A 61,944-nucleotide genomic window follows, 5' to 3' on the forward strand; every position below is an offset into this window, starting at 1 on the left:
TTTGTCCAATCATTGGATATAATTGAGATCTTTTAAGCCCTCGAGAAGATAATGAAAATTTCGTGGATCTTAAAGCAGATATAGTTGGCTATATCGAAGTCAAAAAATAAATTATCATATTCATATATCGGAGTATTGCCAACTACTTCACTGAGAAGATGATTAAAAGTCATATGTCGAAATCAGAGGGGGCATGAGCACTAATAACAACACTGTACTCTTTTTTCTTCGACCAAGTTTTTGTCCCAATGAATTATTCTTGGCAAGGTTTTAACGAGGCAGTGTCACGCTCGCAAGTTTCACATGGATATGTACTCTTTTCTCCTTCGATTAGGTTTTGTCCCAATGGGTTTTCCTAACAAGGTTTTTAACGATGCATACTCCATATATGGTGGACATCCAAGGGGGAGTGTTATGAATTCTTAAAGGTGTGGATGACATTTTTCTGTTTTTATTTATGATTGAACTACTTTTTACCCCTCTTATTCATAATTTATTTTAGTGTTTTATCTTAACGTAATAATATTATTGTCTATTATTATAATGTTACTGTAAAGACAATAATATTAGTGTGGTTGACGGTAATATTACTGTTGTTATAGTAATATTACTACTGTCAACCACATCAATATTATTATTTTGTTTGGGTATTTTTTGTTTTGTTTGAATTATTCACGGAGTAACGTAATAATATTATTATCTATTATTCTAATCTTACTGTGGTTGACGGTAATATTACTGTTGTTATAGTAATATTACTGTCACTCACAGTAATATTAATTTTTTTGGCTTTTTATTATGTTTAAAAATAATAATGAGTTTTGTTGTGTTAATATTACTGTGCTAGAGATTAATATAATAATATTACTGTGTTAAATTGTAGTATAGTTAATGTTACTGTGTTTAACAGTAATATAGTTAATATTACTGTCAATCACAGCAATATTGCTGATTAAACGGGAAAAAAAAAGTTGTTACAGAAAGAAAGGAAAAGAAAAAAAAAAGGTGACCGCCGGTCAATGCCGGAAACCGGCGGAAAAATCAGGAAGAAGAAAAGAAAAAGTCAACGGCGGTGACGGACGAAATTGTCCATAAAAATGTGTTTTGGGTCATAATTGAATAATTTGTGAAATTTGGGGTCAAATTGAGGTTAAATTAAATTAAATGATGAAATTGGAGCATATTAAAGTATGAGTGGCTATTTTAGTCTTTTACACAAATCTAGACCCTATGTGGACTTTTTTGTAAAAGATTTAATTGTCTGAATCTATTTATGAATAAGTATCAATTGATGAGCTTCTTTTATCATCTACGCCTTTTGTCCATTGGCCCTTAGGTGAGAAAATAGAATTTAGTGGATGCTTGTAGATCTAATATTCTACGTATTTTCAAAAAATAATTCCATGCAAACATAAATTATGTTAGTAATTGAGATGAACTGATACTCTGTAAATTCTATTCCATGAAATAAAAAGGAAATCTGTGAAAAGTCACATTGTAAAAACTTGGGGTAAGACGGAAACAAATATCATGGGGTTTTTAGTAATTACAAATAGATAGTGATGTTTTTAATTATTAAGACTAAATATAGGGGGATTTTCATAATGGGGTCATTAGCAATAAACCCCTCATATAGATAATAAATGGTGATATGTCCACCCCTTCAATCTTTCTTTGTGATAGCCCCCTAGAATTTGTATTCCCAATTGTACCCTTATGTCAATTAGGATAATTAGTCTAAATTATTCCTTTTTTTCTCTCTTTCCATAACAATAATCTAATTCCTAAAAATCTCCTTCCAAATTCCTAAAAATCTCCTTCCAAATTCCTAAAAATTTGCTACCAAATCAAAAAAAAAAAAAAAAAAAATTATTTTTTATTTTTTTCGAATTTTTAGCCATTTTTCATTTATTTTTTTAATAAAAAAAAATTAATTTTTTTTTTAAAAAATTTTTTAAACAAAAAATTGATTTTTTTTTTCTTGACAGATTTACAACTCCGAATATGACTATAGTTAAACATGACTATATGTGACTATATAGACATATTCTTTCTTTATATTGCATTTTTTTATATTTTCAACTTAAAAAATTCGATTATATAATGTGGTATAGTCATGTTTACCAAATTATATAAAACAAAGAAGATTCCCCTATTGTTTTACGAAAACAATCCAATCAAAATTCACACAAAAAATACCAATTTTGAATCTAGTTATTCGAATATGACTACAGTCATATTCAACAATAGTCATATTCGAATATGACTCCAATCATATTCAAAAAATACATAAATATGACTATAGTCATATTCGAACATGACTATAGTCCTGTTATGAAAAAAACAATTCGAAAAATACATAAAGATATAAAAATAACGAAAGAGAGTCATGGGGAGTCGACGACAACGGCGATGGTGGCGGTGGTGAAGTAAAGAGAGTGAGAGAGGCTATATGTGACTATATAGACAAATTCTTTCTTTATGTGACTATATAGACATATTCTTTCTTTATATTGCATTTTTTTATATTTTCAACTTAAAAATTTCGATTATATAATGTGGTATAGTCATGTTTACCAAATTATATAAAACAAAGAAGATTCCCCTATTGTTTACGAAAACAATCCAATCAAAATTCACACAAAAAATACCAATTTTGAATCTAGTTATTCGAATATGACTACAATCATATTCAAAAAATACATAAATATGACTATAGTCATATTCGAACATGACTATAGTCCTGTTATGAAATTTTTTTTCGAAAAATACATAAAGATAGAAAAATAACGAAAGAGAGTCATGGGGAGTCGACGACAACGGCGATGGTGGCGGTGGTGAAGTAAAGAGAGTGAGAGAGGCGGCGACGGTGGTGGTGGTGGGGGACAAATCTGGAAAAAAAAATAAAAAAAAATGAGAAAGATAACGAAAAAGAGAGAAAGAGTCTTACGTGGAAACGAATGAGGAGGCGGCGGCAACGAGCGGCGACGGTAATGGTTGTGTACAAATTTATGTGGAGACGATGGTGGTGTAAAGAGAGAGAAATCGAGAGAAACAACGAACACGAGAAATAAATAAATCACTAATCGAGTGAATCAACAATAGTCATATTCGAACCAGAGTAGTCACGTTGATGCTGCTGTTTCAGATTTGGAGAGAAAAAAAAAAGTAAAAAATCGAAAAAACCTGGGGAGGCGACGACAACGACAGTGAATGACAGAGAGAGTGGGGACGTGGCTACGGTGGCGGTGGTGGACAAATCAGGGAAAAAAAAAGAAAAAAAAAAGAAGAAAAAATTGAGAAATCGAGAGAAAAGGAAAAAAAATGAAATCTCCATGTAACGCATCCGACGAAGGGCGGCGACGAGGTTGGGGAACATGATTTGTTTTTTTTTTGTGTTTTTTTTATTTGATTTTCTTTTTCAATTACTCTTTATTTATTTTTTATATAAATAAACATGTTATATTTTTAATAATGTAAATATTAATGTATATAACATGTTAGCTAAAAGGCACCCAATCTCCACCACCTACCCCTCTACAAAACATTTTGTCAGCTTCCAATAACGTGTGGTAGGTTATGATTTTTGCATGATGTTTGGTATCAGAATTCAGAACCATATGGAAAATAAATAATTAAAACGACGCCGAAATCTTAGACGACGTTTTAAAATTTTGAAATTAAAACTCGATTATTTTCAAAAAAAATTATAAAAAACCTAATCACATAAGGGTACTTTAGTCTTATCATGTATGGTTAGGGGTGTCTCACTAATTAAGAATGAAACTTGGGCGTAGGCAAAAGTCTTTAATAATCAATTGGGTTTAGTTCAAAATATTTTCAATTTGAGGGGTATTGCATATTTCCCCTTTCATAATTTACCCAAGGCTGCGGCTGTATGCAATACTCATTCCACTTGTGCAAGACCAAATTAAAGAAAGATTCCAAAAAATTCTATTTTATTAAGATGAAATGACAAGTATGCCCATAAATTAAATTGGCTTTTTTTTCTCATGTAAGACCAAATACAAATAATGAGAAAAAAACAAAAATCGACACCAAGGTGTCGAAAAACTATGCTACAAATCGACACTTAAGCGTCGAATTTCATAGGTAAAAATCGACATTGACATGTCGAATTTATAGCACAAATTCAAATGTCGAATTTTATACCTCAAAATCGACATCTACATGTCGAATTTTATACCTCAAAATCGACATCTAAATGTCGATTTTTACCTGTAAAATTCGACCTGTACATGTCGAATTCGTTTGCGCAGGATTTTTTTTGGGAAATCAATATTCTAGCTAAAAAACCCATAAATGCATACATTCTTGGGTTCTTCCATCGTAGAATCTTCTATTGTGATGTCTTCTGACTCCATACTTGCCATCTTTGTAAGATTTGTTGAGTTTTGATGATTTTGAATTTCTAGGTTTTGTGGGTTAATGGAGGAGGAAGGAGAAAGATCTTGTGGATTTTGGAAGATGGAGAAGATGAGAGTTGGTCTTGTGGTTTTGTGGTCTTGTGATAGGGTTTTTTGTGTTTTTGAATTTTTGGTCTTGCATATTTGAATTTTTTTATTTATTTAATAAATAAGGGTATTATAGTATTTATACATTGAAAATTTTAATTTGGTCTTGCACAAGTGGAATTAGTCTTGCATATAGCCGGAGCCTTTACCCAATAATCAATCAACCCAAATTTGAAATCGAGTCAATGAAGGCAATATATAATGAGTATGCCGACAAACCAAGTCAATGAATTTGACTTGCAGAAATAAAGAGCAAGTGTTGCTGAAAACACATAAGAGCCACACATCGCACAAATTTATCAGGAAGAGTGAAATACTTGAACTCTTCTTGTTATTGGAAATCACAAAGTGTTTTTACATGTTAGTGTATGAAAATCTGAAGAATTAAAGAGTGCGTATTGGTCGATGGCTGCAGCTTACGCGGCTTTAGTTTCTCTCACTCATACTATTCATCAGATCCTCAATCCACCTCCTCATCACCAGTTTATTAATTTTGATCGAGATCGGATTAATTGTCTACGAGAAAAAGCCGATTTCTTGATTGATTATTTTCTCGAAAATAATTCGCACAAAGAGATTGAAGATTTGGAGACGAGGATCAGGGTTGCAGCTGAAGGAGCAGAGTGTATCATCGAAGACAATGTGATGAACCAAATACTTGCAGCGGGATCTGAAGTCGACAGATCAGTAGAAACCTCAACCTCCAATAATCCCTTGTCTGAAGGTGTACGAACAGCAATACAAGAGTTCCATTCTATCGAGGAAGAGCTGGTGAAAATGAAGAAATATGTGCAAGCTAAAATGGAAATTTCCATAACAACGGAAGCTACTTCGTCATCATCATCAAGGCCTCTTCTTCCGATTGGCGAAAACATCATGGTGGGATTCGACGGCCACGTGAATGAAATTATGGGTGCTCTCTCCACCGATGAATCTAATCTTCGAATCATCTCTATTGTTGGAATGGGAGGCATAGGTAAGACTACTCTTGCCACTCATGTCTATACCAATCCTTTTATCGTGGGACGCTTTCACATACGTGCTTGGTTTACGGTCTCCCAAGAATATACCAAAAAGGATATTCTTCTAGGCCTTTTACGTCAGATTAATAATACAAATCGAGATGAACAGGAGACAGGTGATGATGATGATGATGATGATGATGATGATCAACTCGGAAATAAATTGCATAAAACTCTGTTTGGGAGGAAGTATTTGATAGTGATGGATGACATCTGGGATATCAAGGCGTGGGAGATGTTAAAAAGGTTCCTTCCAGATAACAATAATGGAAGTCGAATCTTGGTAACTACTAGGCTATTGAGGTTGGCTATGGATATTGGGTCTTGTAGCCCTTATCAACTGAATTTGCTGGATGAAGAACAAAGTTGGGATCTACTCTCCCAAAAGATATATGCAGAAAAACGTTGCCCCGTTGAATTGGAGGTAATTGGAAGAAGTATTGCTAAAAACTGCAGAGGTCTTCCTTTGGCACTTGCTGTCATTGGTGGGGTTCTTGCAAAGTCGAAAACAGAAAATTGGAAGTATGTCGAAGAAGATGTAACTTCAGCAGTACGCAATCAAGGTGACGAGTTCTGCACGAAGATATTATCATTGAGTTATAATCACTTGCCTATATATCTCAAGCCTTGTTTCCTTTACTTCGCCGCATTTCCAGAAGATTTTGATATCCAAGTGTCGAGGCTCATCAGGTTGTGGGTTGCTGAAGGATTTATAACGAAATGTGAGCATAAAAGCTTAGAAGAAATTGGAGAGGAGTACTTGAAGAATCTTATTGAGAGAAATCTCATTTTGGTCGATAAGCTAGAGCTTACTGGAGAAGTGAAGACATGCCACATTCACGACCTTTTAAGTGACCTATGCCGGATAGAAGCTCAGAAAGACAATTTTATTCTCACGGGAAAACTGTATAACCACCTCGATATGTTACCAAATACGGAGACCAGACCTACACGCCTGAGCATTAATGGTGGTAAATGGAAAGGGATGAAACGTACGCCCTATAGACCACCTACACGGTCTTTCTTAAGCTTCTCTTCTCGGGATTCAACTGATTACACTGCTCGTCGGTTTCCGTTACTACGTGTATTGGATGTGGTAGAAAAATATCCCAAAGATGATATTCTACAATTAATTAACTCAAGATATGTTTCTTGCACGGGTTCGATCTCTATGTCGTCTTCTATATTATCCCGACTTTGGAGTCTACAAACCTTAGTTGTTGATAGAGAGTTGATTCTACCAAGTGAGATATGGCAGATGCCCCAACTTCGACATGTTGAGGGAAATAGTATTATTCTCCCCGATCCTCCACCTCCAGATGATGTCCACAAAATTATACTTCTTGAGAATCTACAAACACTTTCAACTGTAGAAGATTTCAAATGCACTGAAGCGGTAATTAAAAGAATCCCAAATCTGAAGAAGTTGGGAATTGTTTGTGGGACAATTGGATCTAATTGTTTAAGAAATCTTGGCCTTCTACATAAACTCGAAGTACTTACTCTGTTATGTTGTCCTTATGGTGGAGAAATTGTCTTCCCGAATTCACTTAAAGAGCTGAGGTTACATGGATGCAAGATTCATTGGGAAGAAATGTCAGTTATTGGTTCGCTACCCAACCTTGAAGTTCTCGTGTTTTTCAGAAATGCCGCTATAGGCCAAAAGTGGATTCCAAATGAAGGGGAATTCGCTCGACTGAAGTACCTATGGATTAATCAGTGTGAGTTGGAGATATGGGAAGCAGACAATACACATTTCCCATGTCTTGAGATTCTACGTCTTGGACACCTAAACCTCAAGGAGATCCCGTCAGAATTTGCTGAAATATTACCACTTCAAAAAATTCGCATAGATTACAATAGAAACAATGATCTTATTTTGGCATCTACAAATGAAATATCAGAGCAACGAGAGAACCTAGGATACGATGGCATTCAAGTTCTAAATAGAACATTTGGAGTGCTCAGAATTTTGGTGAAGAGAGGTATTAATCTTGCTGTTGGTGGCGACGGCCGCATCGGAGATCCTTATGTTGTTATCACGATTGGCAACCAGGTTTTGTGTTCTTACTAATGACATTTTTTTCTCACCACATGTTGCCTTGCTCTTGTATTTTCTTTCTCTTAGTTGCTTTCATTGCTTATGATTTCAAATTAGGGTATAGGTTTGATTATATATAATCTCATAATATAAGCACATTAATTTATTGTTGCATTGAATATTTGGACTTTCGAGTTTGCTAGAATAAATTTATGATTTAGTTTAAATCTTTATGACGCAGAGGGTGGAGACTCATGTTGTGGCGAATGATATTAATCCTGAATGGGATGATGATCTCACAATTTGGAATCCGAATCAAACTCATCCGATTTCTCTGGTGAGGTTCTTAAATTTAAAATTAAAAGAATTCTGCAATATTTTTCCTTAATTTATATGTGTATGCTGATTCATATTGTATGTATGGTTGTAGAGAGTGTTTGTCCTGAACAAGTTGAGAAACGTGGATGAAAAGATTGGAGAAGCAGAGTTTGATATTGGACCATTGGTAGAAGCCGCGAACATGTATCCAAATGGCCTTCCAAACGGTACAATAATCACAAGAATATTGCCTTCAAGCTCCAATTGTCTTGCTAAAGAAAGTTTCATTATTTGGATAAACGGGATAGTATTGCTTGACATGCGCCTGACACTGAAAAATATCGATCGTGGGGAAATCGAACTCCGAATCGGGTGGGTTTTTTAATGGAAGGAGATATAAAACAACTAGACAATAAAGCAACATCATTTGCCCTAGGAACAAGCAGTACATTAAGAGTGCAGATGGACTATAAAGAAACCTATTACACTTCAACTTTTGGGTATATTGTTAATAAAATCGTTCTTACTAGTGGTTTCATGTCCAAATTATTGTGAGTTATTTTGAACTTCAGAATAAGAAGATATTTAGTGGGGAGAAAAAAACAAAACAAAAATTTGGCCAAAAATATCCGTGATTTTTGTTTTGGCCAAAATTAAATTATATTGCATAAAATCTTGAGAGGCCTCATTAAAAGCTTGTGTACGGCCTAATAAGGAAAGAGTATGCCTTTAGAGCCGATACTTTTTATGAAAGCTATGCAAACCTATTCTATTCAAATATCGAATATTGAACTTTTTTTTTTTTTTTTATCTTAAGTGTTAAAACTAGTGTAGGCCAGATTATTTCGATTAACTTTGAAGCTTGTAAGGAGGCTGTCAATCATTCATAATTCGAGATTTACCACATTTCCCAACATTGGCAAGATTTATTGATCATACTTTCAATTTTTATTAAATTTGTTCCTTTGTAAATAGGCACGCCCAAATACAATGTTGACAAAATCCGTCCATTCGAGTAACAAATGAATACGGCTCTCGTTAATTCTCTAGAGACTTAGAGTGGTGAAAACCACTCTTTTCAAAACCAAGAGACCGTCTTTGATATGTCGAATTTTGAACATTAAGTTTCCTCCGACTTTCTTATCCAAATTTGCAACCAATTCTTGAGCACACGCAATGGATTCATGAATGCTCCACCCTTTTAAAAATCATGTTTGCTCTTCAGAAATTAGGTAGGGAAGAATATTTCCAAATCTTGTTGCCATAATCCTTGTCATCACTTTACTTACAAAGTTGCTCAAGATGATTGGTCAAAACTCTAAGAGACCATTAGGATTAGTAACTTTTGGGATCAAAGTAAGAATAGTGGTAGACATCCCCTGAGGAAGATGTATAATCCTCCTTTGAAAACTTCTACCAGCACTTCTCTGAGGTCATATTTAATTGTATCCCAATATTTTGTCTAACTAGAAAGGTGTACGTGAGTTGCGCGTGTTGTGTTACTTTAATTATTTTTTGTCCAAACATAAAAGTTTTATTGCATCAAAAAAGGGTCTTGTTAAATTAAAGTTTGGCCTAACAAGGAAATAGTACCCCAATTGTTTACTCTCTTTTTATTTTTGCCGAAAAAAAAAAAATTTATTGATAAGAGGGGAGATTATACGAAGGGGCCTCGTTAAAACCATGTTATGCTACAAGGAAAGAGTACCCTTATTTTCTATGAAATTTTTGAATACCTAGCTTATCCATACAAATTACGTACGTTTTTAATATTACAAGGAAGAACTTCGTTATGCCGATAGTCCTTCTTATCTTTGTGAGATTGAGCTATTTTTGCTAAGCCATCTGCTACCATGTTTTCTCCCTGAGAATGTGAATTAAACTCCAATTATCCTTTAGTTGTTGTTGATGAATTTCTTTGATAAGATATTCATTCTCCCACGACAACCCTGTTTTATAATATAATACCCCTATTGTTTACAACACGACTTTCTAAGAAAATTACAAACTTTTACTATTTTTGATTCAATTTAACGATCCATTTGTATATTTCAACTTTTCGATTGGAATCTTAAAAGAAATTCGATTGGATATATCGATCGATTTTTTTACTATGTATTACGATTTTATATGAATTTTACGATTCAATTGATTTTTAGGGTTCAAAATGTATCTATTCTATCCATTTTTTTTTACGATTTAGTGAAATTTTATACGATTCAATTGATTTTTAAGATTCATAATGTATCTTATTTTGTATGTTAAGATTTTTGCATCTTGTTTGAAATAAAATCAAATAAAAAAATAATTATAAGACATATTTAAATATGTGAACAATAAAGTTTTACTAAAATACATAATAAAAAAGGAATTATTTGACAAACCCCCTCACATTATGCAATTTAGATGAGTCCAATTTTTTTCTCTCGTCTCCACAACACGCCCCAACCTCTTTTGCTCTCATCACCGCTGCCGCTGTTCAGCCTTCATTTCTATTCTCTCTCCTTTCTCTCTACAACACGCACCCCACGTCTTTTTCTCTCATCACTGCCGTCGCTGCCCCGCCCATCAAGACTATAAGGAATGGCTTGTGGATCTAGATCCAAGTCGAGGACGGTTGTTAGTGGATGAGGAAGAGACGACGTTTCTACGGCGGAATCAACGAGATGCATGAACCAAATTCATCTAAGATAAATCAACATTAGATACCTAAAGTAGTTTCAAATTTTAAATTAGTTCTCGTATAATTTTTAACACGTAAATTCCACAAATATGAAACTATAATACTGTAAACTCAAACTAATTATTATTTACTAATTACCAGTAATAATATTTATATTTAGTTATATTAAAAGTATGATAATTTTTTCATATAATTTATTTCGAAAATCGAAGTTTATTTTCTTAAATTTTTAAATAAGATGTAATTGAAATAAAACTCATGTTAGAGTTTTTCAGTAACATATCATAACATGTAAGTTATGAAAAGAAGACCAAATACAACATATTGAAACATTACTACATCAAGTATTTAATTACATGGATTGGTGAATAGGAAAAAAAATGAGATGAATATCTGAATAAATACCTTAAGTTTACCCATCTCAGGACTTGAAGAAATCCATGCCAGTGTCGAGTGCAGGTTCCAGTTGTGACGTAATGGTGAGGACCTCGAGTTCGTTTCCAAAGCTCTGCACCTCTTCTTGTATCCGTTTTGCCGATTCCCCAATGGATGAGTTGCAGCAATCCACCTTAATATGTTCAAGTGTTTGTATTTCACAAATACTATACGGAATCTCACTTAGAGTGTAGCATTTCCGAAGAACTAGGACCTCGAGCGTTGGGAAATGCGAACTTTCGGTTATCCAGATACGGGGATCAGTTCTGTCCATAACAAGTACTTTCAGCCGACAGAATTCCCCTTCAGTCGTTTCCCACTTGAGTCCACGAAAAGCACCTTTCTTCAGTTTGAGAACTTCGAGATTAGGCAACGACCCAACAATCGTCATGGATTCCCATGGTAAATTGCAGCCACTTAACGTCAGCTTTTTCATAGTCAATGGAAAAACGAGGTTCCGGGACAAATCACTCCGGTGATAGTCATGAGGCATTGCATGGAATTTCAACTCTTCGAGCTTATGGAGATGGACAAGATTGTTTAGGCAATACTTTGACCATTCTTCTTCGTAGAGGTCATCGGATGAATACGTAATTCCCAACTTTTTAAGATTTGGTATCATTTCTAACATCCTTTGGGAGCACGTAAAACCTTGTATATTCGAAAGTGTTTGTAGGTTTTCCAGAGCTAAGGTTTCCAGACAAGTTTCTGAACAAGGATCGGGTAAGAAGCCATCCAACAAGATAAGATGCCTTAATTGTGTCATTCTCCAAATTTCAAATGGCATACAACAAGTGGTTCTGAATCCATAAAACCCATTGAACTGGCGGATGATTAAGGTTCGAAGATTCTCGAGTTTTGAAAAGGATTTAGGAATTTCATAGTGATGTCTCTTGTCAGTATAATCAAAGGTAAAAGCGAGGTACCTCAAGTGAAATAGCTCAAATATATCATCTGGGTAAAAATCCAATATTACGCTCAAGGCATCCACTACCCTGAGAAGACTAAAACTTCTCCAAGAATGTAAGGCTTCATGTTGGAACAAAAGAAGACTATGAATACGCGAACAATCAACCTCCGGAAAGCCGCCCAATATATAAGAAAAAATACTTAAGCGTCGTGATTTCTCGATGACTTTTAAAGAGTCGACTGAAAATTCATTTATGACATGAAGAAAATTCTCCTCCCGAGCTTTCCGTAGGCAGAGATCTCTCAAGAGATCATGGATCTTGACAGCTTTGATTCTGCCATTAAATCTCTTCTTAACGACCAAAACGAGACTTCTCTTCGCCAAATCTTCCAAATATTCCTCTGCCACCTCTTCTTGATTTTTAGATCCATTCGGCTTCACAAAGCCCTCTGCAGCCCATAATTTGATGACTTTTGACGCACTGATCTCGTGATCTTCCGGAAAACCTCCCATATAAAGAAAACACGGTCTCAAACAATGAGGCAAATACGTATAGCTCAAAGACAATATCTCCATAAACTGCTCATCGCTTCCATCGAAAGCTCCCTTCACATTTCTGGCAATGTTTCGCCAAGTGTCTTGCGTCTGATTAGCCTTGCGGAGGACTCCAGCAATCACCACAATTGCTAGGGGAAGCCCTCGACAGTTTTCTGCTATCAGCTTCCCGATTTGCTCCAGTTCGGGAGGGCAATGTTCTCGATTTGCAAAGACCTTCTCCCTGAGTAGATTCCAACTTTGATCCATATTCATCAACTCAACCCGGTGAAAACGGCTAGAAGGGTCCGCATAAGAAGCCACATCTAACTGCCTAGTAGTTATAACGATCCTACTCCCATTAGAGTCGTCCGGAAATATCATCCGTACATCATCGAATACATTCGTGTTCCACAAATCATCCATCACAATTAGGTATCTCCTTTTCTTTAAGTACTTATAAACGTACCCAACCAACAACGCATCTGTATCGAACTTATGTAGCTCCTTATTAGACACGCCAATGAAACTAACAAGGTCTAGAAGAATTCGACGAATGCTATATTTCTGGGATATTGTAACCCAAACACGAACATCGAAGTGATGTACAATTAACGGATCGTCGTAAACATACCTAGCAAGAGTTGTCTTCCCAACGCCTCCCATGCCAACGATCGGGATCGTTTGAAGGTTTTTGAACTCTCCGCAGAGACGACCCTTTAATTTCATAGCTTCCTCAAACCCCAAAACGGTGTCGTTTTTGCGTTTAGGCGCAAGTCTGGGTGAGAAAGAACCAGATGAATGCTCCTTACTCGCACTGCTGCTACTCTTGACCTGATTTACTTCTTTCAAAATGGAATCGATTTCTTCCATTGACTCGCGCAACGATCCGTACAACTTTTGCCAGTACAGATCTGAAGATTCGGAAATTTGTAGAGAGAGAATTTGATCAGAAATATGGCGCTCGATTGTATCTTCTGATTGATTTGCGGCAGTTGTGATTCGTACTTCTGGAAGCGCCGCCTCTCCGGGATAATCGTCGAGAAAATTTAACAGGGAAAGAGTATTTTGGTGTAGGGATTTAATTTGGTGAAGAAAATAATTGTTGTGTTCATTATGATCCAGAATCTGGTCTAGCAATTGTGCGAGTGAAACCAGAGCAGCATAAGCCATCTTCAATATCAACACACAAATATATATATATATATATATATATATATATATATATATATATATATATATATATATATATATATATATATATATGTATATATGTATAATATTGTTCTACTGTGAAATTAGTCCGAGGAGTTCTTCCGATCCAGAGACGAAATGAGGAAGCAATTAAGAGAAGTTGATAGACAAAGAAATGGATTTGGATGAATTTGGAAGCCAGCACTGCACAGCACAGTACAAGGAAGGTAGAAGTGAAAATTTGAAATTAAGTGTTTTTGTAATTTTTTCTTTGGGTAAATTCCACTATTTTCCCGTGTACTTTGGCTCAATATCACTTTACCCCTTTTTACTTGAAATATCTCAATGTGGCATTCGCCGTTAGTTTTCAGCATTTTTGACCTTAACAATGTTTGATCTAAGTCTGAAATTACAAAAAAACCACAACTCCCAGTTTAAATAATTATTAAAAATAAATATAAATAAAAATAATAAAATAAATTATGGCTGCCGTCAGAGCCGGTCCTGAGAATTTGGGGGCCCTAAGCAGAGTTTAACATTATCGCTTTGATTTTTTTAAATAGTATCAAAATTGTATCGTCATTGGTACACATTTTTAACAAATATCTTATTTAATAAATAAACTTTTTTTCTCTTTTATTGAAAATAACAATATGAATTTGAAATATAGCAAATACGAACCTTAATGTTGTTGGTGTTGTAAAAACATTTCATGACATAATGATATATGCATCTATTTCATGCATAAACAACACATTACGAGAAGGAAAGAAAACAATCGATGATCAAAATTATTAAAAGTACATATATTGATCATTATATTGTTCGTCTCAACCAACAACAGTTCGTTTCAATCTTTTTGTGATATGGATGTTTGGTTTAAGATTTAATTATAATCTTAAAAAAATTGGCATATACATTTGGATATTAATAACATACTATAAGTACTTATATAATTAATTTATAAATAATATTATCTACAAAACACAATATTTAAATTGATCTTTAGATTTTTATATTTTTTGAATAATTGAGATTCTAAAATATTCCATTAACGTATAGTTTAAAACAACATTTAATAAAATATTTAAGGACTAAAATGTGCTATATAACTAATTATTGGGGTCATATAGTGGTTTATGAAAAAAATTGTGGGGCCCCCTTGTGGGGTGGGGCCCTAAGCCAAGGCTTCCCCGGCTTACGCCCGAGCCCGGCTCTAGCTGCCGTCGTGGACTATAATTTCTGATTGTCTTGATTTTTTTTTATAATATTTATTTAAACTGAGAGGGTGACGTTTTTGTAATTTCAGAGCTTAGGCTGAGCGGTGGTAAGGTCAAATTTCTGACAACTAACAGTGAGGGTGACATTGAGACAATTTTTCTAGTGTAGGGGGCAAATCGGTGCAATCGAGAGTAGACGGAGGGTAAAAAGTAGACCTATCTAGTTTATTATACGAATGTCCCAAAGAGGGGTAAAAAGCAAAAAACTAGAACAAGCTAAACTAGGTAAATGCTGAAAAAGAAAAAGAAAAATGTTGTCTTGACCCTAGGAGGGGGTCAAACTGCAAATAAACGATCTTAGTGTTGTCCTCCAAAGTGAAATCTGAGGAATTAAGAACCGAAAATGCGACAGGGACACCAGGTGGGGGTCAAACTGTAATAAACAAAAAGCTAGTAAGCATGGGCTGCTCCACATAATAAATCCCATCATGGACGATAAGTTGCAATGCCCACTAAACCCACCCCAGTCCTCCGCCGCATCTCACCACCACCAAGCAGTGCCTCAACCCTTATGCACCACCCCACCACCACCTTCATCTCTAAAATCGCAAGCTAGTTAAAAATAAATGTTTTTAAAATGAATAATCTAATTTATTTATCAGCTTGGTTTTATGAGTGACATTGATCTACATGCCACATCCACTTGATTCAAGTAAACAATGCCCCTATGCCGCCACTCTCCTCCACAAACACCGTTGATCTCCCATATTCATTTCCGTCTCAGGTCCTCCTCTTCCATCAGAATGTCGTCTTCCAATTCCAATTCAAATCTCCACCAAATCATCGAACACATAGTGCTTTTTCACTTCAAGCTAAGCCCTCCGTCGATCCCTCTGCCGTCAACGCCATGATCAGCAACCTCAACGGCCTCTACATCTCCGCCGGGGGTGGGTGTGGGGTCTGCGCTAATCTCTATCATCTCTACCAACCTTACAAGCTAAGCTTGAATGTTTTTTGTTTCGTAATATAACAAAATTATACCATCAATTAGTCAGGGTCAATTGTGAAATAACAAACATTAAAATAATAAATTGACATAGCGTAATTATGTACTTTAAATATCAAATGTATTTTCATGTGCTATATTTATAATAAGGTTAGAGTTTATTTTGTTCTTATTGTCATTTTTTCTACATATTTAAATTTTCGATGTAATTAAATTTGTATAAAACTACAGTTGAAGAGATTTCAAATGAGATATTATAAGTATAAATATGCAAAAATTTATTTTAAAATAAATCCTTTTATTTTAGGTTAATCATTAGATACATAAAGTAGATTTAAATTTTAAATTAGTTCTCATGTAATTTTTATCACGTATATTTCACAAATATGAAACTATAATAATGTAACTCAAACTAATTATTATTTACTAATACCAGTAATAATATTTATATTATTTATATTTCTACCAACCTTAAAAGTATGAATGTTTTTTGTTTGTTATTAACATTTTTGTGTTTCCTATTATGTCCCTTATAACAAAGTTATATCATCAATTACTTAGGGTCAATTGTATGATAACGGAATTGAAAATATTAAATTAACATAGCTTAATTATGTAGTTTAAATATCAAATGTATTTCCATGTGCTATATTTATAGGGGCAATTTGATATAGGTCCCTCTATCTTATAATTTATGAGTGTAAATCCAAGTTAAAATTTTCGTGTTTTAATAATTTAATAAATATTTATTCTGGCAAAAATACCATTAGTTAAATCAAATCAAATCCCCAAAAAATCTCTCTCTATCAAAACAAATTCTCAAACATCTCTCTTCCGAATATTAACTAAAAAATTAAATTAATTCATAAAAGAAATATACAATTTATTTTACAAATTCATACTCTAAAGACGCTACCACCGTCGCGCCACCGCCTATGATTCCGGGAACTGCGACGCCTATGAATTTGTGAACTGCAAATAGCAATTTTTTATTATTTAATTGCAGACAACAAAATACTTATGATTTTGCCAAGTACAACGGCAAACTAAAAAAAAAAGTTTCAGAATTTGTATTATTGAATTGCAAACAAAAAATTACCTATGACTTCACCAAATGCAAACAGCAAACTGAAGAAAAAAATCGGCAAAACTTGCATTATTGAATTGCAAGCAATTAAACTACCCATGGCTTCGCCAAATGCAAACCCCAAACTGAAAAAAAAAAAAAAAAAAAAAAAAAAACGAAATCAGCATCATTAAAAACATCAGCAAAAAAATTGTTTATGGAATACGTTGCAAACATCACAAACATTAAACAAAGTGTTTGTAAAATGTAACTTAAAACATACCTTGCAAATTGTAAACCAGAGGAATTGAATCTCAACGCCAAAGGCAATTCTTCAAACAACAAACCAAGTTAAACCAACCTGCAAACGGAAATTGCTAACAACAAACGATGGGAGAAACATGTCCTCTTTAATTCTTTCACCAAGAAATCATCTCATAATCTAAGAAAAGATCCTTATTTTTTCCTTCTCTATAATATTTCTTCATTAAAAAAAAATGAAAATGAAAAAAAATAGAAGCATGAGAGAGAGAGAGAGAGAGAGAGAGAGAGAGAGAGAGAGAGAGAGAGAGAGAGAGAGAGAGAGAGAGAGAGAGAGAGAGAGAGAGAATTGAGATACAGAGGGAGAGAGGGATGAGGGATTAAATATAGGGTGAGAGAAACGTGAAATTGGAGAGAGAAGATATATAAGATTTGTTTTCTTATTAATTGAGGGTGTTTATTAATTGAGGGTGTTTATGTCTATATACTATTTATTTTATTTTATTTATATTATTTTTTTGGGTCAAATGACATATGCCTATATTCATCAAACAACTAGGACCTTTACCTATATAAATCCAAAATAAGGGGTGTTTAGCAAATTTTCCCATATTTATACTAAGGTGAGAGTTTATTTTCTTTTTATTGTAATTTTTTTTACATATTGAAATTTTTTATGTAATTTAATTTGTATAAATCTATATTTGAAGGGATTTCCAATAAAATATAATAAGCATAAATATATGGTAAATTTTATTTTAAAATGAATTCTTTTATTTTATGTTAAGCATTATAATACCTAAAGTAGTCTCAAATTTTAAATTATTATAAATTTTATCACGTAGATTCCACAAATATGATACTATAATAATGTAAACTCAAACTAATCATTATTTACTAATACTAGTAATAATATTTATATTATGTTAAATTAAAAGTATAATAATTTTTGCATATATTATAATTTATTTCGAAAGTCGAAATTTATTTTCTTAAATTCTTAAAGAAAATGTATTTGACATAAAACTCATAATAGAGTTTTTCAGTGACATATCATAACATGTAAGTGAACGATATCATGTTAATTGATGATTATTTAGATATAATAAAATAAAATAAAAAATAATTATTGATAACCAATAAAAAAAATATGTCTATAAATAAGATGAAATAGTTGTGACTGACTAAGATTGATTTTAAAATATCGACGTTAAATCAAATCTTAAAATTCTATTTACTATCGTTATTTATACATTTTATTAGTATAAGTAATAATATGATTTAACCATAGTTAATTATGTAAAAAAACACCATAAAAACATAATACTCATATATAAGAAATATGTCTAGAAATAAGAAAAAAAAATAGTTGTGAATGACTAAGATTGATTATAATTATTGAGGTTACATAAGATCTTAAATATTATTTACTATCACTATTATGCATTTTATTAGTATAAGTGACAACATGATGTAACCATAGTCAATAATGTAAAGAAAAAAAGACAAAAAATATAATAAGTAAATTAATGATAATGTATATTACTTATTTTTAGTAATATATAATTTTAATGTCAATGACCCGTTTGGTTACCTATATTGGATTAGATTGGATTACATGAGATTGGATTAACTCCCTATTGACTAATTGATTATTTAGTTAGTAGCATGTTCGGTTTCTTAGAATAGATTTTCTATTAAATTTGTTAAAATTGGTTATTATATATAAATTGTCTATAAAACCACTTAGTCTACAATAATAAAATATAATTTTAAGGATAAAATTGTCCTTTTCCATTTTAGTCACCCCTATTAAATTAATCTTAGGGGAAAGGGGTGCTACTAATTTAAAGAAATAGTAGCGCAGTTAATAGCGGGCTTTGATTTTAGTAGCGAGTTTGAAAAAATGTGAATCTTACCAACCGGACATGCTATTAGCCGCTACTATTTAGTTAGTAGAACCTTATAGCGGTAACCGAACGAGCCCTTAGTATACTAGAAAATATGTTAAATGTTGTATTTTTTGTGTTATCGTAATTATTTTTTATACATTAAATTTCAACAATGTTTTTTCTTTAATGTTACATTTGAAGAGTTTCCCAATGATCATAATATCTTAAGTATGTATATAAATAAGTAATCACATAAAAATGACTTTCCACTTTTAAATTGAGGGCGCTTTGTTTATTGTATTATTAATCATTAGATGTAATAATTAGTCTTATTATATACTTAAATAATTAGTCTTAGTGTTTACTTAAGTATATTTTATAAATATTATACTGTAACTCAATATTAATAAAAGAATATTAATAATTAATTTATTAAAATAAAGAAAAGTTAAGTAATATATGTGGATGATCAAAACTATTTTAAAATTTGAGGTCAAAAATATAAAGATGAATACATATAATTAGACTGAAGGGAGGTCAATATAGTATACTCAAAGTTTGGTCAAGAGTAAAAAAATAATTTTAGAAAAGTAAATGATCAAATGAGTAAAGTCTTAGCTACTATCCAAATTCAAGGGAGATACGCATAATTTTTCAAATTAGAGGCAGTCTAGCTGTAATTACACCAAACATTAGGGCCTTGATGCAGTAAATTTACACTTTCTTTAAGGAAATTGTTGGCACATTTGACCAGAGCGATCATAACATACGAGTAACACGAAAAAAGACTTAATTGTTTCAAACAATACTTATGCAGCGAAATTAAAGATAATGAAAATAATCAACTATCACAATAAAATAAAAGAAATTTTAATGTGAGCATTTTCCATGCATGAATTAATAATATATAACAATTTATTTTGATTATTTTTGTCTCGTTTTATATTCTTATTGATTTCAATTTTATAATAATTTTATGGCGGCGGTTATATGCAAGCCCATTTTTTTATTAGATCAAAACCACATAAAGGAGTTTATTAGTTCAAGCCCGTAAATTAATCTAATTTTATTACACCAAGACCAAAGATGACAAATATACCCTTATCCACAAATAATACTCAAATACAAATAAATCTTATTTTTAATTTGTTCAAGTCCAAAAATCAAAAAAATAAAATAAAAACAAAACAAAACAAAAAAAAAAAAAATATCACGACTGCCAGCCAGCGAGACTTTCACTGCACCAGCGATGACCAGCGACCCACCCACCGCACTATTACCACCACCGCACCACCACTAACAAGTAAATCCATTTTACTAAACTTTTGTTTGTAAATTCGAAAACATTAATCGAGCATCGATGTCCTTTTTACTAAATTTTTATTTGTAAATTCGAAAACATTAATCGAACATCGATTCTTGATAAATATGTATGAATGAACATTAATTTATGCTTATTTCTTGTTGGGTTGCAATGATTTGACCGATTTTGGAAAAAAAATTGAGATTGAAATTTGTTTTTTTTTTTTTTTTTTTTTTTTCGTTGGTTTCCGAAATCGGTTTACCCAGACCGATTTTGTACACGAAAATCGGCGTCATAATACCGATTTTTGTTAACCAAATCGGCGACACAACGTCGACTTTACAAGTCAAAATCGGCGTTCTAATGTCGATTATTGAGTACAAAATCGGTTTTCGAATACCGATACTTTTTGATTTTTTTTTTAAATAATACATTATATATTTGGTTAATTGATATTTTTTAAATATTTGAAACGAAAATGTTTATCACCATTCGGTGGCGTCTACCACTGCTTTAACCCAATCGAGTAGAGCTTTCCGTATCTCAAATATTTATTCGTTAGATAATTCATTTGAATAATCCTTCATCAATCCCCTAGGTTGATGCACGTAAGTATGAGAAAACGGTCTTAAAAAAACACAGGTAATAAAATCGGTATTTAAAAACCGATTTTTGTAGTACAAGTCGGCATAACAATACCGATAATACAAAAACAAATCGGTGTTGTCATGCCGATTTTTACTACAAAAATCGGTTTTTAAGTACCGATTTTTATTAAAATAATCGGAATGTGGTTACCGACTTTAGTAACAAAAATCGGTATTTGCAGACCGATTTTTGGTATCGTCGAATTTTTTTCCCAACAAAAAAAAAACGACCCAAAAGCAAAAATAAACGGTTAAAACATATTTCATTTTGTTATCCACCATCGTAAACCACCATATCATTGTTTTCTGGTTCCATCTTGAATGTTTGGTATGTATTTGATAATTTTGGTGTGTAGGATTTCTTTGTGGGTTTGTGAAAAAGAAGGAGAAGAAGAAAGAGAGTTTTAAGTCGTGAAATAAGGAAGAGGGGTTTCTGGATTTATGTATCATTAAGGGTAAATTAGTATTTTTATGTTGGAGGTCTTGAACTAATAAAAAAATGGGCTTGCATATAACCGCCGCCTAATTTTATTTCATCATACGTTTTGATACATAAGTAGAACATGAAGTTTTGTACTTATTTGATTTTATTTAAAAATATTTTTTTTTGTAAAATATAATATGTAAAGTCATACGTAATCACGTGCGGCGCACGTGGTGCCTGCTAGTGTCTACTAATAGGATGGAAATGAAATACACAATGTAGTTGTTTTTTTCTTTTCTTTTAGTTAAGATATTTTATTAAGCTATATGTTCTCAAGTGATCAACAGTTTTCGGACATATTGTCTTTGAGCTATACGTATTTGCGTCATTGTTTAAGACCGTGTTTTTTTTATACGGGAGGTTTTCCAGAAAATCACGAGATCAAAAGTCATCAAATTATGGGCTGCAGAGGGCTTTGTAGAGTCATCTTATCTTATCTTGTTGGACGGCTTCTTACATGATCCTTGTTGAGAAACCTGTCTGGAAAACCCAACACTCACTTTCGAATATAAAAGGTTTTGCATGCTCCCAAAGGATGTTAAGAATTGATACCAAATCTAAAAAAGTTGGTGATTATGCATTCATCCAGTGACCTCTACGAATAAGAATGGTCAAAGTATTGCCTAAACAATCTTGTCCATCTCCATAAGCTCGAAAAGTTGAAATTCCATGCAGTGCCTCGCGACTATCACCGCAGTAATTTGTCGCAGAATCTCGCTTTTCCATTGACAATGGAAAAGCTTACACTAAGTGGATGCAATTTACCATGGGAATCCATGACAATTGTTGAGTCGTTGCCGGATTACAACGTCCAGCTTCGCGAAAGTACAACGAGAGGAATGAATAAGACAATGCTTCATCTCCAAATATACACCTTCTGCTAGCTTCAATAGCTCTCCATGCTACATGATAGTTAATAGTAATCCCGTAATCCTTCTTCGCTTTAATAATATCATCATTAGCACAAATCAATGATTTATCCTGCATATTCTCCACAATAGCTTCAACTATAATCTTAGAACCCATTCTTAACTTCTTCACAACATTAAATGTTGATCCACAGATGTGGAATTTCTCATAAGTACTACGTATAGTAAAAAAATTCAGTCGAAAATTCAATTGAGGCATGAATTCTCCATAAACAATTTTTCGACTCTCTGAACTTGCAAACAACCGTCACTCCCTTGAATTCAAATCCAATCTCAAATGAAAACTTCGACAAACTTTTTCTAAATTCCAGCCGCCCCCTACGAAATACTTGACCGACATCAGTAATCAAGTTGCCAATGTGAACTGAGCAAAATCTTCTTTGTGCAGGAAATACTAAGTGGATTACATAGTGAATTAGAAATTTCAGTGTTTACTTGAACATCAGAGACAGGTAATGTACTGGGAGAACATGTCATCGATCTTGTTTGAACCAAATTGCACGATGACTGAACTACCTTCGCAGTAACTTCAATCCTTCGAATAGAAAATTGATCAACTAGTAAAAGAAGTCCTGATACATCTTTATCATCTTTTAGTAAAAAAACACCAATCGTGGGGACATGATACATGAACGACGGTTTATCACGATGCAAGTATTCCCATCGTGAACATATAAAATCCACAATATTAGCATAACCCATCCCTATTTTAAGCTCTGTAACTGTATAACATTCACCATATTACAGCACAACAGAAGGAGTCGGCATATCTGCAAATTCAACTATACATTAATTATACTGTCACTGACAGTAACATAGGTATAAAGTGAAAAGAAAGTCAAAACTAAGCAACGAAGCCATGTATCCATCAATTGCGACTATACACTAAATGTACTGTCACTAGCAGTAACATAATAACAAAGGGAAAAACGACTATCAAGGTATAAACAAATTGTATACTCAAAATTGTACTGCTAGATACAGTAAAATTATAAAAACTTACTGGGACAACACCAAACACTTCATTTAATGAACATGATATTACAAAACAAACTTAGTACATCCAAAATACTGTGAAATTATCCTTCGAACAAAAACACACAAAAATATTCCAAAAACTCAACAGAATTCAAAACATACAAACATCGAACGTCAATATTTCCGATTTCCCGTAACCCATATCCCGATCGTTTTGTCGTTTTGGGTATTAAAAAAAAATTGAAAGAAGCTTGACTTTGTTCGAATTCATTCACTCACCGTACTTATCTACAGTGGAGGTGAAAGTATAACGCGAGATTCAGCGAAACTCCTTGCAAGAGAGAAGCGAATGAAAATATACAGAGACAAACCTTATGTTCGGATGTGTAGAGAATCTTTAATATCGAGCTTAGGGTTCAATTAATGAGCACCTCATATATGAGGGCAAAATGGTCATAAAACAGTAATTTGCTTTTTTTAGTTAGTAAGGTGTAAGTGATGGGCTTATGTGTAAAGAAGAAAAGGACCATAAACCTAGAATAATAAAGGTATACGATTAGAGACTTTATCACAAAAACCCCTTTTATAATTTAATCAATTAAAATTGCAATTAAAACTGATTTTGTAAGTAAAAGCGATTTTGTGCTATTATTTAACTAAAAGTGATTTTGTTCCGCTGATGATACGGGATAAGAATCCGCCACAACCATTATGTAACGAAGGGGATATTCCAATTTACAATTGACCCCTCATAAATGATAAATCACACAGTTGCACCGTTGATGAAATTTTGGTATGAAAAAAGTGGCAAATCAATAATATTTTTTTGATTTTTTTTGAAAAAAGTTGCAACTAAGGGGATATTTTTTCGAATTTTTTTCCCGGTAGATCACCCGTCGTTGACTGTCGGTCTCCGGCGTTGACTTTATTTATTTATTTATTTATTCATCAATATTGTTGTCTTGACCTGCAATTTTTTAGCTTGTAATATTGCGACAGTATTATTAATTTATTATTGTAAAAGGCAGTAATATTACTGTCCCAACTGTAATATTACTGTCTCAGACAGTACTATTGTTGTTAACATAGTAATATTAATTTATTAATTAATTTTATTGTATTGGTCTGCAATATTGTTGTTTCCGACCGTAATATTACTGTCTCAGACAATAATTTTGTTGTTAACACAGTAATTTAGGTAGAAAAAGAGTATTAAAAAAAACGTCAACGGCGGCTGACCGACTGGGAAAAATATTTCAGAAAAAAAAATAATGAAAAGAAGTCTAACGCTTGAATCTAGTCAGAAAAGAAAATCCTATTAAAAATATTTTCTAAAAATATTTTTTTTTTTTAAATTGTAAAAATGGGGGTCAATGTGATATACTTGTTCAAATCCGTGGTCAATGTGAAATATTAATGAAATTAGAGTATAATGGATGAAATTAATGACAATTATATTATGAATGGTATTTTAGGCAAAAGACATGAGAGTGGATTTATTTGCGAAACTGTTTTTAATCTCAACTTATATGCATTTAAGTCTAGCTATATGAGTCTATTAGCCATTGACCCTTAAATTATACATGATCAACCAGTAACAAATAAATGTCGTTTCGACAACCATATCTATTAACAGTGAAATCTTGATAAGATACACTAAAATGCAGTTTGATGACATCTTGTTTTTTCATTGAAAATGGAAAATCCGCATTGAGTCGATTGCCCCCCCCCCCCCCCCCCCCCACAAACTCCGCTTTTGTGTAGTAATTCATAAATCACATGAGAGATCTAAAGTATCGTGTGCAACAAACTCGACCTAGATAATGTCGACTAGAAGGGTTGAAATTAGGTCCGTTGACATAGTGCAATCTCGTTCGTCCAATTAGTCCAACTCCTTATGGTTTGAGATATCCTTGTTCTTTCCATTATTGGTTGCTTTTTCCCTGTGTGGGCACAGAGCTTTCAATGCTCAGCAGTGCAATCACATCTTTATTCAAACCTACACATTTAAGTTGTTATCTTCATACACATAGCCACACATACTGATTTGATTTGGTCGCAATTTGCAAAATAAAAAAAAAAAATCATGTACCAAAACTATTGGAAAGACTATTAAATAGAACCACATATATATTTAATTTTATCATTTTTTTTTACTTTTGTAGATACCTATTTTTATAAATAACAATCTTTTGATTACAGCTAGAAACTCAAGGGTATCCTATTCCATAAGAAAAAAGATTGATGTATTGTGTCCGCACCCTTAGGTTGTGTTTGGATTGAGGTATTTGAAATGAATGGATTTCAAATGAAGTGAATTGAAGAGGATTTGAAATAACTCTAAGTGGGAAGGAAATTTGAAATCCTCCACAATTACTCAAAAAACAACTAAAAGTGAGAACTATGTATTTGTTATTATGGCTTTGAAATCTCTCCTCCAAATCCATCCATCCAAACGCACTCTTAAGGTTTTGTAGATATATCCTACACCTGGTGAAATAAATCATATAGTTTTACACCATTATTGATCTACATATAGTAACACTTATTCATGTGTATGCATGCTTAGTCGATAGTATTTATACAGATCTTCCGTTTAAAATATATTTTACCATGTGTAGGATTTCATAAGCCCACCCTTAACTAGTATTGCGTCTAGTCGCACACTTAATTGGATTCTTTTACACTACATAATAATTTCATTATTTATTTAATTGGCCAATTTAAAAATTTATATCATATACACTATAATGAAAAATAGAATACCCTTGGCCGATGCGTATGGTGGAAAGTTAGGAAGATTATGGGTCGGGTTCGCCCGGTAGACGGTGAAGCTCAAGCCGTTCTTCAAGCCCTTACCACCGATCATTCGTCGAATTGGAATTCAATTCTACTGGAAGGAGATTGCTTGCAAGAAATGGAAGGCCGTTGGAGCCATTTTGGAAGAATATCTGTCTTTATCTTGTGATATGATCCTAACTAACTCCAACACGAAGAATTGGAAGACAAGGAAGAGGAAAATTCGTTGGACAAGTCGAATTTCATGCATCCCGAAAATCTCGTATAATTCTGGCAGAGTACACCATTCGGTTCGGCTTATTACATTCTCATCTGAAGTTCCATTAAGGTGATTCGAATTGCTACGGAAGGCCAACTTAAAGATCTAAAACTTTTATGTTTTGATCCGAGAGAGATTTGGTGTGGAAGAGGTCAGAAATTTAGCTTGCAGTTAACACACGTGCACAACCAAGTGTCTACTCGAGTTATGAAGAGTGTTCGTGTGGTCGACTTGATGTTTGGAGTTTGTATTTTATTAAATTACGTTTTTATATTAGGATTGAATATATTTCTATTATTTTAGAGTTATTTATGGCTAGGATTTTTTATTTAATAGTTTCCTTATTATAGTTTCGGTAATAGTTATTTTTCTTGTGAAAAAATGTCTTTTTAGCACTTATAAATATGTTGACAATTTGACTTATTTTAATGGACGAATTTTGATGATTAAATTGATATTATTCTTTTTGGTTCTTTAAGAATTTTTCGAACATATCGGTGGATTCCGTTTGTTCACCCCGACTTATCAATCGAAATCCGCCCCAACTTATCAATTGATCTTTCACGCAATCGATTGTGGCGTCTTCACATACCAAGGTTCTTGCCTCCTTATAGGTAATGGGTCGCGGTTCCACCATTGAATCCTTCTTTGGACGGTCCAGGAATATTTGATATCCGAAGTATTGATATCGGGTCTCGTCACATGGTTGGCGTGGTTCGTATCATTTGGTATCAGAGTCATCTTCCTAAGAGGATTTCGTCTATCCTTAATCTTTATTGTTGAGTAAGTCTTTGTTTTCGTGTCTTCGTTTTGTTTATTGTTTTTCGTTTTGCGTCTATTGTTGTTGAGTCTTCTAGTTTTTCGCTTTGTTTATTTAGAGTCTATAAACCAAAAAAAAAAAAAAAAAAAAAAAATCGATTTATTTTTTGTTTGAAGTTTCTTAGAGTCTAAGTTAGGTTTTGTCTAGACTGCTTAAAAAAAATCGAAAAAAAAGAACGAGTAAGTTTTGTTATTCATTAATCTCGTGAACTCTATTAAATTTCTTTCTTGTGGCGTCAACATTATAACTTTGGTTCGTGGTTCTATATAGCCATTGGGTCAAGTTGGTTGTTCCATACTTCCGGTTTGCGTTTCTATATAAACGTTAGGTCGGAGTGCTAACAAGGAAAATTTAATCTTGTTTATTGAATTGGGAATTTCATGATTAATTGTTCGTAAAAAAGAGAGAGAGAGTAGTTCCAAATACAGCGAAGAACTTTCTGCCACATGGATTCGCTTTCAATACTACACGCTCATTCCAAGAAATCGAATTTGAGGACGAATTCTTTTGAAGAGAGGGAGTATAATATTATCCTAACTAACTCCAACACGAAGAATTGGAAGACAATGAAGTGGGAAATTCGTTGGACAAGTCGAATTTCATGCATCCCGAAAGTTTCGTATGACTATGGCAGAGTACATCATTCGGCTTATTACTCTCTCATCTGAAGTCTCATTAAGGTGATTCGAATTGCTAGGAAAAGCCAACTTAAAGATCTAAAACTTTTATGTTTTGATCCGAGAGAGATTTGGTGTGGAAGATGTCAGAAATCTAGCTTGAGATTAACATACGTGCACCGCCAAGTGTCTACTTGATATGAAAAGTGTTACTGTGGTCGACTTGATGTTTGGAGTTTGAATTTTATTAAATTACATTTTTATATTAGAATTTTATATATTTGTATTATTTTAGAGTTATTTATGGCTATGATTTTTTATTTAATAGTTTTCTTATTATAGTTTAGTAATAGTCATTATCCTTGTGAAAAAGGAGTCCTTTTAGCATTTATAAATAGGTTGCTAATTTGACTTATTTTAATGGACGAATTTTGATGATTAAATTGAGATTATTCTCTTTGGTTCTTTAAGAAATTTTCGAACATATCGGTGGATTCTGTTTGTTCACCCCGACTTATGAATCGATCTTTCACAATCGACTGTGGCGTCTTCACATACCAAGGTTCTTGCATCCTTATAGGCAATGGGTCGCGGTTCCACCATTGAATCCTTCTTTGGACGGTCCAGGATTTGATATCCGAAGTATTGATATCGGATCTCGTCACATAGTTAGCGTGGTTCGTATCGTCTTGTTTATTCGTTTCTGTTTCTTTTTTGTTTGTTAAGGGACATTTCAACCGCATTGTTCATAATTTGGCTGCTATTTATGTTTGGGACTTTTTGGAGGATTCTACTCTCCCCTCTTTGCTGGCCGAGTGTGCCTAATATATCTCTATTTTGATCTTCAAAATAAAAATAAAAATAGAATTCATGATACCATGTACGTGACACTATCAAAATTAAGATGTCACTAAATACATAAATTAAATGAAAATATTTTTATGTTGTCACTAAAATCCATTTTATTGTCATCTAATATGTGTTTTAGGTAGTCAATTGCAAAGACTTTATATATAGATAGTTTAAATGACTATATTTTGGGATATAACTTTCAAGCGCCTATGTTATTCTAATAAACATATATAACAAATAATTATTTATTTTATGTTTCTTTTTTGGTAAAAAAACGTACAAAAATAAACTCGTGTTGGTAAAAAATATAAATGTTTATATCATTGTTAGAGTGATCAATGCGCAGCAAAAGTAAGAAGAAAAAGCAAATTAAAGAAAAACTAAAATAATAAATAAATAAATATTTTATTACAGGGCCTGCAAATAATTGAATGAAGTACGTCCTCTCCACATGCAACTGCAGATAAGGGAACAGCACGGGCATGGGCTAGTCAATTCATTTTAATTCCTATTTATTAATACACTACCAACAATACTGTTGATTTTACAATTATATATCTAAAGCTTATTTCTCTTTAACCTTTTTTTTCTTCTCACACTTGAGGAATTTGAGCGTTCCTTTTTATTTATTTATTTGCCGAGCTTAAATAATTAATAATATATATATTATATTGTTAAAATATTTCAACAAAAAAAAAATAATCAAATCAAATGATGTTAAACTGCTTCAACTATGAATCTTCTTACACGTTCACCCTTTTGGTGTCAAATTCAACAAAATCTTTACATTCTGTGGAATGTTCTCTAGTTTGTACTCGTTTTGTACAAAAGTGCAATTTTTATGTTCCATGATCTTATATTTACAAGCCAAGAGATACATCTAATGATCATCTTGTTTCAAAATGTGGAGCTCAAATAGGATAATATAATGGCTACAAACCGGAAAACATTCTATTAAATTTGGCAATACAAAGGTGCACGTGTAAAAATATTCATAGTTGAGGGGAATAATTGTAACTACCCAAACATAAGGGATCTTTTACTAATTTAACCTTACCTAAGGGGGTTGGGCGTAATTTACCCAAAAAACAAAGAACAAATCTCTGTACAAAATATACTATGTTTTTTAGTAACGGTTGGGGGACCATGTGGCCTTTTTCTCAACTCTATTTACACACTGCAGACTGCTTGCATGCATCACTCAATTTCCAGTACTAGGACCTATATTGTATGACAGTAAGACCTAGCTAGTCCCTCATTCATGATTTATCAATGAAACACACACACACACACACACACACACACATATATATATATATATATATATATATATATATATATATATATATATATATATATATATATATATATATATATATATATATATAGATTGAATAAATTTCCGCCATCTCTGAGTAATGTCAAATTACAAAAAAAACCCCTCATGTTTGGCTAATTATATATAACTATCCATCAACTATGAAATCTTCTTACGCGTCAACCATTGCGGTGTCAAATTTAGTGGAATCTTCTAAATTATATGAAATATTATCAAGTTTGTACCCGTTTTATCATATTTGAGCTCCACATTTTGATGTAAAATGATCAGAAGATGTGTCTATTGACTTGTAAATATCATATTATATTGCGGTGCATCGGAAACTACATTTTTGCACAAAACGAGTACAAAATAGAGAACATTCTACGGAATCTAGAAGATTATGTTGAATTTGACACTATAAGGGTAGAAATGTAAAATGAGTCATAATTGAGGCGTAGTTGCAATTACCCAAACATGATAGGAATTTCGTAATTTATCCTTACCTCATGGGGTTGTTTGTGTTTACCCTATATATATATATATATATATATATATATATATATATATATATATATATATATATATATATATATATATATATATATATATATATATATATATATATATATATATATATATATATATATATATACTCATTGTTTGACATATTCAAATCATTCAACCGAAATACAATCAACAATACAACTCAAATATATAGTACAAACGTCTCACTTCTTATACAAAAAGGAGGTATAAATATGTATATCTAGACTCACAGTACGTACGTACTGGTAAATAAAAATAAAAAAAAGAACACAAAACACAATTATTCAGGTGAAACAGTGCACACACGCGTTGTTTCCAGACACACGAAACCCTAATAACACTGTTTCCAGACATAAAAGTACTCAACAAACACAAACAAACAACAAATCAATTAATTATCTAAGGATAAATAACTAATTAATCCATAACAGAATTTTGAAGCTTCTTGCTGACCAGATAATGAAACGGAGGGCTGCAGAAAGTCCCGTTGAGGAACGAATCCGTGAGCACTTTGTACACGGCTTCCGTCAAGTGAGCTCCATCCCAGTTAATGTACTCATAAGGGTTACTGCACGAACTGGAGGAAGGCGAACCGCAGGTGTTGAACACATCAAAGTTGTAGGCCCCACCGCCGTAGCCGCAGCACGCCTTGTACAGCTCCTTGAAACCGTGTTTCTTGAAATTCTTCATCAGCGAGAGGTGTGCGTTGTAGTAGTCCGCGTAAACTATGACGGCTTGCGGGTTTTGGTTCTTGATTACGTTGAGCTTGGCTTGTAGGGCGGAGTTGTGGGCCGACGACAGCTTGTTCATGGAGGCTACGCAGCCCATTTCGTCTCTGTCTTCGGGGGAGGAAAGTGAGAAGGAATACGTGGTGCAGCCCGTTTGCGGTAGTCCTTGTACGACTATATACTTTGCTCCCTTGTTCATCAGTGCCTGTAATGCAATGCAAATTTTGATTAGATAAAATTAGAGCGCGTAACGAAAAAGAGAAGAAGAGAGAAGAAATCGGGGTTAAGAAAAAGAGAGAAGAGTTGTTGTAGGTTCAAGCTTGAAATTTTATTAGGTTAAGAGGATGGTGATGTAGAATTTTTTTTTTATAATAGCCCAAGATATATTTTCATAGTTAAAAAAAAAGAATTATTTAATCATGGTTAATTATGAGGGACACTTTTTTTTTAGTAAAATTTATGTTTATATAGATTTTTTACACAAGAAATTAGATGTTACATCTGGTTATTTACATTGGGTGGATTGAACCGTTGATCTACATATAATCACGCGCACACCCATGTGTATCTATGTTTAATGTGAAGTTATTTAATCAAATTTACGGTTTAAATCCACCTGATGTAAATAATCAGGTGTAGCATCTAACTCCCCGATTTAGTGGGTGGAAATCTTGAATATCCGACAATTGAATTTTTAAGGTGATTGAAATTTTGAAATTTACACCCAAATCACATTAAATTAATTTTTTTTTTCTTGGGAAATGCATTGATGTATATAACTAGGGTTGGGGGAATGAATGCAGTTTTGGGCTATATATGTATACAATTAAAAAAATAAGTGTCGGTCATTTTCACCTGTAGGAAGCCAGTGACACTATTTATGGCAAGTGTTTGAATGATTTTGCCCGAAAGAGAAGATCCGAGGCTGCATGTGTAATCATTGGCCCCGATTTCACCGAGCCAAATCAACGCATCGCCAAAAACACCTCGACACTCCCTCGGAGTAGTTTTCAAGTCTTTGCACCCGTAATCGCTCTCCAAGATCTTGTCGAACCAAACGAGCTGCGTCTGGAGCGACTGAGGGACGAGGTTGAACGTGATGTTGTTCTTCATGAAGAACCCGTGCCGGATTGCGGTGGCCCCACCGACCGCGAAGTTGACGCCGTGGGACCGGTCGGCGCTAGGGTTCCGGTAGGGCGGCAGCAAGGGGAGCGAGAGTGCCTCCGCGACAAAGTCGACGACTATGCGGCCGTCGGAGTAGCGGTTGGTCGGGCGGTGGAAGAACGTGACGCCGTACGGAGGGTTCGAGACGTGGTTGAAGGCGGTGGGGCCCGTCGAGGTTTTCGTGTTCCCGGTGTCGGTGTACGAGTCGCCGAAGGCGTAGATTTTCTTGAATGGGGAAGGAGCGGAAGAGCATGATGGAGGAGTGGTGGAGAGGAGGATTGTGAAGATAAGTGTGGTTATAGTTATGACTAGGGTGGAAAAAGCCATTGTTTTTTTTTTTTCTTTTGATTTTCTTTATTAGGGAGATGAGAAAGAAGGTTGTGTGATTTGATTTAGGGTTATGTTTGGTGTTTTTATAATAGATAAGTAGTAGAGTTATGTGTCTCATTAAATAAAGCAATTGCAACTTGTCAGGATTATGTTTTGAGGGAGTAGGTGTGGGTAATGGTGTCATATATCTTTGTATTTATTTCTATTATGTTGCTTCAATTACCAAGTTGGGAATTGCATGCCCTATACATCTAGTAATTAAAATGAAAACCATATTAATACTTTTTATAGGGTTCTTAATCTTGATTAGGATGGTTTATTTTGAAGTTAGAAATAGTAATTACACAAATTAAAATACATTAGTATATATATATATATATATATATATATATATATATATATATATATATATATATATATATATATATATATATATATATATATGAGAAATTAGATTGTTACACCTGGGTATTTACGCTAGATGGATTTGAATCGTAGATCTACACGTATCACATATACACTCATGTGTATGTGTGCTTAGTGAATAATTATTTAATCAAATCTATGATTCAAATAACTTCTAACTCGCCATATATATATATATATATATATATATATATATATATATATATATATATATATATATATATATATATATATGACATTTATTACCCCATGATTTAGTATGAACTGATAATTAGTCATCTCTTGCACTGATAATTAGTCATCTCTGTTTAATTTGTAAATAGAGTTGGAGTGTTTAGTACTAGCTATTTTACTTTAAAAATCCACAAAGAAACTCGAGCGACTACCATAAATAATAGAGTAAATTACAAACACCCCCTGAGGTATGGTCAATTTACAAAAAGACCCCTCTTGTTTGGATAATTACATCTACCCTCTCAACTATGTTTTTTTCTTACACCTCCACCCTTATGGTGTCAAATTCAACATAATCATCTAGATTTCGTGGAATATGCTCTAGTTTGTACTCTTTTTGCGTAAAAATATAGTTTCTGATTCACCACAATCTGATATATACAAGCCAAAAAACACATATTATGATCATTTTGCTTCAAACTGTAGAGTTCGAATGTGATAAAACGGGTACAAAAGTGGTAATATTCCATATAATCTCGAAGATTCCACTAAATTTGAGGAGTTGAGGGGGTGGTTGTAATTATCCAAACAAGAGAGGGGGGTTTTCGTAATTTGACCATACATCAGGGGTGGTTGTAATTTACCCTAAATAATATTAACGAATCTAAATTTAAAATTTGCTATTTTACTTCAATGAATATAATTTAAGAAATTACAACTTTTAATTGATAGCCTCGCATACATAGACATGATCACAAGAAAAAAACCATCTTAGGGATAGACCTTCTTAGTTCATAGATCACACAGGAAACTGTGTGTGTGTGTGTTTTATTTTCTTGAAAAGGAAAACAATAAAACTTTTTGAATCGGAGAGGTTATTTCTTCACAAGAAACTGTAGAAGAGCATTTAAAAGTTATATATTATAGACGATTAAAAACAACTCAATTAAATAAATACAGGAAATGGTAACAAAAAAAAAAGAAATTAAATTTAGAAACTTGCCTTTTGTTTTAGGTGTGTGTGTGTGTGATTAAATAAGTATGGCATCTAAAAATTCAGTTTTATAAAAGAAAAAAAGGACAAAATATTTAATAGTTGATAATTTCAATTTTCAACACAATCATTCAGCTTAACATATATTGTTCGAGCGACAGAAGTCTGAATCAAGGACAAGGGCACCGGTGAAGTACTCATTAGCCTGACCCCAATCAACTCATAACAAATTTAATACGTATTTTATGTGACATACATACCTATGTTTAACACCTTTGAATTATATAATTAAAGGTTAGTTGTAAAAAGGGAAACTACAGATAAATCCCTAATTCAAAACTCAAAACACAGATCAGTCCCTAGGTAGTTTCCCCTGGCAATTCAGTCCCTACTCACGCGCCTAATATGCAGATCAGTCTCTAATAAAATGTGCAAATACTAAAATACCCTTTACTTTATACTAATTTTACATAACTTCTTTACAACTTCCAACGCGCCGTATGTGTTACACGCTCTTTGCCCGTTACATTTCAAAAATCAAACAACAAAAAAGAAGCTAAAAAGGCGCAGAAAAAACCACCGTTCAGTTATACCCATTTTCAGACCAAGAAGAAACGCCAGAACAGAGAAACGAAGAACAGAGAAACAACAAAGAAGGAAGAAATTACGAAGCACGAAGAATCAACAAACCGCAGAAAAATAATAAAGCGAACGGAAAAATAAAAATAAACAAACCCATTTATAAACAATGGTGAAGCAGGGCAAACAACAAGGTTTGATTTTTTATTTTTTTTTCATTTTCTTGGAAACAGACCCATTTGGGTGTTGCTTAAGCAGGGCAAAAAGGTTTATTTGTTATAGAATTTCATGATTTTGGACATATCCACTCATGGGTATTATGCCTCGACTTTATTCGGTGTTTCCCCTAATCATTAAATCGGTTCCAATATTTGTTGTTCTGTTGTTTGGGTTTGCAAAGATCATTTATTTGTTGTCGAATTTCATGATTTTGTAACAGTTTTCTCATGGGTATTATTCTTCGGTGACATTAGCATGTCCCCAAAGCATTTTGAGTCCTAACAAGGGTTTCATATAGGATATGGGAAAGAGGCTTATTGTATTTTTCGTACTGGTTCTATAGTATGTGTCATGCGCAGTAATGGTATTAATAGTGCATTTAGATGGTATTAACATGTAGTACTCGAAGTATAATCTTTGATGGTTCTGTAGTATGTGTCATATGCCACAATAGTATTACTAGTGCCTTTGAATGGTATTACTAGTGACTTCGGATGGTATTGACATGTGGTACTAGAAGTATAATGTTTGATGGTCCTGTAGTATAATTCATATGCCATAATAGTATTACTAGTGACTTCGGATGGTATTGACATGTGGTACTAGAAGTATAATGTTTGATGGTCCTGTAGTATAAGTCATATGCCATAATAGTATTACTAGTGCCTTTGAATGGTATTACTAGTGACTTCGGATGGTATTGACATGTGGAACTTTATAGTACGTTGTATTTGTTATAATTGTATTTGTTTTATGTGTATGTAATTGCAGGAATTGTTGTAAAAGAAGATTGCAGCAAGCTATCAATATATAGGCTGCAGGTGCTCATCGTTCGCCTTTCAAACAACTAAGGAAGGTGTGAAAAAAGTGATGAAGAAACAACATTATGAAGTACTGAAGAAAAATCCCTTATATCACTACATGGACATGCCTAAAATAAACCACAGCTTCCCTAGGGTTGTGTCTCTCATGCAAGCGTACAATGCAGAAGATCAGGCCTTCTGGTTTGGGGGAAATACTATACGCTTGGAATTCACTCCGCAGCAATTATCTATCGTATTAGGGCTGCAGTACGAAGGCGTACCGGTGGATGTGAATATGGATGGCAGAGACACTGATTTCATTACACGTATTTTTGATGGTAAGTTATCATTAATGACGAGGCCATATATTGGTTATAAACTGGAGGCCTATGCAGTTATGACCGATCAACAATCTGTTGAAGATTTCAGCAGATTGTACACTATTTATCTGTTTAATACTATTCTACTGCCAAAGGGTAACAAAACGTTAGAAAGGTGGGTTTATCCGCATGTAGAAGATTTGGAGGTTTTAGGGTCTTTTGCATGAGGAAAGTTGGTATATGATACTCTTGTTGAGAATATGGAGATGTATCTGAAGGGGGGGTTAAAGTATTTTGATGGATGCACTATCGGCTTATTGGTAAGTGATATCTAATAGTGAATATATATTATATTATATTGAATATACCAATTAATAATGATTCCAAAATACGCAGGCATGGGTGCATGAAAGGATCACGTCACTAGGGGTTTCCACCAGCGTTTACAAATTTCCCCGGTTCTTCCGGTGGCGAGACAGCAAAATCCCAATCGATGAAGAAGCAGCTAGGTTGCTTTTTGATCAGATAAAACAAGTACAGGTAACACTTTGAGTTACAAAATATATAATGTATTAGGTAATTGCTAACAAATTTTTTACGTTTATTAGGTTATACCATTTTCTGTGTACCCAAAAGAGAAAGCGTTGCTTTCTCCGGTTTTGGAAGTAATTTCTGGTCCAGTTGTTGGAATTAGTGCTGATAGGTTTGTTGAAATAGGTTCTGAAGGTAGTGAAGATGAGATTGAAGACGTGGAAGCAACACCTGTAAGTCATTAATACAATAAACCCTAAACTTCATACTTCCATTCACATTGGAACATACTATATGTCAACTAATATAATACTATTGTATAACATGTTTCGTACTATTGTTTTTTTTAGTTGCAGCATAAGAAGAATAACATAAAAAGGAAGAGGGGGAATGTAACAGAAGAAGAAAATAAAGAAAAAAAAATGCAGAGTAAGAGAAAGAAAGAAAAAGAGATAGAGAAAGAGAAGGAGATAGAGATAGAGAAAGAGCAGGAGAAAGAGAAAGAGAAAGAGAAAGAGACAGAGAGAGTGAATGAGAGAGAGAGAATGAGAGAGAGACAGAAAAGGAGAGAGAGACAGAGACAGAGAAAGAGATAGAGATAGAGGCAGAGATAGAGATAGAGGAAAGGGAAAAAGAAGGAGAAAAAAATGAAGTAGAGGGGATGGAAGATGAAGGAGAACGAAATGAAGAAAGAGAGAGAAATCAAGGAGACGAAAGTCAAAGTCGAAGGCCAAAGTCAAAGGCCAAAGTTCCACGCGTGCGAGAACGAGGACGAGGACGTGGTCGTAAACAAGTTCATGTGTCCAAGGTTTCGGTTTCAGTCCCTGGGATCAAGGTATTTATGATTATATTAGTATTACATTATTATTATTTTTGCCATAATTGGTGTGATTTATTCGTTATATAGAATGCCGATTATTACCGGGAAAGAAAGGACTACGTACGTCGTGACCAAATATCCGAAGAAGAGAGGATATTGTTGGATCTGTTCTTGGAAAGTGTTGATTTAGGGTAAGAGCACAACCACCTTGATAGTACATGTTAATGTCTTTAATGGTATATGTCAAGTGAATACATAGTACATGTTGACTGCATGTTATAGTATGTAGTAACTTTGTACATAGTATAAATTTTCTTATCCAATGGTACATGTTGACTGCATGTTATAGTATGTAGTAACTTTGTACATAGTATAAGTTTACTTATCCAATAGTACATGTTGACTGCATGTTATAGTATGTAGTAACTTTGTACATAGTATAAGTCTACTTATCCAATAGTATATGTTGACTACATGTTATAGTATATAGTAACTTTGTACATAGTACAAGTTTACTTATCCAATAGTACGTGGTTATGTCTTACTGTAGTGAAATTATTGTGGAGAGAGGCCCACATCAATTGACGGGAAGGCATATGTGCGAACTTTTATTTGATGACATGCTGAGTGCAAAACACATAGATTTGTACTTGAATCTATTATGTTCCGAATCTATGATGAACCAGCATGGACATGAGATTGATTACCTTGACTCCTCTGCCCAGGTATATAGTGGTTTAACAAATAATTTTGCATACATTACAATGTTTATCTAATATTCTCTATTATGTTTCGTAGCAAGAGTTATTGTCGCGACCTCGGGTGGACGTAGAACGAATGAGCGATGCCAAGTTTGATCGTCTTCTCAATGAATTTACTATTTTTGGAACGATGGCTTTTGACAAGCTAAACACAGCAAATATCTTCAGTAAAACATTTGTCATGATACCTATCAATTCCAGTGAACACTGGTTCCTGCTTGTTCTGAACCCAATAGATAAATGTATTTACCATTGGAACTCCATAGACTATTCTCCGAATTTCCCAGGAATTGCGAATTATGTCGTAAGCCCATATTCTTGTAATTAGTTATTCTTTATTCTTGCGAATTGTTGTAGACTAATATAATATTTTATTTCCGTATGCCTCGTTTTACAGCAAGGTGATTGAAAGAAGGTCTGGGTTGGAGATACAATCGGAAGCTAAATGGGTTCATGGATGCAGGCAGCAGGATGGGAACCTTGATTGCGGCTTGTTTGTCTGCATGTGGGCATATTGTCATGCTGTAGACAGTGAAGATATTTGGTTTAAGGCAAAAACTTGCGATATCAAAACACTTCGCCCAAAACTAGCAGCTATCTTTCTGAGGCATCGGGGAGTAGAAGTGGAAGCTAAATATGAAATAGATCTGGCGTTATTGTGAAAAAACTGGGAGTGGAAGTGTTTTGGGGTTCTTGTGTTTTTTTGTAATTAATTAATGAACAGGTGAATGTGTTTTTATGCCATAAACAATCTGTCCTTTTGTTGTAGAGCTAATAATACTATTGATTAACTCTACTCGTACTTTTTCATTGTATACATTGTACTATATGTTTCGATGAAATGTACTTGCCTTTTGAACACATGGTATATACTTTATTTTGCGATTAATTAGTTTGTATAAATAATATAAGCGTACCATAAAAATGAGCAACAAATACTTTCTAGTCCATTCGAAGATACCTTGTCAACAATAGACTTGTACTTATTTGATGAACAAAGCGTACTTCACATGTGTATTCACGAAAAACTTACCATAATCGATGTTGATCGACTCCCACATTGTCTCCATTATTGTTTTAGATGATTATTTTAAGGTAGGTGAGCATTATTGTTGCGTTTGGAATACAAGATCCCATAAATATGTTGAATTTCATACATGATACTCATATACTATACAATATATTCATACAAGTCTACAATGCTCAAGTGTAAAACTAATATTTTCCTCAATTTTTACCACAGTCGATGTTGATCGACTCCCACATTGTCTCCATTCATTCTTAATAGTCTTAAACTGAAGAGTTGTGTCTTAAAATGCGATCATATGGATGCATTGGCCCGACAATAATATATAGAGTATAAAAATACTATATGAATGGCAAACATACACTTTATCAGTGAACAAATCGTACTATAGTCACGACTCACGTGTACTTTACCAGCATATTCATTGTACTTAATTGATGAATAAAGCGTACCATATTTTTTGATGAATTGAATTGTACCAATTTCATTGATGTTTTAATGATCAATAAGTACGGGAGATGCATAAATTATGTTTTAGATGATTATTTTAAGGTAGGTGAGTATTATTGTTGCGTTTGGAATACAAGATCCCATCAATATGTTGAATTTCATACATGATACTCATATACTATACAATATATTCATACAAGTCTACAATGCTCAAGTGTAAAACTAATATTTTCCTCAATTTTTACAATAGTCGATGTTGATCGACTCCCACATTGTCTCCATTCATTCTTAATAGTCTTAAACTGAAGAGTTGTGTCTTAAAATGCGATCATATGGATGCATTGGCCCGACAATAATATATAGAGTGTAAAAATACTATATGAATGGCAAACATATACTTTATCAGTGAACAAATCGTACTATAGTCACGACTCACGTGTACTTTACCAGCATATTCATTGTACTTAATTGATGAATAAAGCGTACCATCTTCACGAATAACCTGAACTTTACCATCTTATACATTATACTTAATTGGTGAACAAAGCGTACTATATTCACGAATAACCCGAACTTTACCAGCTTATACATTGTACTCTTATGTTCACTAATTAAACAACAGTACATATGTTTTACATAGCATGTAGACTGCAAATATTACTAGATTCAACACTATCAAACTATGAACTACTCCACCTTCAGAATTGCAATTCTTCACTTCACTTTCTTGATGGACTTGGTTCATCGACGCACTTGTAGCTTCATTTTCTTCACGATTTGAGTTGGAAAAAGTTTGCCCAACTTCAAATGGTTCACACCAATGGGAGTAGCCATGGTGTGGGCAACAGTAAAATAACCTTTCGGGATTCGAAATAGTTTCTGAAACCATAATTATGCACAGTCATAATTAGTATAAAAAACCAAAAACACATTTTACGAATTGACAAAAAAAAATAATAAAATATATTCAAAATTCTATTAAATTAAATGTATCAAAAAAGCATTATAGAGCTTCCAAACATAAATTACCTTATCAAACTAAAATATAGTAATTACTATTTTTATCATTGAGAACTATGAAATATTAATTAAAAAAATAGTTAAGACAAAAATGCTTATTTCATTTATCATATAAAATAATAATTTGATTGTATCTAAAATCGTCCAACTCATCAGCCGCACCATCTAGTTTATTTTTATTTTTTTATAAATTAAATCATTCAACCAACTATTGCCTAATCTGTTATAGCAGGTCATATGACCAAAATTCTTATTTCGAAATATGATAGAACTAAAACTTCCAACTAACAAACTTACATGACTAAAAAACTCATTTTGGCTCTATTATATATTCTGTTATTTTGCATATGGTTCATACACGCACACAGTGAAAGACTCTAGGTATATGTGTGATAGTTTAGATTTTTTAATTTATATAAAATTACAGTATATAGGTCATTCTCAAATCAAATTTTATTTTCCATTTTTTTTATGAATTTCACTTAAAATCTAATGACGACAATTCCAAGGTTTTAGCATCCGAAAATTCTGTATAATGTCTAATGGCTAAAAAAACCCTTATGTTAAAATAATTAGCACATACCCCCTTGTATTACATAGTCAACGGCATTAAGATCCCTACGAGTTGGTCGTGTGATACACTCGCCAAACATGCGACTGGATTCAATTTTTTGACATTAAAAGACCCAAATACCCAATCCGTGATAATTTTAAAAAATAAGCTCTAAATAAAGTTTTCCATTTTTTCAATTCAGTCCCTTGAAGTTCCTCAAAAACCCTATTCTCCGAAGTCAGGGGACTGAAATGCTAACCGAAAACCCTCCCCCAAAAAAACCCACCTCAGCCCTCCGCCGCTTCTCACCACCACCAAGCAGTGCCTCAACCCTTCTGCACCACCCCACCACCACCACATCTTTCAGATCTGTCTCCGACAACCGCAAGCTACACGTGGGCTTGCAATTGGAGTGGGGACGACCGATGATTGGTCGCCCTTCTCACAATTAAGCCTGCTCCATCTCGCGGCGGAAGTGGGCGATGAGACCGGACGGCGAAAATGGTGGCCCAAAAAATGAGTTTTTTTCCACCATCTTCATCTTCGTGCGGCTACGGCGACGGCGACCATTCTTCGAAGCAGATGCATTATTGATTGTTTCTTCGGAGTTTTCGGGCCATCGTTTCTCAGAACATCAAATCGCGAAGAGTCCTGTTTTTTCAAGAAACACCGTGGAAGTCACATGTGGCCTGTGGGTGTTGTGGTTCAGAATTTGGGGATTTCGTCACGGCTAGGAACTAAGTTCTAGAAGAATATGAGCTGGGCGTCTCTGGCGGACCATTTACAACGACAATGGCGGAGGATGTGATGAGAGATGAAGAAAATGATGATGACGTGTTTTTAAGTATTTTCTATATTTTTGCTTTATTTTTTAATTAGGGATAAACATGTTATAAGGGGCGGTGGACTAAGTATGGCTAAAATTTTAACAAAGATAAGGTAAATCAAAAGTTTACGGGGTTCAGGGCAGAGCCCCAACCTTTTTTTGAAAATAATCATAGAAATATTATTTAACAAGTAAATATATGTAACATTTGTTCTAATATAGTGAGATAAAATATAATACATTTCAACTTGTCGAGAATCTTTGAAGTTAGAGATATTCAATATACATTATTATAAAATGCAAAGATTGCTGGAAAAAGAAGTTTAAAATCTCGAACTAGATATAGTATTTTAGTAGAATTCAATATCTAATAAATTATAATTGAGCAAAGACGTTTCATTCACATCAAATGCAAGAGTAAGTGTAAAACTTTCCAACAAATACTTAAACTATGTAAAATGATATAATTATGGCTATTCAAAATTTTGAATTATTTATATATTTTTAATACCATTTAATGCTATAACTAGTATATATAAATGATGCAAATTATTATTTAGGGCCCCTAATGTTTTCTAAAAATTGGGAACACGAGACGATCGCCTCTCTCGTCTATAGTTAGAACGGGCCCTATAAACAACACCCATTGCCACCAATCAATTACTATAACTTAATACTTTATTGGCTTAATCCCACTTTGCACCCTTGAAATATGCCATTTTGGCACTTTGCACCCTCGAAATAAATTAATAGTACTTTGCACCCTCGAAACATAATAAATCATGCATAATGCATCCCAAATGAATGTTTAAAGCTAATAAATGTAATTTAATATTTTTAGTGGTAGTTTTTAGGATGACAAATGTCAAATATTTTTTTTTATTCATCAATCATTTTGAAACTACAAAGTGCATAAATAAAAATACATCTCATCAACTTATTTAAAAATTATATTTTTTATCCCAATAAAATATTTTACGAAAAAAAGAATCCTTCATCTATTTCGTTATCAAGTTATCTGAAAATCATATTTTTTTCCAAATATTTTTACTTCATATTTCCACCAGTTACAATAAAAAAATCCATCAATCGAATAATTTAGTGATAAAATTTTATTTTAGTTTATTTTGTAAGAAAATATAGTTTTTTGCAATAATCAGGTGTTTTTTTTCCCGCATTTTTTGCGCTCGAAATTAGGTTAGAGGTTGAAGAAAATAATAATTTATGTATTATTTTGCATCCCTGATAAAAAAAAAACAATAAAAAAAATTTCCTTCATTATTCAGTTCAGGGTGCATTGTGAATAATTTATTGTGTTTTGAGAGTGCAAAGTGCTATTATTGTTTTTCAAGGGTGCAAAGTGCCAAAAGGCTCAATTTCAAGGGTGCAAAGTGGAATTAAGCCATACTTTATTGCTTAAAAATGGCATTGATGGTGTCCATTTTCTTTGATTTTTCCATTTCATAAACAAAATATCGTCCTTGACAATTAATTTAAAAGTTACTAGATATGTTAGAATTGACCAACACTAGCCAAATGTGGATGGATAGATTGCTAAAAAAGAGTGTTACTTAACCATCAATCTACTTATATTAAATGAACAATTTGCTAAACATCCGTAGGCATTAATACTCTTTTCTAATCAGGATAGTCAACTTTTTACAATTTGCTAAAAGTTTTTTATTCTTTACACCGATTTTCATTGTGTCTATCTTACTGTTCTCAGTCAAATTCAGTCCATTTCCGTTACACTCCGTTAAAATTGTTCCACCCCCGCTCTTTGCCGCTGCCATCTTCGAAACTTTGCCACACAACCGCGCATAGGCACGCACATACACATAAATGTACACCTACATGCACAAATACACACACATACGATTTTGGTTATACTCATGCATCTCCGATGTAACCCCTAGTAATCATGGAAACCAAAAAAGAAAAATATGAAGAATTATTCGGTGATAGTGGTAATGCTCGTGGTGATGTACGCACTAGAGATTTAAGTTTTTTTTTTTCCTTTTTTTTTCCAGCTTATTTTAACTAAGCTATGTAACTAAACTGTTGCCACCAGATTGTCGAGATTAGTTTTAAAAAATTAGGTTGCTTGGTTAGAAGATTGTCATTGATTTTATTCCATATTTTTGTTAGGAAATTATTTAGTCCATATGTTATAGAGATTTTATTCTATAGGAATTTATTTATTTCCTTATTATTTGTATTAGTTTCGAAAAGATATTGTAAAGATTCTTCGTTATCTAATTTAGGTTGTAGAGATCACGAAGGATTCTATATCCTTAGGATTGATTTCTTAGGACTCAAGTTAGGTTTAGGGTGGTGAATTTTGTGCCTATATAAAGGCATCAACCTCAAACGAGTCCAATGGAGCTTTATTAAAAAAATCCTAGCATAAAGGCTTTGAAGGGTGCAGCCGGTGCTGCAGCTCTGTCTGCAGGTCATGCGTGGCAACATGATGGGTTTCTTCTACCAGGCCATAAAGAAGATCGGCGTTTCGGAAGAAGTGTTTAAAAGATCTCGAAAGAGGTCGATCCGCCGTCTGATGGGAGTTCAACATTGGACGGAGTCCAAGAGTGCGGATGGAGGAATTGCTTTGAATATCAACAAGTTCAAGTCGTGTGCAAGAACGACATATAACATAGAGAGGGAGTGTTTAATGTTTTTATTAAGTCCAATATTGTACACTTAAATCTGTACTAGTTTGCAAGTCCTCGTGGATGTAGGGTACATTTGTATCCAAACCACATTAAATTCTTGTGTTATTTTATTCTGCTTTTAGTAGATTAATTTTGTATACACACAAGAATTCGATTACCACACCTAATGTCGTAACATGTAATCTGGCAACAGAACGAGTAGATTTTTATCGGCATATAAATCAACATAAACTATGCAAATAAGCTTTCTAAGTTGTCTAACTTCATAATAAAATTACATGGAAAAACATTTTTTTTTCTAAACTTATGCTCGTTAAGGTAACTAAGCTTTGTAAATAAGTTTTCTAAGTTGTATGTGTAAGTTGTGTATGTGTTGTAGGATGCATCTATTCTTATTTTAGATTTTTCTTTAGTTTATTTTAACGAGATGTTGCTTATTAATATAACCAAGTTATGCAAATCACCGCGTCATCGTTACTGTTAGTTTTCTAAACAATTATGTTAGAAAAATTTTAGACCTAGTGTCAGATTCACAGTGAGAAACCGCACCAGGACTTTTAGTAGAAATACAAAATTCATCTGTCTTGAGAATATTTCTTGAAGGGCTACCAACAAATTTCTCTTATATTAAAAGTACCTTGGTGTTGCACACTAAAAATACATATTAAATAATAGGCCGCGACTATTTGTAATACTAATTCCATTAAGTGCAAGACCAAATTAAACTTTTTAATGTATAAATACTATGATACCCCCATTTTTAAATAAATAACATAAAACTTGATGTAATACCATTAAATAAAAAACCACAAAAATTTAACCACAAGACTAAATTCCCATCTTCTCCATCTTCCAAAACCCAGAAAAACCTTTATCTTCCATAACTCCACAACACCTCAACATTCAAAACCCTCGAAACTCTACAGACCTTACAAATAGGGCAAGTGTGCAGTAAAAGATATATCGAAATGGTAGATTCTACGATGGAAGAACCCAAGGAAGTATGCATTTATGTAGTGTTAAAAGCTAGGTTATCGTTTTTCAAAAAAATCGCGTAGACGCGATTCGATATTTACATGTCGATATATATATATATATATATATATATATATATATATATATATATATATATATATATATATATATATATATATATATATATATATATATATATATATATATGTGTGTGTGTGTGTGTGTGTGTGTGTGTGTGTGTGTGTGTGTGTGTGTGTGTGTGTGTGTGTGTGTGTGTGTGTGTGTGTGTGTGTGTGTGTGTGTGTGTGTGTGATGCTGCTAATTAGTTAGATCACCTGATGTAGTGTAGAAAACGAGTTGGGAGAGCAAAGCGGATCAGTAGCTTGACAACTTGATGATCCTGAGGTCCCTGCAAAATGAGCACACATGAACTAAGCCGGGGGTTGATCCGGCGGAAACCCCTCTGATGCTCAAGTCAGACGTGTGGATAGTGAAAATAGTCCAGAGAATACAGTTGTAGTATTGCTCAGTTAATAGGACGTACCTGAAAGAATGAGTTCAAACCTTTATTTATAGCTTAGTTGAGATTATCGGGCCCAAACCTTACTTGAAGGTGATTGGGCCTCGGTGATAGTGGTCTTCGATATTGGGCTCGTGGCCCAATAGGTAAATAATTTGTAGGCCCATTGGGTTGGACCAATTAGGTATATCATTAAGCCCCCCACTCTCGAGTCGATGTGGGGGCCATGTTGAAATGGGTGTCAGACGTGTCGAGAGTAAAAATTGTAGAAGTCAATTGTTGGCGTATGGCCTAATGGTGTGCGAAAACGCGTTGGAGCGTGTGTCGGAGGGGAGTTAAGGCGCGTTGGCGCGTAACTAGACCAGTTTGTCGCGATATAAGTTACTTGAGTCATCGGTGTTGTCCCGCGACGATGTAGTAGCTCGGATCAAGTTATCTCCTCGTGGGAGTTGTCTCGTCGTGGGGTAATAGAGTTGATCGAGTTATCTTCTCGTGGGAGTTGTCTCGCGATAATGTAGTAGCATGGAGCTAGTATTCTCCTCGTGGGAGTTATTATTTATCGACATTATCAATGTTTTGACGCGTTGCTTGTATGTGTTTACATATAGCCTTGTGCGTGATGTACTTGAGGAGGGGATCGGGCTCTCAAGATATTTTTTTATGGGGATCGTGCCCCTTGTTAGACCTCGTGGGTTGTAAGTATGTTTGGACCGTGGCCACGTAATAATGAAGGACCCATCGAAAACAAGTAGATAAATTTTGAGTAATCAAGCTGGCCAGGCTATATAGATTCCCATAATATCTCTAAGTGTTTCTAGGGTTGTAATCGTGCTAACTTGAGCTTGCAATTATATAGTGAATTCCGTGCGAGTTGTCTCCTTGTCGTGGGAGTTGTCTCGCAGCGAAGTTGTTGGAGCGTTGGATAACGCATGACTAAGGAGTGTGCGGATTGAGTTGTAGTAGCGAGTTGTAGTAGCGAACGAGTTAGCTCCTCGTGGGAGTTGTCTCGCTGCGGGTTGTAATACCGAGCGAGTTGGCTGATCGTGAGAGTTGTCTCGCTGCGGGTCGTCGGTCCGAGCGAGTTGTCTCCTCGTGGGAGTTGTCTCGATGCGTGTTGCAGGACCGAGCGAGTTGTCTCCTCTTGGGAGTTGTCTCGCTGCTGGTTGTAGGACCTAACGACTTGTCTCCTCGTGGGAGTTGTCTCGTTGCGGGATGAAGGACGGACGAGTGGTCTCCTCGGGGGAGTTTTCTCGCTGTGGTTTCGTAGACCCGAGGGAGTTGGCTCCTTGTGGGAGTTGTCTCCCAAGTCTCCCACTCTCGAGACGATGTGGGAGCCAGTTCGAAAAGGGTACCGGATCGTGTCGAGAGTAGATCGTTGTTGTAGTTTTGCGTTAATCGTTGACATGGCGCGGTGAAATAATATTTTTTATTTATCCATTTGATAGCGAACGCGATTTGGTAGGCGCGTTTAAAGAGCTCGCGCAATTTGGTGGAGCGCGTTGAAATTCTCTTGCAATTTGGTGAAGCGCGTTAAAATCTACGCGCAATTTGGTGGAGAATGGTAAAAGTTGCACGCGATCTGATGGGAGCGCGCACTCCAAGGTGGACTTGGGAAGGCGCGCGCAGCTGCTGCCCCTAGGCGCGTGTGAGCACGCGCTTCGCAATATTACAATTTTTTTTTTTGGATAGAGGCGCGATCGGGGCTTGGAGGGGGCACGCGGTCGATAGGCTGCATTTTTTTTTTTTTTTTAAGGGAGCCGCGCGGCTTGGCTTGGCTCGCGCACGGCTTGGCTTGGCTCACGGCTTGGCTCGTGGCTTCTTCCCTTTTTTTTTCTTTTTTTGAATGGGGAGGCGCGCGCGACTTGGAGTGGGCGCACGGCTTGGCTGCATCAATTTTTTTTTTTTTTTAATGGAGCCGCGCGCGCGGCTTGGCTTGGCTGCGGCTTTTTTTTTTTATTTCTTTTTTTATCTTCTTATTCTTTTTTTCTCTTCCTTTTTCTTTTTCATCTTCTTCTTTTTTCTTCTTCTTCTTCTGTTTTTTCTTCTTCTTTCTTTTTCTTGTTTCTTTCTTCTTCATCTTTTTCTTTTTTTAGGTGGTTGATGTTCACCCCTTTAGGGATGTTCTATTTTCTGAGTAGAGAGATTATACTCGTCTCTTGAGATGGGATGTGCACCCACTTGGGGTTGAAAGGTAAGGGTGATGTCCACCTTGGGATGGGGATGTTTTATTTTTTGAGTAGGGAGATTATACTCGTCTCTTGAGATGGGATGGGCGCCCACTTGGAGTTGAAAGGTAAGGGTGATGCCCACCTTGGGGTGGGATAACCCCCTACTTTAGAATGAGGCGCTCGCAACCTATGGTCTAAGGTGGATGCGCACGGTTGTGCCATTGCTTCAGTGGCAACACGAGTTGAAACTTTCGCGATCGTACGCTGAAGGTCTCGGTTATCTGAACCGTTAGAGAAGCAAGTAGAATTTGATCTTGTTGAAGGTTCGGCGATCATACGCTGAAGGTTCTCTTTGGTTATCTGAACTGTTCGAGGGGGGGCGGAGGTAGGCCCCTAGGGAGTCGACAACCCTTGGCGAACGAAATATTTTGGGGGTACTATAAAACCCTAGGGAGTCGATAACCCTTGGCGAGCGAAATATTTTGGGGGTACTATAAAACCCCAGGGAGTCGATAACCCTTGGCGAACGAAATATTTTGGGGGCACTATAAACCCCCAAATTTTATGTTGACTTGAGTCAATAATTATGTGGTGAAAGAGCAATAACACCGAGAGTAAATGAAATAACTAGCTTTATTCATTGATCGAAAAAGTGAAGCTTACGAGCCTACTTGAGGCGAAGGTAAATAAACAAGTAGGGAGCGAAACGCTCGAAATAAATAAACTTGTACTAAGTAGATGATGTAGGTGTTTCGTTCAATTGATGTCGAGAGGTGAGGGGATGTATCATCCTTAAGGTGTGATAGCCCCCCAGTTTAGGATGATGTGATCACGAACAATGTTATGGGCTTGATAGATTCCAAGTGTCATTGACATCATTGGAAGTACAAGGACGTATAAGGACATTATCAATGAGATGTTGACGATTGTCGTCGGCCATCTCGTCGCCGGGCGTTGAAGTAATCTTCATCTCTTTTCCTCTTGGGAGGAGCGAGGGCCGAAGCCTCTTCGATGCGCACGTGTTTCTCAGCGCGACTTAGCAACTCTTCCAGAATGGTTGGAGGTCTTCTTGCAATAGATTCCTTGAATCTACCTTCCTTCAAGTTTTGTTGAATGATTCCAGCGAGCATGCTTCCTCCCACGTTAGAAACTTTGTGAGATGCCTCTACAAATCGTTGAATGTAGTTGCGGAGGGTCTCGCCCTCTCTCTAGGTGATAGTGAAGAGGTACGCGGGAGTCTTTACGTACTCTTTGTTGATAGCGAAATGGTGGGTGAAGCGATCTGTTAGTTATGAGAGAGCTTCAATTGACCTAGTGGGCAAGGAGTTGCAGCTCAATGCTCGTTCAAAGAGCGTTATGCGAAACATCTTGCACATTGCCGCATCAGTTGGGCCATAAAGATCTGCCATGGCGTAGAATTTTTCAAGGTGCTCCTGTGGGTCACCAGTTCCATCGAACTGCGGTAGACTCGAGACCTTTACTCGTTGGGGTAGTATCTCATTGATTATTGCGACAGTGGAAGGATTGTGTCTTATTGGAGGTATTGTCCTTGCACCAATGGATTACCTATGTGGGGAATGTGATTTGAGCGAGATACCTGACTGCTAATTTCATCCTCTCCATCATTGTGTGGAGGAGCTCGTTGGTGAGAGGTGTTGCCTCTTGAAGGTCAACGTGGGTCTCGTCGCTCAGTTCGTGCATCTTGGCGATGAGTAGATTGTTGCATTCGGGACTGTGGGTCCGAGGTAGAGGAGGAGACACTTATTTGGTTCTGGACTGGCGGTGGTGCCATAGGTGGCTCCACATGTGGAGCAGGTGCTGGTATCGCGTTGGGAGCATTTGCTCCCATCGTGGCGATATATTGGGTCACGGCCTCTGTAGCAGCGCGAGTTGAAGCTTCTGCTATCATGCGTTGGAGCGCATCCTCGGTTATTTGAACCGTTCGAGGGGCAGGGAGTGGTGGATCGGCGAGTGGTGGGTCCCGAGGGGGGATCACCTGAACCTCGCGAGGCGGATCCGCGGCGCGTGGAGGAGGTGGAAAGCCAGAGCCTCCACGGATCGAGAGGTTGTTAGCTGTGTCATTTTCTCTCCGAGCAGACGCCTCAAGAGGATTTTGTTGGCTATGTGATCTGGTTTGCATCGTTCCCACAAACAGCGCCAAAATGATGATGTTAATTAGTTAGATCACCTGATGTAGTGTAGAAAACGAGTTGGGAGAGCAAGGCGGATCAGTAGCTTGACAACTTGATGATCCTGAGGTCCCTGCAAAATGAGCACACATGGACTAAGCCGGGGGTTGATCCGGCGGAAACCCCTCCGACGCTCAAGTCAGACGTGTGGATAGTGAAAATAGTCTAGAGAATACAGTTGTAGTATTGCTCAGTTAATAGGACGTACCTGAAAGAATGAGTTCAAACCTTTATTTATAGCTTAGTTGAGATTGTCGGGCCCAAACCTTACTTGAAGGTGATAGTGGTCTTCGATATTGGGCTCGTGTCCCAGTAGATAAATAATTTGTAGGCCCATTGGGTTGGACCAATTAGGCATATCAATATGTGTGTGGGTTTGTGTGTATTACTATGTGAAATAAAATAAAATTGGTTAATGGGTAACTTGATTTTGCCATTTTGTAGTTTCAATATTTGCAAAAAGGAGAATAATCAATTCGTATAAGGTTATATGCGTCTAAACTCCATTCTTTTCACCTTCTGAATGAATAAGCAATGAATTTTGGACTCAGTAAATTAAATCTGACCGGTCCCATTAAGAAGTACACACCACACACACGTGCTTATGGATTAAGAGATAAGTGCCCACTAAGAAGCTCATTAAGTGGTAACAAACCGAGCCTAAAAAATACTCTAAAAAATTCTATATTTTGAATACGGAAGGAGTAATTCTTTTTCAATAGATATTTCTTTTCTATTTTTAGTTATGCTTTTTTAGTACACTTATATTTGAATACCCTTTACTAAAATGTCGAACACATATTTTAGATACTTCCATATATTATGTGTGCCATATAAATTAACGGTAAAATTAAAGAAAAAAAAAAAAAGTATCCAGTACCATATTTCAAATGCATCAATATATCCAATTTCAGTATTTTTCTCATCATTTTGTCATTGTTTTTATTCCAAATAGAACTATATTTCGTCAAACATGGAGATATACTTTGCAAGTTGAATAATTGGATATGATTTTAATTTTTATCAATGAACTCAGTTTGGTTTCATTTTTACTGTATATTGGAATAAATGCTCTGCCAAAGTTGTACAAAAATTGTCATTGTTTCAGGCTTAAAATATATATATTTAGAATTATATTTCGAAAGTAAGTTTTGATTGTATTTAAAACGTGTAAAATAATATTAATGTTATGTGGCATTTCAGGTGGACTGTCAGAATTTCAAGAGATAATTATAGTTTTGGTTCCTATATTATACATATTTTACAACTTTGGTCCTTGAACTTTTTTCGGGCACGTAATTGGTCTTCAAATAATCAGTTCTATTACAATTTTCGTCCACCGTTTGAAATTGCTGTTAGTTTGGACGGAAAACTCACGTATAAGGCATGTGATCATGCACTTCTACCTAGGGGTGCAAGTTGGAACGGATTTTCCAATTTCTGCTGGTTCCGATCCGAAAAGTTCTGATTTTGGAACAACTTTTTTCAGTCCGACTTCCGATATTTTCCGATTTTTTTGGATTGGAATTGGAATTATATAAAATAAATTTGGAATTTCCGATTTCTGATCCGATTTAATTCCGAAATTAATTCCGAAAATTTCCGATTTTTTTCCGAAAAATACACCTATAAATAGTATATATTATATAATACTTATTTTCCGAAAAATACACCTATAAGTTTTGTTTTAGGATTTTGACATAATGAATTGTTGTTATAAGTTTTATTGGATATTATGCTGTGTTTATTTTTATTTATTTTTTTGAACTGAAATTTAGTAGTTATTAGTTTTACTTTTATCGTCGTGGATGCTCTTATTTTTTAAAAAATATGAACATTTTAGAAAATTTCGGCTAAGTTTTGAAATTTTAAAGCTTATGTGATTTCCGATTTTTTTCCGAAATTCCGAAATTTCCGGGCCTTTTGGAATTGGAATGAATTTTTAGATTCCAAAAATTTTGGAATTGGAATTGGAATTGATTTTGTACTTACGAATTTTTTTGGAAATTTTCCGAAAATGCTAATTCCAATCCGATCCATCCGACTTTCACCCTACTTCTACCCCAGTCTTACCTATATTCTTTTTTTATTTGGCCCCAATTTATCTTTATTGCTATAAATTCGTGCAAAGAAAATCAAATCCCAAAAAAATTGTTCTAAATGACCCAGCCTCTTCCTATCCCCCCCAACCAAGCCATCAACTACATGTGTCACTTTTTTATTTAATTGAATATTTTTTTTTTAAATTGAATTACTAATAAAAAAATATTAAAGAATAATAAAAAATAGAATAAAATTTATAAGATTAAGCAAAATCGATTTTTTTGTATACATGACTAAAAAAAATATTTCTGAAATTATAATTTATGTTTAATTATTTTTTACATATTAATAAGTACAAATAATGAAATAAATTATATTTATAAAAATTAAAGCAGACTCTTCAATAAAATTTGGTACAGTCAAGTTAGTTATAGTTTTCTGATTAAAAAAATTAAAATAAAGAAATAAATAATTTTTGTGAATAAAATATAGTAAATATCTAAAAACCCTCCTATGGTATTTTTTTAGAATGAAACATACCTATTTAGAAATAAAATTAAAATAACGAAATATATAATATTTGTGAATAAACCCCAAGTGTTCCGTTCTTTGTAGAACAAAACATATGTTTTTTTATTGTTTTTTTTTTTAAATTCATATATATTTGAATTAAAATACTAATTATTACTTTTATACTTTGGTAGGATAATGAAGACGAATGTGACAGATGAATTTGAGAAGGAATTTGAAAATCCCAACATGTGTTATGATGTTCCTCAGAACACGTCCGTATGATGATCATGGTCATTATTTCAATGTTGATATTGTGCTGAAACAAGCAAATCATAAGTGGTATGGGCCAAAAACACCGCTGCTACTTATGGTCATCGATTAATAGTAGCTTCAAGTGAGAAAAACATTTATGTAGTAATTACATGTCATTTATATGGGTGTGGACATTAAAAACGAACCGATCTGGAGAAGCCTCGAAACAAAGAAATGTGGATGCACGTTTCGCTTATATAAAACATAAATCGATATGATGGTCTATGGCGAATGACGTTAAAAAATGGCATCCACAATCACAAGACGATATCGATCCTACAGGACAAGGTGCGGATAGTCGTTTAACAACAGAACCGTACGAGGTAGTCAAATTACTAAGAAGGAGCCACGTGAAGCCGTCATTAATTATGGATCGATTAAGAAAGTATAGTCCGCAGACAACGACGTCCGTTAAACATGTCTACAGCCAACTTGACAAGATGAAAAAAGACAACTTGGCCGGGAAGACAGTGATACAACAAGTCATGCATAGCCTTCAACAAAGTGGATATGAATATTGGCATTGAAGTAATGAAGGTGTTGATATACTGAATGATCCGATGTTTGCCACTCCTATTTCAATGAAACTTTTGTGATTATTTCCTCATGTTATATTAATGGACTGTACTTACAAAACCAACATGTATGTAATTTATTTTCATTTGTTTTGTATTTAGATATTGTAATCTGATTGCATTTGATATTTAGATTTTGAGGTACAAAATATTTGATGTAGGTATGAAATGCCACTTTTGAAAATAATTGGTGTTACTCTAGTTGGTTTCAATTTCACAATTGTTATTGCTTTCATGTCGCATGAAAATGCAAACACCTATGCATGGCCTTTGAGTTGTCTGAGATGTACATTGGGAGGTTTGGAACCTGATGTGATCTTGACGGATAGGGAATTGGAACTCTTGAAAGCATTGCCTGATATATTTCCACGTTACGAACATTTCTTGTGTCTAAAGGAATTCGAAAGATAAGCATCGAAGTTTATAGACAGTAGTAAACACGGGGTCTTATTCCGACGCAGACATTGCACAAAGCTAGTGGAATCAACAACATAAGCAGAGTACTACAAAAAGTACGACCAAATGGTTTGACGCTATGATTGTTGTCCCAAACCGATAGCATACCTCAACAAGACTTGATTGATTTACAAGGAAAAAATTGTCAAGACATGGACTAATAAAACATTGCATTTTGGGAACACGTCGATCATCAGGTACTTCCGATTTTTAGTTCTGCTTTTTAATACTATATTGTTGATGTTTTAGTTATATCTTGCAATTGTTGATGACTACGAATAGGGTAGAGAGGGCTCACAGTTCGTTCAAATGTTGGATTACTGCTTCTACCAGAGCTGTTCACACCGTGCAATATCAACCTGATACGGGGGTTGAGCTTCAACTAATCAGGATTAAGACGAGATTTTCTAAATTTAGCACAATCAGGAAGCACAAAGCAACGTATCCAGTTTTTCAAGGTTTGATATGCAATATCACACATAAGGCATTAGATATGTTGGATCATGAGCTCGGTAAACCAGCTGTACAAGATCTGGCTTGTTGTTCCCGTGGACTTCCATGTGCTTGTCAAATTGCTATAAAAATACAGAAACGTGATATATTTATAGCGGCAGAGCTACAACCATTTTGGAGTATGATGCATGTTGAAGAACCAGAAGTATAGCAATATCGGGAATCATCAATGAAATCCCGGATTCTCAGATTGGTGAGTAAAGTGTTAGAAAATGATTACATGAATCAAATAATTATTGTTGAATACATGAGTAACACTATCAATCCAAGCACCATCCACTTGGCCGAGCCTACATTTGCTCAACTAAAGGGACGACCGAAGAATGACTTGACGAGAGAGACAACTCCGGATGAGAGTACGAAAACGTTAAATCGTCTTCCGGTTCTAGGGGTCGAATAATTGCTTCTACTGGAACCCATCTTCGAAAGTAACCGATCTGGTTCACAATCTCGGGAATGGTCATGGTTGCGGTAAATCAAGTGAAGAGTCTACTGCTAATCCGATTGTTCCGATGGATCCGATTAAATAACTTAATTTCTATTCTTACATTCCAGTATTCATGGCAGGAGATATTGTGTTATATGTTAATGTCGTTGCAGATGGAAATTGTCGGTGTACATGTGGTGTATAAGCTGTGTATGGAGATCAAGAAAGATGGACTCGAGTGAGAACATATTTAATTGTTGAGATGTACGAACGTTTCGATACGTACGCGGGCATGTTCACTAGAAATGAAGTAGGAAAAAAGGAAGTGATTAGACACATTCCAAGATGTAATTGGCCCCAAGGACATTGTGGAGAAGACAAATGGATGACATTTCCATAAATGGGATTGGTTATAGCTACGAAATACAATACAGGTGTCGTGCTATTATCTAATGGCGGAAGTACAACTTTCTTCCCTCTCGTATATACTGACGAATTATCACATATGATTTATGTTGCTTTGTTAGGAGCGCATTTTGTACTCGTTCATCTACCGGCTAATTAATTGCCCACTACCACCCATCAGTGCACATTGACCATATTTTAAATATGCAAACTTGAACCACTTGCCCAATGTGTTCGAAGAACGCCTATATATGTGGCATCAATAATAATAATAATAATAATAATAATAATAATAATAATAATAATAATAATAATAATAATAATAATAATACTAATAATAATAATAATAATAATAATAATAATAATAATAATAATAATAATAATAATAATAATAATAATAATAATAATAATAATACTAATAATAATAATAATAATAATAATAATAATAATAATAATAATAATAATAATAATAATAATAATAATAATAATAATAATAATAATAATAATAATAACAATAATAATAATAATAATAATAATAATAATAATAATAATAATAATAATAATAATAATAATAATAATAATAATAATAATAATAATAATAATAATAATAATAATAATAATAATAATAATAATAATAATAATAATAATAATAATAATAATAATAATAATAATAATAATAATAATAATAATAATAATAATAATAATAATAATAATAATAATAATAATAATAATAATAATAATAATAATAATAATAATAATAATAATAATAATAAAGATGCTTGGTTGGAAAAAAAAAGATTTTGAAAAAAAAAAGACAAAATTGGATTTTTGTGGACAAAATTGATTAAATTGTGGTTACAATTAAGAATTGAGTATAAATGGTTGGATGTAATATTGTCATATACATGAATGTTTCCTTTATTGATAATAAATATTAAAGGGATGAACTTATTGGTGAAAGAGATATAGCCTCTAAACCTAGAATAATAAAGATGCCTTGTTGGGGACTTATGCACAAAAAGCCCAATTATGTATACAGTATTAAAGTGCTATTAAAAAGAAGGGGCTATTAGTGAGAAATGAGAACCCCTCCAACTTTTGCTTAATAAGGAGTGGTACACTTATCCATTGTTTTATTACAAATTTACCCTTCCCCTTTCGTTACACATTACCCCCTACTTTGATACCTTTTTCAGTTTTAATATTTTAATTTTAAATTTCATTATTTATTTATTATTTAAAAAATAATATTTTTTTTAAAAAACACTTTTTTTTTTAAAGTTTTTTTTTAATATATTTGTTAAAATATAGTTTTTACTATATTTTTATTCTTTAGTTAAAATAATTGTTATTAAAACAATTAGTATTAAAATAACTATACAATAATTTGACTATTAAATCAAATATATATTAATTATATTATTCGCATTGTAAACTTAACTAATTATTTAATGTACGCATCTCGAACAAGTTTCATTTATCAAAATTCAACTATTTGCTAAATCAACTAAAACAAATAGCAGAATATGAAAATCAACTAGAAAATAACGAAAACATCTAACTATATTGATGTACAAAAACAATTATATTGTTGTATGAAAACAACTATATTGTTGAACGAAAACAAATAAAAACATCATCTTCTCCAGCGAAACCCTAACGTAAAGAATATAAAAACATGAAGAAAAAAGGGAGAAAAACTTCACGATTTGAAGCAAGGGGTCAATCTTCTCTCTAAAATCAATGAGATTATTGTCAATCAACGGATCTATATTGACAAGAATCATCTAAATCGTCACTCAAATATGAAAACAAAAGAGAAAAACTTTATGTCCAAATTTTTTTTGTCATCGGGGAGATACGTAGCGGCTTCTGGTTGCGGAAGACGAAGATGGCAACGGTGGTGGTACAAAGGCGGCGTCAGATGGAGGTGGACGGGGAGGAAATGGCGGCGGCTTGTGGGGAAGCAAGAAAGTGAAGAAATAAAGGAGGAAACATACATGAATTATGAAATCGAATAGGTGGTTGGGTTAAAAATAGTTAGGGTTATGATTATAAGTAAAGGTAATATAGATATATCATTTATAATTATATAAAATATTTATTTAATTAAACAACTTATGGAGTTTCACTAATATCATAAAAGTGGATGTATCCACCCTCATACAATAAATAATACATGTGTTGGAAAATAATCCCTAAAAAGAAAAGGAAATTTCATATTTTTTTTTATAAAAACGTTATAGTTGAAGTAGATAAATATATTTTTATAAGATAAGGGTTATTAGTAAGAAGCCCCCTATTTCGTTTTTTTTTTTTAATAATGATGGATTCATTCACTTTTTCCTTATTGGTACTAGACCCATCTTTTGTATTCCACATTTACCCTCACCACTATTGTCTACACATGATCCGTTCATTTATTTTTTTTATATAATTTTCATTTTCATTTTTTTTATTTTTTATTTCAAAAATAAAAATTATTATAATAAATTTTAATTAAAAAAATTATAATTTTTTTTTCATATTTTTTAAATTTTCTGTTTTTTTTCATGATCAACTATAAAGAATTTCGAAAACAACTACAATATTTCCAAAATCAACTATAATTTCATTTATTTTTTTATTTAAATATTTAGTTTTTTCAGTTTTTTTCCATAATTAACTATAAAATTACTGAAAACTCTAAGACATAAAGTAGTTATGTTTACAAAAAATAGTTACTTACAGTTACAGGCTTATCAAAAACATAATCAACTACAAATTAACAAAATCAATTAAAAAAATATCAAAAACGACTAAATGTATCGAAAACAACTACCAAAAAATGACCAAATTCAAGCGCAATCTACTATAAAATCCAACAAAATCGCTTTGCAAAAAGATCCAATCTTTTCTTGTTGTTCCGTTAAGTCTTGTTGAGGGCCTGACAGCATTGGCAATGCCCTGCATATGCATGCAAAATTACATCAAGGAAACGGCAATAATCGAAATTTTACTGAAAAAGAGAAATAAAAAGAAAACCCCAATTCAACTATAAACATAAAACTTAAATCAAATTATGAATCGAGCAACCTGAATTACACTAAATTCAATTGCATAATCACAACGAAGATTACATCTCAAACCTAAAATGAGTCTGCTATTCTAACCTAAAGTCATGTTCTTAATTCGATTGTATCGAAAATCAACTAAAAATGTCGAAAACAACATCGAAAAAACTAAAAGAGTAGCAGAACAACGAAAAAAATAGATAAAATACCATAACTATATTACTGCAAAAGATACCCATCAACAAAAACAACTCTGGAAAAATAAATTTAAAATGATGGCTGCGGCAGAGCAGAGCGATGCCACTAGATCCGGGCGATGGAGACGAGGGTGGAGGTAGAGTGGAATTAGCCATTACCAAAAAAAAACGAAGTGTCCGCCATAGTCGATCCAACCGCCTTTGATGGCCACCATATAGAACGAACAAAGTTTTTGTTAATTAACAACGTATGCGGTCGCGATTCTCCATAAAGATGCAGCCCAAGGTTTCTTTATCCTCCTCGGAGTTGATTGATTCAACTACAGCGCTTCTGGAGGCAGTTTTCCACGAGGATTATAGGAATGGTTCCCAAAATTGAAGAAACAAAAAAAAAAAAAAAAAAAAAAAAACAAACAAACATCAGCAAATCTGCACTCACCTTATAAGGAAAAGGAGGAGATCGAAAAAGCCAATATTCGCCCTTGTTTTGGTGGCGCCGCCGCCTGCACCGTCCTAGCCATATTTTCTTTTACATCGTGAAATAATAGAGAATGAATTTTAGCGATTGAGTGAAGAGAGGAAATAATATATTATCTGATAAAAAAGGTAAATTAGGAACATTATAATAAATTTTGTTAAGTATTTATTTAATTAAATAAACTAGGGAGTCTCATTAATATTGAAAAAGGGGTGAGATCCATTCTCATTTATCCATTTAAGTGAGGGTTCTTACTAATAATCCCTATAAAATAAATCCATTTTTTTTTTGTATTTATTCCAAAAATTATCCAAAATATAGTAGTACCACAATATTGGAAAATTCCGAATTTTCAAAATCGATATGACTTTTCAATTTCAAATTTTTTTTATTTTTTTTTTCGAATTATAATCATTTTTCACTTCCAAAAGAAAATTTGAGAGATAATTTTCAATTTGATCCGTTTAATTCTCTCCCGTTGATTCAATCGATTCTTTTAACAAAGAAAATGATAAATTAATCAAGGAAATTAAAGGAGGCATATTGATCAATGTCAATGAAGAGTGCTACTAATTTCAATGAAGACGTTCTTCGTTTGCATTTTGCGATTTTTCGTTTGTAGCGCTCGGGTAACCGTTTGGCACATGAGTTAGCTATCCAATTGGGCTCACTTTGTAACGATCGAGGGATCATATCCCTTCCTAGCTAAGCATGCCTAATAATATTTATTTATTTTCTTCAAAAAACAAATTCCACCCTCCAGTTAATCTCTTATCTCTACCCCAAGAATTAAAATGAATGAAAGATTCTGAGTTTTGTATTTACGTTTTACTGCCTGCATGAAAATTTAAAGTAAATGAAAATAGACGGATGAGGTGAAAATGGAAGTAGACTGAGAAGAAACAAGAATTAGAGTCATTCATTTTGAGGACATATTTAGACTTTTTAAATGAGATTAATTTAGAAATTAAAAATGCGGTAGTGAAATGAGATTTTCTGGACGAGGAAATAGCAACACTCGAGAAAAAACTACGTATGAGAAATTTACACGACCTGCAAAAAATCTTGTAAGTTTTTTTGTTTAATTATATAGATTAGTCATTAACCTTAGAGAAGATCATGTAATCATCAAAAAAATACTTTTGTAAATCTGGACAAGACTGGCCCGTCGAACCGTGAGTTGTTGCATTGCCGATCGGGTTTGGCTCGTTAAACTCAGAATCAATTTTAAATCAGGCTTTGCCCCCCAAAATGGTGCATTTTATTAAACAAACAAACACAATGGCCAAATCCACATTTTTTTACTATCTTGTTAATTTTTTTTTTAAGATCAAATAAAAAATTTTGAAATTGGAATTTGGAATGTTTTTTCAAAGACTTTGACTTCAGCCTCTCGAACACCAGTCGTAATTGGCAAGCCTTATTCCCAATTCAAATCCACCGTACGCCGCCTCCAACATATTTCAGCATATGAGAATGATTCAAAATCGAGAGATTATTTATCCAGTGTTCTAAAAATCGGTCGAGGCGGTCCATTAATCGGTTTTCGAGGCGGAAGCGATTCCAAACCTTTACGATTTTGGTGTAAAAGTTTGAATAATTGGGTTGGTCTGTGAGGCAGTTTTAGGCGATCCGAGGCGTCCCGGACTGTCTGAGTCGGTCAAACCTTGGAGGTGGGTCAAACTTGGGAAATTCTATGCTACACCTGGTGAATATAACCAGGCACCCTAATTAATAAGATTCTCACTACGGGTTCAGTTATGGCCCAATGGATTTTAAAAATATAATTATAAAATAAATAAAAAAACTTTGGTGGCGAAAATCCATATCTATTTTTACCTTTTTATTTCAAAGTAAAAGTTGGGCTTTTAATAAAACAAAATGAGTTTGTGTTTTATTTTGTTTATGTTAATTGTTATTGTTGAAGATCCTGAATCTAATGATATAAGCTTGCAATGTTCAAGAATAGATTTAAATTCAAATATTTGCTTTTTATTTGTATTTTATAAGATATTATATTATAACCTTATTAATATTTAATTTGGGATAAT

General features: G+C 33.8%; 3 protein-coding genes across 5 annotated transcripts; 1 reads left to right on the top strand and 2 right to left on the bottom strand.

Moving 5' to 3' along the window:
• Positions 1 to 4,768: 4,768 nt before the first annotated feature.
• LOC105954732 (putative late blight resistance protein homolog R1A-10) lies at positions 4,769 to 8,530 on the top strand. Of its 2 annotated transcripts, none has more exons than XM_012978414.2 (3): positions 4,769 to 7,613; positions 7,840 to 7,935; positions 8,029 to 8,530. In XM_012978414.2, the coding sequence occupies exons 1-3, from the start codon at positions 4,941 to 4,943 to the stop codon at positions 8,299 to 8,301; spliced, it is 3,042 nt and encodes a 1,013-aa protein (XP_012833868.2). In that variant the 5' UTR covers positions 4,769 to 4,940; the 3' UTR covers positions 8,302 to 8,530. The 2 variants fall into 2 exon arrangements, with proteins under 2 accessions (XP_012833868.2, XP_088672882.1); XM_088816756.1 differs by having other exon boundaries at positions 4,784 to 7,613; positions 8,033 to 8,196.
• Positions 8,531 to 10,193: 1,663 nt separating this feature from the next.
• LOC105954731 (putative late blight resistance protein homolog R1A-3) lies at positions 10,194 to 13,695 on the bottom strand. 2 transcript variants are annotated; one of them, XM_088816758.1, is made up of 2 exons: positions 11,005 to 13,695; positions 10,194 to 10,512 (listed from the first exon to the last, which is right to left on the bottom strand). In XM_088816758.1, exon 1 carries the CDS (start codon positions 13,649 to 13,651, stop codon positions 11,021 to 11,023), a length of 2,631 nt encoding a protein of 876 aa, XP_088672884.1. In that variant the 5' UTR covers positions 13,652 to 13,695; the 3' UTR covers positions 10,194 to 10,512; positions 11,005 to 11,020. The 2 variants fall into 2 exon arrangements, with proteins under 2 accessions (XP_088672884.1, XP_088672883.1); XM_088816757.1 differs by having other exon boundaries at positions 10,194 to 10,601.
• A 17,108-nt stretch (positions 13,696 to 30,803) lies between these two features.
• LOC105954730 (GDSL esterase/lipase At3g48460) lies at positions 30,804 to 32,993 on the bottom strand. Its single transcript, XM_012978411.2, has 2 exons — positions 32,256 to 32,993; positions 30,804 to 31,605 (listed from the first exon to the last, which is right to left on the bottom strand). Exons 1-2 carry the CDS (start codon positions 32,889 to 32,891, stop codon positions 31,090 to 31,092), a joined length of 1,152 nt encoding a protein of 383 aa, XP_012833865.2. The 5' UTR covers positions 32,892 to 32,993; the 3' UTR covers positions 30,804 to 31,089.
• Between the last annotated feature and the right edge of the window lie 28,951 nt (positions 32,994 to 61,944).

The sequence above is a fragment of the Erythranthe guttata genome, chromosome 4 (genome assembly GCF_056151865.1).
Source record: "Erythranthe guttata isolate IM_541 chromosome 4, IM_541, whole genome shotgun sequence".
Taxonomy (NCBI): domain Eukaryota; kingdom Viridiplantae; phylum Streptophyta; class Magnoliopsida; order Lamiales; family Phrymaceae; genus Erythranthe; species Erythranthe guttata.

Bases quoted from the DNA above. Each gene is read 5' to 3' on its own strand.
- LOC105954732 (XM_012978414.2), top strand. From the start codon at position 4,941: ATGGCTGCAGCTTACGCGGCTTTAGTTTCTCTCACTCATACTATTCAT. The intron at 7,614-7,839 runs GTTTTGTGTTCT...TTTATGACGCAG, and splicing joins TTATCACGATTGGCAACCAG to AGGGTGGAGACTCATGTTGT. The intron at 7,936-8,028 runs GTGAGGTTCTTA...GTATGGTTGTAG, and splicing joins AAACTCATCCGATTTCTCTG to AGAGTGTTTGTCCTGAACAA.
- LOC105954730 (XM_012978411.2), bottom strand. From the start codon at position 32,891: ATGGCTTTTTCCACCCTAGTCATAACTATAACCACACTTATCTTCACA. The intron at 31,606-32,255 runs GTGAAAATGACC...ATTGCATTACAG, and splicing joins GTGTCACTGGCTTCCTACAG to GCACTGATGAACAAGGGAGC.
- LOC105954731 (XM_088816758.1), bottom strand. From the start codon at position 13,651: ATGGCTTATGCTGCTCTGGTTTCACTCGCACAATTGCTAGACCAGATT.